This window comes from Camellia sinensis, chromosome 5 (assembly GCF_055761805.1).
Source record: "Camellia sinensis isolate YWXY chromosome 5, ASM5576180v1, whole genome shotgun sequence".
Taxonomy (NCBI): Eukaryota; Viridiplantae; Streptophyta; class Magnoliopsida; order Ericales; family Theaceae; genus Camellia; species Camellia sinensis.
In genome coordinates this window covers 14,322,461-14,394,549 of record NC_138965.1, presented here as the reverse complement: position 1 = coordinate 14,394,549, position 72,089 = coordinate 14,322,461, and the positions used below count along the sequence as shown (strand labels likewise).

General features: G+C 38.4%; 2 protein-coding genes and 1 long non-coding RNA gene across 3 annotated transcripts; 2 read left to right on the top strand and 1 right to left on the bottom strand.

The window, feature by feature from the left end:
* Nucleotides 1-47,680: 47,680 nt before the first annotated feature.
* Nucleotides 47,681-49,928, bottom strand: LOC145790044 (uncharacterized). The gene is made up of 2 exons (XR_014328674.1): nucleotides 49,753-49,928; nucleotides 47,681-47,923 (listed from the first exon to the last, which is right to left on the bottom strand). It is a non-coding gene; the product is annotated as an uncharacterized LOC145790044 (long non-coding RNA).
* Nucleotides 49,929-52,265: 2,337 nt separating this feature from the next.
* LOC114297592 (cytochrome P450 81Q32) lies at nucleotides 52,266-55,201 on the top strand. Its single transcript, XM_082868275.1, has 2 exons — nucleotides 52,266-53,217; nucleotides 54,458-55,201. The coding sequence occupies exons 1-2, from the start codon at nucleotides 52,339-52,341 to the stop codon at nucleotides 55,082-55,084; spliced, it is 1,506 nt and encodes a 501-aa protein (XP_082724401.1). The 5' UTR covers nucleotides 52,266-52,338; the 3' UTR covers nucleotides 55,085-55,201.
* Nucleotides 55,202-67,176: 11,975 nt separating this feature from the next.
* Nucleotides 67,177-68,960, top strand: LOC145791234 (uncharacterized). The gene is made up of 4 exons (XM_082871560.1): nucleotides 67,177-67,472; nucleotides 67,934-68,120; nucleotides 68,212-68,352; nucleotides 68,709-68,960. The coding sequence occupies exons 1-4, from the start codon at nucleotides 67,177-67,179 to the stop codon at nucleotides 68,958-68,960; spliced, it is 876 nt and encodes a 291-aa protein (XP_082727686.1).
* The last annotated feature ends 3,129 nt before the right edge of the window (nucleotides 68,961-72,089 follow it).

The window sequence follows — 72,089 nt, the reverse complement described above, 5'->3', positions numbered from 1 at the left end:
CAAAACACAAGTGTTTGGTGTGAAACCAAACACTAAACAGTCAAGTTCGGAGATCCTGAGGCAAGGCACGCGAGCCGAGGCCTCCGGGAACTCCAAACGAACACAAACATGGATAATCACCGAGTGTTCAAACGGTGACGTCCAAGTCTTGAGGACGGTCAAAAATGGGGTGTCTACAGCATACAATCATACATTTTTCAGCTCTGAAATGATATGCAAGATGGTCCCGAATCATGCAAATATGTCACACAATGCATGCTAGATGGCTCGAATACCGAAACTAGTGAAGTGCGTTACACTAGAGGTATACAAAGCAATGCACAAATGGAAAAACCAGCCCCAAACAGACCCTAGGCAGGTCCAAGACAATGGGAAAATGGCCTAAGATGATGGCTCGAAATGCATAGAAATGAAGCTCATGCTAAGGCTAAAAAATAAGGCATACAAGCACAACTCTCGAAGATATTGAAGGAGTGATGAACATGAGGATATGGCAACCTTATATGCTCTGAAATATCATGCTTGATGATGCAAAAACATGTCAAGGATCCAAACAACGCATGCTAGTGGACCCGATATGCAAAGCTAGTGAGCATAAATTGAACTATGGCCATATACAACAATGCATGCACGACCCAAAACGCTTCAAACATAGCTAAGGCAGCCCGAAATATGAATAAAATTAGTTTGGATGATGGCCAAAATATGCTAGGAAAGAGGGCCAAAACATCATGCAATACAAGCTAGTGAACCATGATTTACACTATAACCATATGAAGCACATGAGAGGCCACCAAACCAGTCAAAAACAGAATCATGGCATGTCAAATAAAGCCCAAAAATCCACTAAAACTTGACCAATGCATGCAAGAATGTCATGCCCCTTTGATAGGCTATAAAGAGGGTTGTTCTACACATGCAAAATGGACACCCAATATGACAAAACCACCTCTGGACAGAGGTTATGTAGGCCCTAAAACTTACTGAAAAGGGCCTGAAATGAGGCTAGGAAGAATGCAAGTATAGGCTCCTTTGATATGCTAAATATGCTAGTAAACAAGACAAGGGTGAGAGGGCCACCCCTCTCTGATTTTGGTGCTCAAAACAACATAATAACCACTGAAAATCTGCTGGATTTCAGTGGTCAAAAGGGCCAACAAAGCTCAACACAAAGGCCCTAATGCATGGCTTAAAGCAAGATGAAATGAAGCATGCAAGGGGGTAGATGACCCCCAACAGAAAAATGGTCCAAACAAACATGTTAAGGACCTCAAAATAAAACTTTTTTTAGTTTATGACAAAGCTCAAATATGCTTGCAAACTAGGCTAAGAGATGGAACAAATCAATGCTAAAAAGAGGGAAATAGAGTGTTACCCTTGTAGCCAAAGAGACCAGCAGCTTCTGGACCAAAATAGCACACCTTCAACCTCTGAAAACCAGCTCTAAGGTGCTTAGGTTGATGATGGAGGTGTTGTGCTAGGAGATGGTATGCAAAGGGGTCAAGAACTATGCAACTTTAGAGCCCAAGTGTAGAGATATAGAGAGGGACGTGTATATGCCTTAGACAAATTTTCTGAACCCTTGCAAGGGAAGAGGAGCCTTCCCTTTATAGAGCCAAGGGTCTAAAGCTTTTTTAAGAAGCTTAAAACCAAGGTTAAACATCCTCCATACACGTGTATGGAGGATGCAATCTGTGGCTTCCAGCTGGCACAGCTGGCACCAACTCAGTGAGACAGAAAATGAGAAAGCTGGCCGACTAGTTCAGGTGGTCGGCCGACCACTCCCCTTGGTCGGCCGACCAGTTCAAAATCTTCAAGTGAGCAAAAAGTGGTCGGCAACCCTGATTAGTGGTCTCCCAAGTGAGTGCAAGCAAGTGGTGTGGTGGGAGACCAACAATTATGGCCCAAAAGTGAGGGAGACCAGCTACTTGACAAGAAAGCCGACCGACCGGGGAAAGTGGTCTCCAAGGAGAAAAGGCGATCTCCCACCCTTGTACCACTTTCCAAACAATGAAAATAGGGTCCATGCCAAAAATGAACCAAGACGGATGCAAAACGAGGGTTCGGGGGCCAAACGCGCAGCCGGGTACCCCGAAAACTGACTGTTAAGCATCGAAAGTGGCGTGCGACCACGAAGGTGGTCTCCCGGGCCACAGTGTCCCTCTAAAGAGAGGAAACAAGGTGTGTGCCAAAAACCAGAGCAAACGGAGAAAGTTAAGCGGTCCCGAATCGAGGCGCACGGCCGACAGCTCTAAAAACCGGAAACTGGTCTCCAAACGGGAACAGTGGTCTACGACCACGAAAAGTAGCCTACGACCACTGAGAGATAGTCTACGAGACCTCTCCCTCCCTTCAAGAAGAGAAAATAAAACCTGGTTCGCAAACCGAGGCAAAGCACAAAAGAGTCCCGAAGTCCGGAAGCAATGCTCTCAGCCGAGACTCTGTAACCTCAGAACGAGCACGACATTCGCAATCACCGAGCGCTCAATCGATGACGTCTGAGTCTTAAGGTCGGTCAAAAATGGGGTGTCTACAGAGGTAATATTTCTTCAAACTTTTTCTCTATTATATGGTGCTTTTAAATTGACGAAATACATTTATGTTTATATAGTTTAATTGATTTTACTTATTATTTTATTCATTTATTTTTATAAATAGATTGGGACTAATCCTCAAGAAATTGTTAAACTTCCATCAACAATACACAAACGCCAAGATCTAAAAGACATAATCTCAGTAGTATATCCGCAATTGGATGTGGCAAAGACATCGACTGCAATATTTTTAACTGAACGTACAATTCTTTCTGCATGGAATGATGATGAAATTGATGAAACATATACTTATCTAAGCAGCAGACAAGATATCTGAAGATGATGAAATTGATTGTACTATAATAAATAGATATCCTAAAGAGTATTTAAATTCATTAGATCCTCCTGGGTTATAAGCTTTTAAGGTAGAGTTGGAAGTGAGTTGTCCTATAATGTTGGTAAGAAATATTACACCAAAAGATGGACTGTTCAGTGGCACAAGATTGATGGTTTCCAAATGCAATACTTGCATAATTGAAGCTCAAAATTTAACTGGAGAAAAAATTGGCAATTTGGTATTCATACCAAGGATATCCTTGACACTGTCTTATTTAGAAATGCCTTTCCGAATAACAAGATGTCAATTTCTAGTTCGATTGGCATATGCCTTGACTATTAATAAATCTCAAGGACAATCTGTGAAATTTGTTGGAGTTGATTTGTGCACACCAGTGTTTAGTCATGGACAACTACAAACATTGTTTATCTTGAAAGTTTGTTATAGTGTTACTTATGGATCAAATCACTTTTGTCAAAAGGACAATTTATTTATTAATAAATTCGCTTCTATTGATTACAAATTTTTATTTTAAAAATATTTTTCTATATATGTTGACTTTTGTAGGATTGGGTTAAAAAATATATGAAGCTCAAAAAGATAAATACAACTAGATTGCTTCGATGGGGATGTAATAAGGTAATTTCAATTTGAAAGTGTTTTGATATATATATATATATATATATTCTTTTACTTATATACTAACTTTTTCATTTTTATAAATTAATAGATTGTCGTGCATGCTCCTCACTGGAGATACATACAAGTTGATACAAAGACTTTTTGGAAAGTAATGAGGCGCTCCTAAGAATTCTAAGAAAGAACAAGTTTAAAGATCATATTTATTTTTGTAAAAATCGTACATATGCTAGCTACGATCAAAATTTTAAAATTTCCTATCAATGTGAATTTTATCACTTACAATAGTTTTGTAAAGTCATTTATCTATGTGAAATTTATAACTAAGTTTAGATGTATGTTAGATAATATTCATTTGAATTATTGGCTTATGCTATGAGTTTGTTTTTGTAAATGTAACACACTAAGTGATATAGTCTTCTTTTGTTTTTTCTTTTTTCTTCATAATGTGCTCTTGAATTAGGTTAAAGAAAACTAATCATATTTTTATTTGGTTGAATTTGAATTTTTGCTTCCATATATATTTTTATTAGGAAGGTTGTTACTTTTATATTAAGTTGATAATTTATTTTCATATATGATTGGATTGTGTACGTATCAATCTATTTAAATAATTGCTCATTGCACAATTTTTGTCTCTTTTTTTTTTTTTTTGTATTGCAAAGCATGACTGGTGTGCTTTATTTATTTGTCATTTTTTTTGGTATTGTAGAATATTGGTTAATGTGCTTAATTTGTTGTTTTACTTCTTTTTTTTTTTTTTTTTTGTATTACAGAACATTGGCTGGTGTGCTTAATTTGTTATTTGCCATTTTCTTTGTATTGCAGAGCACCGGCTGGTGTGCTTAATTTGTTGTTTATTATTTTTTTCTATTGCAAAGCACTGGCTGGTGTATTTCGTCAGATTTTTATTATATGTTTCTGTATTGTGGGACTTACATTTTATTGTTTGTTAAAATCTTATATTTTCGTTGTGCTTGGATTTTACGTAGCATTTATGTGTTTACTTTTCACTACTTCGTTTACCTAGAAATTTTGAAAATCAATGTTTAAATTGATTTATTTACCAAGTAGCATATAATTTATTTATTTTTCATTTATTTAATTTTATGCACTGTAAACTGACCACCAAACCATAAAAATTGGTAGATTTCAACAATTAGATTAAAATGATGCATAATTATAGCCATGAGATCTCTCTTATTTATTTCAACCAAAGCTCACTCTCTAAAAAAATGTGAAATAGAAATTTATTTGGGTATTGTTATTGTCCAGTGCAATAAAGTGTTTATTTTCTATTGCAAATTGTAAGTGGGTTAAAAAAACAAAAAATACTACAATAGTAAATATTTGGTGATATGGTCTTTGTTTGCATTTGTGTCATCACTATTTTCACGTTTTCTTGATAAATTTTAGCAATTTCCATCACATTGCCTATACCACTACTAATCATGGACACCGTCATTTTTTTCCATTTAAATTTCTGTTTGACAAACAAAAACGCAACTATTTTTGCATTGAGAATTTGAGTTCAAATACTATATCAATCACAATGATATTATTGAAACTTGTTTATTGTTAAAAATAAAAATTTCTAGCAAAACTTATTGTTAAATTCAACTGGACAGTTTTTATATGTTTATCGTTAAATATGCAGTACAGATAAGGAGGGTTTAATTTTTTTTTTTTATTAAGTTACATCTCTCTAAATTTTATAATTTTTCAAAATATTTAGATTGAGTGGATCTGAAAAGTGAAAAATATTGATTAAAATATTTAAAAAGTTCACTAAAAATAATAAAATACAAATTAAAAATTTAAAAATTGTTTTTGAAAATTCCAAAACCAAGTAAGTTTTAGATTTTAAATTTATAAAAATTATTTTTAATATATACAACAAAACAAAATTTTAAGTTTGACAAACTCTTTTAAAAAAATCTAATTATAAAATTCACTTAAAAATTCAAAATCATACGGATCATCTATTTGAATAAATTCTATTTTAACCCAATACTTTTATATTCAATTACATTTTCATTCTAACAATATTTTAACTGTGCCTTCTGGCACGGACATACACTAGTATGCGATAAATTCCGAGACTCTTTGACCACAAAAAAATATATATATTATTAAAAAAATTCAATGTCATTTTTTCTTCTACAAAAAATAATTTTAAAAATAATTTTTTAAATATATTAACTACAAAAATCAATAAGAAAATTATAAAATAAAAAAATATTTAAAATGTGGACTCCAAACAGCTCCTCATTCATAGAACCTAGGCAAATTTGGTCAAAATAATTATTGGGAGATTGACCAATAAGTCTCATATTTTGAATTTGTAATTCATATAGTCCTATATATATATATATATGTTTTTTTCTGATCCATGTAGTCTTTTTTGATGTATAATGACTCATTTGCCCATTATATTGGAGTGTCACATTTGGAAAAAATATACTAATGACATTTTAATTTTTTTAGAGTGTCACATCATATCCACCACGTCGGGTCATCACATGCCATGTTTGGAAAAATACACTCACTACAACAAAAACATACTTTAGTGGCACTACACTAGTGGCATATTTTTAAAAAATGTCACAAAAAATGATATTTAGTGGCACGTTTTTTAAAAATGTCACAAAACGACAAACATAAAAGGCTCTAGTGACATTTCAATGAAAAAGTGTCACAAAACTACAACGAAAACATACTTTAGTGGCACTACACTAGTGGCATATTTTTAGAAAATGCCACAAAAATGATATTTAGTGGCACGTTTTTGAAAAATGCCACAAAACGACAAACATAAAAGGCTCTAGTGACATTTCAATGAACAAGTGTCACAACACTACAACAAAAACATATTTTAGTGACACCATACTCGTGGCATGTTCTTAAAAAATGTCACAAAAAGAATATTTGGTGGCATTTTTTAGAAAAATGTCATAGAGCCACAAACATACAAGGCTCTAGTGGCATTTCAATTAAAAAAAGTGTCACTTCACTACAACAAAAATGTCACTATAACAAATTTACACTTTAGTGACACTACACTAGTAGCATGTTTTTAGAAAATGCCACAAAAATAAAAATTGGCATTAAATGTTTTAGAAAAATGCCACAGAACCACAAAACATATTAGACTCTAGTGACATTTCAATAAAGAAATGTCACATCAATTTTATGACATTTTAGAAAATAATAACACAAAATTATGTTCGTGACATTTACCAACAGATGCCACTAAACTTTAGTTGCAATGGCATTTTTTAAAAAATGTCAGGACACTAGGCAGGTGCAAATTAATTTTTATGGCACTTAGGTGAAAAGTGTCATAAACAAATATTTTATAGCATTTTGAGAAATGCCACTAAGGAGTTTTTAATTTTTTTTAGGATGTCACATCATAACCGCCACGTTGTCACGTTTGAGAAAAGTACATTAAGTAGTTTTTATATTTTTTTGAAGTGTCACATTATACCCATCTCGTTATCACATTAGAAAAAAGTACAATAAAGAGTTTTTTTTTTTTTTTGAAGGGCCACATCATACCCGCCATGTTGTCACATTAAGAAAAAATATAGTAAAAAGTTTTTATTTTTTTTGAAGTAAAAGTTTTGGAGTGTCACATCATACCTGTCATATTGTTACATTTAAGAAGAGTACACTAAGGAGTTTTTAATTTTTTTGGAGTGTCACATTAGAATATTACATTATACATGTCACATTAATAAAAAAGGGTATAACTGTCCACCAAAACACTACCAAAATAAAAAAAAAAAAAGACCAAATGGAAAGAAACTCTCCACTAATAAAATTTAACAGATCAATAGAAAAAACTTAAGACTAATTGGAGCACTTTTCGTAAGATGAGATTTATTAGTAAATACCTAAGCACCAAGGATCCTTCAGAGTGTTTTTTTCCTAAAGTTTCCTAAAGTGGTCTATTCTGTGGTTGAGATTTAATGCTGAAAAATTGATGTGACTTATCATTAAATCTCAACCACACAATGCACCACTCTAGGAAACTTTAGAAAAAAAAAAAAAAAAAAAAAAAAACCTCTAGAGGATCCTTAATAATTTTTAAAAAAATATGTTTCTCATTTATGGATCAGTAATATTGAGAATCAACCTTACCAACTCATAAATTATTTAAAATATTTATTTTTGAGTCAAATTTATTTTATACATAAATTAATTTTCATCATATAATTACTCATCAAGGATTTTTTGGATGAATTAATCCGGCACCATAGACTTATTGTTTATGGATGGCTATTGGGTAAAACAAACAAATAGTCCTGAGGTAAATTCGGGTAAATGATTTGTTTAAAAGTAATTTTAGAAATTATATTTTGTCTATATTAATAAATCATTCATTCAGTAATAATTTTTGATAATATCAAAAATATATTTTAATTAATAATTTAAGTAATTTTATTATTGTATAAGAGAGTAATTAGACATTTTATTTTTACGGTTTATTTTGTTAAATAAAAAATTTAGACAATGAGTTATTTTGTTAAATTTAGACCCCCAAAAAAAAAAAAGAAAGACAATTTTAATGTCATTTTTTCTTTTTACAAAAAATAATTTAAAAATAATTTTCTAAATATATATTAACTACAAAAATAATAAGAAAATTAAAAAGATATAAAAAAAAAAATATTAAAAACGTGGACTCCAAACAGCTCCTCATTCATAGCACCTGGGCAAATTTGCTCAAAATAATTATTTAAAATCTGTCTTCATCTTGAGAAATGATCAATGCAAGGGGTATATAATCTTAATATAAAATTATATAAATTTTCATGAATTTACACAAGTAATTTTTAAAAAAATACGTTCCACATTTATGGATCAGTAGTATTGCGAATCAACCTTACCAACTCATAAATTATTTAAAATATTTATTTTTTGAGTCAAATTTATTTTATACATAAATTAATTTTCATCACATAATTACTCATCAAGAATTTTTTGGATGAATTAATCTGACACCATAGCCTTATTGTTTATGGATGGCTGTTGGGTAAAACAAACAAATAGTCCTAAGGTAAATTCGGGTAAATGATTCCTTTAAAAGTAATTTTAGAAGTTATATTTTGCCCATTAAGTTTGTAATCGTATAACAAATAATTTATTTTATTAATAAATCATCCATTCAGTAATAATTTTTAATAATATCAAAAATATATTTTAATTAATAATTTAAGTAATTTTATTATTATATAAGAGAATAGTTAGACATTTTATTTTTACTGTTTATTTTGTTAAATAAAAAATTCAGACAATGAGTTATTTGTAATTTTTAAGATAACAGGAGAAAATTCATATTTTAAATAAATCTTAAAGAGTGTATTTGTAATTTATCCGATAAATTCAGAGGTTCTTTGACAACAAAAAATATATTTATATATATATATATAGATATTATTAAAAAATTTCAATGTCATTTTTTCTTTTACAAAAAAATAATTTAAAAATAATTTTCTAAATATATTAACTGCAAAAATCAATAAGAAAATTAAAAAAATAAAAAAATATTAAAAACGTGGACTCCAAACAGCTCCTCATTCATAGCACCTGGGCAAATTTAGTCAAAATAATTGTTTAAAATCTATCTTCATCTTGCGAAATGACCAATGCACAGGGTACATAATTTTAGGGCTTGGCTTCTCCCAGTCTTAGATCAGATTGAAGGTTGCTGTTAGGTCCGTGAAGATTCATCACGAGTCCTGTTTCAATAATTCGAATCGTTCAATATATAGAACTCGTTGAGTATTATATATTTGTAAAAAATCACATTAATCGAATATCGACAGCTACACGATCAAATCAGTTTTGTATTAAAAAAAATAGACGGTGAAAAGATAAACGGTTGACAGAAAATTGATACGATGAGATAGCTATCAATATCCGATCAACATAATGTTTTACAGGCATATATTGCACTCGACAAGTTCTACATATTGAATGGTTCAGATTATCAAAATGTAACCCGTGGTGAGCCCCCACGGATCCAACAGCACCCTCCAATCCGATCTAGGCCTGCACAGAAGCCACTGCCACAATGTTAATATAAAATTACATAAATTTTCATGAATTTACCCAAGTAATTTAAAAAAAATACATAAATTAAATATAAATTTGCAAAAAACTTATATGATTTTGTGAATTTACGTAAATTTATATTTAATTTTCATATTTTTATAAAATCACTTATATAAGTTCATGAAAATTTATACAATTTTGTATTAAAATTACATCCAATATGCATTATATATTAAAAAAATTCATTTAACAAAAAAAAAAAATTTGCGCACGGAGAGCACCTACTGCTGCCCGGCTATGCGGTGCCGTTTGCGCACCAAGGATCCTCTAGAGTGAAATTTTTCTAAAGTTTCCTAGAGTGCTACATTGTGTGGTTGAGATTTACTGGCAAGTCACATCAGAAAAATTGATGTGACTTGCCAGTAAATCTCAACCACACAATATAACACTCTAGGAAACTTTAGGGAAAAATTACTCTATAGGATCCTTGCTCTTGCGCTAAACCCAAAGCATTGATTTCCTTGGTTGCAACAAATATTAAAAATAAACTATCCCTTTGCTTTTTCTTTTTAAATATTATTTCTATTATAGATAGCTATTAAATTTTAATTTCTTATATAAATTTCTGCTAAAACTTGATAACAAAACTATTAATTATAGAATCAGTATGCATATTGCAACAAAATTTAAATTTTATTTCAATCACTCATTTTTGTTTGAGTCTTGAATTTATAAAAGAAAAATGACAGAAAATTAATGATAAATTTTGTCCAAATTTGGCAACTCAAAAATAATCCATCTTTTTATCTTTTTTTTCATCACATCACCTCTCTACTTTTCTGCACATCTTTTCATAAAAAGACAAAAAGTACACTTATTTAGGTCATTGTAAAAATGACAAAAACATGGACTTAATTATTTTGGTAACAAATTTATTTGTTTTCTCCAAAAAAACAAGGTGCAAACACAGTTCGCCTCCCATGCATTGCATCTAGGGAACAGACGGGGCCTAGCAAACCAATACACATGATTTATTGACTTATGAATAATTGTGTATTTAGATGTTACATGCTATACAGATCAAATCTAGACTGTTGGTAGTTTCTCATCATATAAAAAAATAATCAATATGTCTTATTTCAAGTTTCTGAGTTCAGTTTTTTTTAATTTGAAATTTTTTTTTTAGTATTTTTTTTATTTTTAGTGAATATTTTTAAAATTTTAAGCAATTTTTTTGTAGTAAAATATTTGTGAAAAAATATTTTTAAAAATTAATAAATATAAATTTTTACTATTTTTGATATTTAGTGACTTTTGTAAAGATTTTTTTCACAAATATTATACTTTTTAAGTATATTTATGTTAAGTGTGTCTAAAAAAAAAAAGTTACTTAAAATATGAAAACAAAAAAATATGAAAAATTAAAAGATAAAATTTTCTGAAAAGTGTTTTCTGAAAACCAAAACCAAGTACAGTGAATACAAACATAAAAATTATTCATAAAATTTGTACATAATGATGCAATAAATTTGTATTGCCATATGGTTTTTTCTTTTCTTTTTTTTTTTGTATAAAATTTATGTGTATAAATATTTTTTCTACAGCAACAAATTAAAAATGCATACTTTTAATCGGAACACATTATCGGTACATAAAACACATGAATAAACATTATTTTATAATATTTATTAGTGTAGGGCCAATCTTGAAAAATCATTTCTATCAATATATTTTTAATATGAAAAAATTATTCTTAAAGAAAAGTAATATAAAAAAAATACCACAAGAATAATATAATAATACAATTTTTATAATTAAACTTATTTTCATATCATAGGCACTTTGTTTTAAAGTGAAAAGTTCACATTAAATTACATATGAATTTTTTATTAATTAATGTGAGATCATGAAATATCCTCTCACATAGATGTTGTAGAGATCCAACGAAGAGAAAAGCTTCACCCCTGTAGATCTGCAATGAGGAACATAGTCGGTGCCACCCCACCGGGGTTGCCGGCGGGCAGTACTCCGATGATGAAGTTAGTCATTGAATCAGTATATATATATATATTAGAAGGGGTGTGTGTTTTGTGGAGGGAGATCAGACATACCTTCCACATGGGATGCCCCCTTTTATATAGATGGGGGTGTGATCTCTGTTTGGACTGGACCCATTGAAGACTTTGTTTGGGTTAGGTCCAATAAGCTAATACTTATAATTTTCTGGCTTCCACAATTAATTATTATTTTTCTATATTCAACCTTTATTTGATTTATCACATCCTCTACCACTATGATTATTTTATAGGTTTCACTAATAAAAAAAATCGAAATCCTAAATTATTCTAAAACTTATTTAAATTTATTCACAGTAATATAGACTATTCAATGTCAATTATTAATTGATTTTAAATTTAATTATTTAAAACGTAACTCTCTATTATATCTATCAATCATTAACAAATTTTAAATAAAAATGCTATTAATTATGATAACGGTCTAGCTTGTCTCCAGTTGGAGATCAAGACTGGACCGTCCAATTCAGCCCGTGAGTTTATTTTTAGGCCCCGTTTCTATAATTTGAACCGTCAATATATAGAACTTGTCAAGTACTATATTCTTATAAAAAATCACGTTGATCGAATATTGATAGTTATTTGATCAGATTAGTTTTGTATAAAAAAATGAACGGTAAAAGAATAAGTGGTTGATAGAAATCTGATCCAATCAAATAACTATCGATATCCGATCAATGTGATTTTTTACAGGAATATAATACACAACAAGTTCTACACAACGATTCGAATTATCAAAAACGAGCTCAAAAATGGACCCACAGACCGGACTGGACGGTCCAGTCTTGATCTTCAATTGAAGACAAGCTGGACCCTTATGATAATTATCTCAAAATTTATTGTGAAAATAGAGTAAAGGGTATAGTAGAATATGGAATACCACGAATGTGGTTAAATTTTGAATTTGTAGATTTTTGAATTTAAAGCTTCATTTGGCTATGTGGGTTGGGTTGAGTTGGGACTAAGGATTGGTTTAGCATGTATGAAAAAAGTTAAAAAGCTAAAAAGTTATCACTATTTACAAATATATATATATATATATATATATATATATATATATATAAAATTCCCCCAAAAAAAGTACAAGCCAACTTTTTTGGCTGAAGTGATGTTTTGGTTTAAAGTGATGGTACGAACTCATCAAGTAGGTGCACACAAAATTTACATAGGACGGTGTTTTTTGGCCTGTGGGGGCCATCACAGGTCCGATTTTGATAATCTGAACTGTTAAATATGTAGAACTCGTCGAGTACTATATACTTGTAAAAAGTCACGTTGATCGGATATCGATAACTATATGATCAAATCAGTTTTGTATAAAAAAGTGGACGGTACACAAAGTAACGGTTGACAAAAAACTAATCCGATCAGATAGCTATCGATATCCGAACAAAGTGATTTTTTACAAGCGTATAGTACTCGACGAGTTCTACACATTAACGGTTTCGATTATCAAAACCGAACACCTGGTGGGCCTCCACGGGTCAAACAGCACCGTCCAGTCCGAATAGCACCATAGGCAATCTGGTCCTATACATCTTGCTGCCAATCGTATGCATGACGGTACCATCACTGTCGGTAGGCAATTATATATCTAGGGGTAATATGGTAATTTTGCTATTTTATACAATATTTTAATACATATTTTTTCGTAAAAAGTCAAAAAGTTATCCCAAACAACCATATTTTTTCCTTTTATTTTTTAGTTTAAAAATTCAAAAAGTATACTTATTTAGAACACCTCAAACAACCCCTTAGTCACTAAAAAATAAAATAAATTAAAAAGTCAATAAGATAAAATATTATATTTAAACCATAATTATTTTACATTTTCTCTCCAAAAAGCCAATTCAAACAAATTTTTTAGGCTATCTTTGGCATGTGAGGTTAGGGTTATTTTAGTTACAAGAAGACAAAATAGATTAAAAACTCAATAAGACAAAATGTCATATCAAAAACATAATCATTTCATTTGTTCTCTCATAAAAGTTAAAAAAAATAAAAAAAAAACATATCTCAAAAGAGACTTTTTTTTTGCCTAGTTTAAAAGTCAAAAAGTCAAAAAATCAATTCACTTTTCTCGTTTTGCAACTCAATATTTTATCTTAAAAGTCAAATATTCACAAAAAAAAAAATATATTTAAAAAGCTTATAATCTATATCAAAAGATCAAAAATTTTCTTTTCTTTTCTTTTCTTTTTACTTTTTACACATCTTTTTGTAAAAAATAAAAGGGGGATTTATCAATAAATCTCAAACATTGGTCTTATGATCCAATTGGTCCCATTTGTATTCTTATGTTCCGTTTGGTCCTTTTATTTGTGAAAGGACGTATTTGCCATCAACGCACTTATTAATGTATGCGTTACTGTTGTATGTGAGTGAATGAGGTGTAGGTGCATGGGGCACATGGGGTGTAAGATGTAGAAAGTTTGTGTCACGCGACACATGTTGGAGTGTCACACAACAGTAAAGCGTATAAGGACTTTTGTATTCAAAGTGTGGGTTTGGTGGGTTCCACATGTCACACAGCCTGTTAACTCATACACACCAAACAGAACCCGATTTATATATCCACAAGAAGCCCTGCAGTTAAAAAAAATAAAAATAAATACAATCATCATATCCTTACAAACCTAATCCCAAACCAACACATTGTGCTCTATTTTTATGTGGTCCCAAACCCTCATTAGCCCTTTTTTGCCACTGGAGTCGACACACACTTGTCAAACACATAACCACAAACACTAACAACATATTCCCACCTTGTCACGACCCGCTCCTCGTACCCAAGGGTCAAGTATCGTGATGACCAGTAACTGAAGTTACCTACGGCCAATTCATAAACAAATTAATAAACGCGAGCGGAAGTAATATTTAAATGAGGGTACCAAAATAATCATCGGAGCTTCTATTTTTATTACAAAATTTATTGACCAAAAAGGTCGATATTTACATATAAAAATATTATAAAGGTGCTGTGTGTGTCTATCCCGCAGCCTCGCGTCCAAGGCTTTCCAAAAACTATTTCTGAATTGCATTGCTTCTTGAAAATTGGTAAACAACTATAAGCACATGGTAGAGTGAGAAATATTATACCAAGAGTATAAAATAAATTTTGGTAAGTCAAAACATACGTAAAATATATTTTGATAAGTCAAGGTATAATATAACTCACCTTAACCTTAATACCTCACTCTTTTTTTTCACTATCAAAGACCCTCTCAACTTTCACTATTTTTTCTTCCTTTCTCTCTACCTTTTTCTTTCCTTTCCTTTTCTTCTTTCTTTTCTTTCTTTTCCTTTTCTTTCTCTTCACCCAGCCGAATCACCTCTCTATTTATAAGGAGGTGAGGCTATTGGTTGGCCAACACGTGGCCAAGCCATCCCTCTCTGCCAGATTCGATATTTAATTTCATAATTTGTTTTTATCCTTAATAGATATTTAAGATAATTACCCTTTAATTCAATATTTTAATATAATTATATAAACTAATTAATTCTTAATTAAATTACACATTATCACATACCAACAGAAAATTAATTATTTATTTTACTACCACATTTATTATTATTATTATTATTATTATTATTATTATTATTATTATTATTATTATTATTATTATTATTATTATTATTATTTTGACCCCTAGATTCATAATAATTATATTATTTTACAAAATTACACATAACAATATATAATAAATTATATATTTTCCGAACTGAGATTAAATAATATTAGTATAAATTCTACAGAATAATTAAAAATTTGAGTTGTTACACACACACACCCCCAAATTTCCACTCCACACTAACCTCCCTTTTATGCCACTTCAGTCGACACACACTTGTCAAACACACAACCACAAACACTAACACACACCCCCAAATTTCCACTGCTACACTGACCTAAAGTAATGTTGGCCCACCCACAATGAACAACTACACAATGACAGTATCATTTAGAACACGCAAAAGTAATTTTCAACGTATCTAAATACGAAAGTGATCCCGTCATACTCGTTCCAATCAAACAAAAAAGGGTACAATCATCCAGTAAGTTACGCCAAACATGGAAAACAGGACCACATGGGCACAAATCTCTCCACCAATAGGACTAAACGGAACAAAAGTATAAAGTTGGGACTGATTGGTTTAACACACTACAACATTTTCTCAGTTTAGTGACATTTGAAAGTGCCACAAAACTATTGGTTTAATGTAACGCCCTTAAAATAAACCCATAAATCATACATTCGTGACATCCATAAACATAGGAGAAATAAACATATTTCCATTCATCAGAGTATTTAATCTAAAGGTATTACATGTTGACAACAAAAGTAAATGCCCTACGGGCTTATAACTTTCCAAGCCAACACTTGGTTACAAAAGGAGAGTACTAGCTCAAAATACAAAATAAGACATTGGCTTGAATTACATGTAATACACAAAATAATTACAAAAAAATAAGCCTTCAGCTTCTAAAACCACCCAAGCTAAGTCCTTGGAGACGGCATAACACCTGCACCTGAAAATGATGTCCCATATAGGGTGAGCCAATGCCCAGTAGAGATATGCTAAACATAATATGAACAATGACTAAAACATGAGCATACAATAAATGTTGACACTGGTCAACCAACTTACAACACCATCTAATCCCATGACAAATATGTCCATGTTCATTTTACTTTCCTTTACTTAACAAATTTCGATTTATAAACATGGCTCAGAACCTGGCCAAACAATTCCCATGAGGCTACGGCTCATGTTAAAAACCTTTCCAATATCAACAATTCAAATGAATTAAAATTCATTACAAACACTTCCATACCTCACAATAGATACACATATTTGCTGTATCAATGTCATAATAAAACATTTCCATACTTCATAAATAATACACAGATTTGCTGTATCAATATAGTCCATCCCCTATCTCCTTTCAAATAACATCCGGTTTAGGAGTCCATCCCCTATCTTCCCCTAAACCGTGGAGTACATCCCCTATCTCCTCCCACACAAAACAATGTATATAAACAATTATCATATACATGATCAATCAATACACAGATTCGATGTATTATTCCAGCCGTTATTTTCAATGACATATTCAACAGGATTAGTTTCAGTTTTCCCTAATCAACATACAATGTCTACAACAATCACGACTATCTTCTACCGATAACCCAAAACAATTATTTCTATACAAATAACAAATGCATCGACAGATAAATTATCAATATTTTCAAAAGTGAGTGATTAATCAATCCAACTCCACCATCCTTTCTCATAACTTTCCAATTCCACTATTTTACAATGAAAGTCATTAATTACACTAATGACCCAATAAAACCCAAATATGACATTTTCCTTCATTTCTCCCAATATTGACCCAAAAGTCCAAATATTATCAATAGACCTCAATAACTTCATTTTGAGGCTCAAATACACATATATAGCTTAGAGGAACGAAAAAAACCCTCTTTTACATTATAAGGTTTGAAACCCTTACTCCCAAACTTTCCTAACAACAACATCACATCAAAATGACTACAAGTTTAGGTCAAAGACCATAAATATGAGTAGTTATCCCTACCTCAAATTTGGAGCCCAAAGGAGAAGGTGAAGAAAATTGAAAGTGCTCCAAATCCCAAGATTTTCGGATTGATAGGTAGCCCAAGCCAAGCTCTACACTTTTTTGCGAAGGAACTAAGGTAGAAGATCACTCAAACTAGATCAAACCTTAGAGAGAAGGTGAAATGTAGTGAGAGAAGCTCTCAAAATAGGTTTTGAAAAGTAAGAGAGAGAGTGAGAGTTGAAAAAGTGATCTAAAATGACCTAGCTACCAACTGATATACGTTTGACCCACTCGAGCGGAGAATAGGATGCTCGAGCATCAAACACAAAAACTTAACCCACTCGAGCGCAAAAAATACCAGCTCGAGCGCCAAGGCACAAAACAAGACACCACCCGCTGGAGCAGTAAAAGAAACCCGCTCGAGCGTAGATTATACTCTTCCAGTATTTTTACAGACATCAAACACCCGCTTGAGCGCAAGGATACCCGCTCGAGCGTGACCCGCTCGAGCGTAAGGAAATCCGCTCGAGCGTGAAAAACAAACCTGCAGTACTTTTACTGACGCACAAGATGCTGAAAGTGTGCAAACTCCGCTCGAGCGGATCACTAAAAATCTGGGCAACAAGAGTTGGGACAAAAGCTCAACCAACCTGTTCGAAACACGCGCAAGACAATTCTAAACTCAAATACAAAGAGCTAAAGGACGGAAATGAAATACAGACAACAACAACTATCAACGGAACAGAGTCCGGAATACAATAGAGATGACAGGAAAACCGGAATCACTATAACCTCCCCCACTTAAAGAATTTCGTCCCCAAAATTTGATACAAGTTTCAAAAACATGTTTTTCTCAATTCTTAACAATATTACAACTCAATATTCAACAACCTAACCCATTACCGGTCATCTCATCTCTTTTCAAGAGGCAAATCACAATATATTACTCAATACGCATTATCAACATGCTTCCCCTTGAAATTTACCAATTGCAACACATATTCCACCATTCAATTACACATTCAATGCCAATCAATATATTTGCATTTCTAAAACCGAATTAACATATGCAATGTTAAAATAAACTTTCATTTCAAGGCAAGTTCCATAATGTTTCCACAAACCGAAACATATACAATGTTTTACAACTTAAGACATATTCAAGGCTCTTAAAGTTTATCAATACAGCAAAATATACAACATATGCTCAAACATCCACAAATAGATCCGGATATTTCTCTCGGACCTCCAACTCACGTTCCCATGTGGTTTCTTCCATTCCGTGATGTTTCCACAAAACCATCACCAAGGGAATGGTCTTGCCTCGCAAGACTTGATCTCGCCTATCCAAGACCCGAACTGGTCTCTCCTCATATGAGGCATCCTCATCAACCTCTAAGTCGGTCCAATCCAATACATGCGATGGATCCGGCTCGTACTTTCGAAGCATACTAACATAAAACACGTCATGCACTCCGGACAATTGCGGCGGCAAAGCTAAACGGTATGCAACCTCCCAATCCTCTCAAGGATCTCAAAGGGACCAATAAACCGAGGGGACAACTTCCCACTCTTCCCAAACCTCATCAAACCCCGCCTAGTTGATATTTTTAGAAAGACATGATCACCCACCTCAAATGCCAAAGGCCTCATCCTACGGTCGACATAACTCTTTTGGCGACTCTAGGCTGTAACAAGCCTTCTACGGATAAGCTCAACTTTCTCTGTTGTCTCCCGAACCAACTTCGGGCCCAACAAAGGTGCATCACCCACCTCGGCCCAACACACTGGAGACCTACAAGGTCGGCCATACAAGGCCTGAAACGATGCCATACCGATACTCGACTGGAAACTGTTGTTGTAGGCAAACTCCACCAAGGGCAAGTGCCTCTCCCACGTCCCACTAAAGTCAAGGACACAACCTCGAAGCATATCCTCAAGGATCTGAATAGTACGCTCAGACTGCCCGTCAGTCTGAGGATGATAAGCCGTGCTAAAGGTCAACTTAGTGCCCAAGGCACTCTGCAAACTCAGCCATAACCTAGCAGTAAAACGTGGATCTCTATTTGAGACGATCGACACTAGGACCCCATGCAACCTCACTATGTCCCGAATATACAAGTCGGCAAGATGATCTACCGAATGTCTTGCGCGCATAGGAATAAAGTGCGCCGACTTAGTCAACCGGTCTACAACCACCCAAATAGCATCACTACCTCGCTGAGTCCTCGGAAGACCTACAAGGAAGTCCATAGTGACATGCTCTCAGTTCCACTCAGCAATAGGCAAGGGTTGCAACAAACCCGCTGGCCTCTGATGTTCGGCCTTCACTTGCTGACAAGTAAGGCACTTAGACACAAAAACTGCCACATTTTTCTTCATCCCCCGCCACCAAAACTGGCAACCCAAATCACGATACATCTTAGTGCCTCCCGGGTGCACCGCAAGGTGTAAATGGTGAAACTCTCGGAGTACTTCCTCTCGGCAAGACTCCGGCACAAACTGACGGTCTTAGTATCTCACACTCTGGTCGGGATACACAGTCAAACCCTCCTCAACCTTCCCATTGGAGATCTTCTCTCGGAGGGATTCTACCTCATGGTCACCTCTCTGTGCCTCTAACACACGAGTCACAAGTGTAGGCTGCGCAACAACAGAAAACAAAGCCACAGCCTCAACGGATTCACCCAAAAGCAAATCCAACTCGCCAAGTGCACCCAACATCTCCCACTCCCGGATGGCTATACAAGTCACATCACTAATGGATTTCCTGCTAAGGGCATCAGCCACAACATTGCCCTTTCTCGGGTAACAGTGCAGCTCAAAGTCATTATCCTCAATGAGCTCCATCCATCTTCTCTACCTTAAATTCAAGTCTCTCTGTATAAACAGATACGTCAGACTCTTATGATCCGAGAACACCTCGAATCTCTCACCATAAAGGTAGTGCCTTCAAATCTTCAAGGCAAAAATTACTACTGCTAGTTCTAGGTCATGAGTAGGGTAATTCCCCTCGTGTATTTTCAACTGACGTGAGCCATAGGCTACCACTTTCCCCTCTTACATCAATACACAACCCAAACCCTCTCGTGAGGCATCACAATAAACCGCATGACCCAAACCTCTCTCCGGAATAATCAAAACTGGAGCGGTGGTAAGTCTAACTTTCAACTCTTGGAACGACTTTTCACAAGTCTCACTCCATACAAACTTGACCCCTTTCCGCGTCAATCTAGTCAATGGTGAAGCTAGCTTGGAAAAATCTTTCACAAACCAGCGGTAATACCCAGCTAATCCCAGAAAACTGCGGATCTCAAAAACACTCTTAGGCTGTGCCCAATCCTGCACTGCCTCTATCTTGGATGTATCAACAGACACCCCTTCCCCGGAGACTACATGGCCCAAGAATTTAACCTCTCTTAGCCAGAACTCACACTTCCCAAACTTGGCATACAGCTTATGGGCTCTAAGAAACTCAAGCACCACTCTCAAGTGTTCTTCGTACTCCTCCTCCAAAGGTGAATAAATCAGAATGTCGTCCACGAAAACGACTACAAAATGATCTAAGAATTCTCGAAATATCTGGTTCATCAAATCCATAAACATTGCCAGTGCATTGGTGAGCCCAAAAGGCATCACCAGAAACTCATAGTGGCCATACCGCGTACGGAATACCGTCTTCGGAATATCCTCATCCCTAACCCTCAACTGGTGGTAACCTGATCTCAAGTCTATCTTAGAGAAACAACGGGACCCCTTCAACTGGTCAAACAGATCATCTATACGGGGCATAGGGTACTTATTCTTAACCTTAGCTCGATTCAATTTTCGGTAATCGATACAAAGTCTCAAGGCACCATCTTTCTTTTTAGTAAAGAGGGTCGGTGCTCCCCATGGTGAAGTACAAGGGAGAATAAAGCCCTTATTTAGCAATTCCCGAAGCTGAATCTTTAACTCACTCAACTCGGCTGGGGCAAAATGATAAGGTGGCATGGAAATCGGCGCTGTGCCGGGCACTAAATCAATGAAAAACTCCACCTCTCGATGTGGTGGCAAACTAACAAGATCCTCAGGAAAGACGTCCGAGTACTCACAAACCACTCTCGGCAATACAGTCCAGGTCTCATCATACTCACTACTCATACAGCTAGCGAGAAGACAACTAAGCTCACTCTGCGCTCGCGGATCATACACCGGTGGCAATACACTACAAACTCGATCCCCTAGAAATAGAAACAATCCCCGCTCAAGGCACATACAGTGACCCTCTGGCGGTAACAATCAATAATAGCCCGGTATGACGATAGCCAGTCCATACCCAAAATCACATCAAAACCCGACACAGCCATTACTACAAACGAAAATTGAAGCCGGCGGTCGGCGACCTCTATATCACAGCCCCGACACCCTTATTTCAAAATTAACTCACCCACAACAGGTGATACAACACAAATAGGAGATGCTAACTGCGCCAACTCCAACCCTAAAATAGATCTAAATGCAACAGATATAAAAGAATGGGATGCACCCGTATCAATCAATACATTAGCAACCGAGTTACAAAACAAAAAGGTACCTCTCACAACAGATGTAGCCGGTACAAGATCCTGCGCGGTAACAGCATACACACGCCCTGTAGGGACGATGAAGTTCCCTAATTGGCCTTCGAGGCCTGGACTGACTGTGCTGGCTGAAAACTCTGCGTCTACCTCTAACCAGACGCGTCCAATGTGCCACTCAACTGCGGGCAATACCTCTTCAAGTGCCCCGCCTGACCACACTGGTAACAAGAGAGCGGTTGGCTTTTGCTCTGACTCTGGCTCTGAGGTCGAGCCGAAGATGAAGCTGCTCTCTGCCCTCCTCCCCTCTGCGGGCAAGCTGGAGACTTGTGGCCAAGCTGCTCTTGGAGCCCCTCATCCTCTCCTCCTCCTCGTGCATCATAATCTCCATATGGGCCGCGGCATCCACAAGGCGCCCATACTCCCGGGTCATGGATCCCCCAACTCTGGTCTTGAGCCCATGCCTCAACTTTCTCTCAAATTCCAGACAACGACGTTCCCCAGACGCCACAAGCTCAGGTGCAAACCTGGATAGACTGGTAAATGCGGCCTCTAACTCGGCTACTGGCATACTCAACTGCTTGAGCTGACAGAACTGCTCCCTCAACTTCTCCCTAATAGCTAGAGACAAAAACTTCTCCTGGAAAGTGTCTACAAAAGCCTCCCATGTACCACCAATACGACCCCTCATGAACTTCCACCACTGACCCGCATCTCCCTTCAACTGGAAAGACGCCAAGGTCACCTTCAAAGCCCCGTCTTCGATGCCAAGCATCTCAAACTTCTTTGTCATCTACTCAAGCCACTCATCAGCCTTCAGTGGTTCTTTCGGATCGCCCACAAACTCGTCTGGATTAGACCGGAAGAACTCCCTCTTCAGAAAGGAAGGCCCTGCCTCAACTACATGGGCCTGGGCTTGATTCTCAGCCTTGAGAATGCCCATAGATTCCCTCAGCGCTCCTACCATCTCGCGGGCTAAGGCACCCATGGCTTGTTAACCTATTGGCTCGGCCACATTGGCCTAGCCAACCCCTTTCTGCTGCGTCGAAATTTCATTCGGTATAGGCATCTCCTGCCTCCTAGGCCTACCTCGCCTACCACCACGTCCTCGTCCTGACATCCTAATAAAGGTAACGAAAATATTAGCACATTCACAAATGTGCCGAAGCTATTTCACTCGCGTCCTAATACATGGACAACTGTAATTCATTCCACGTAAGCACATAATCACATAAGCACTTAAAAATTTCATTTCCGGATAATGATAGTCCCGAGGCGTTACTAGAGTTCCAGTTAGAAACAGCATTGATCAAGTGCTTTTCCAACAAGACTCATAGAAACCCAAGGATCCAATCAACATCCTAGAAACCAAATCCCATACCCATATAGTCACATAAGTATGTTATCACATAAGCATATAACATTACGCTTAAGTCTCTAACAAGCGAGACAAACCCATTGTGGTACTAACCACTTCCCGTGTACCCAAAGTATTCGAACCCGGTATGCTATGATACCAAGTTGTAATGCCCTCAAAATAAACCCATAAATCATACATTCGTGACATCCATAAACATAGGAGAAACAAACATATTTCCATTCATCAGAGTATTTAATCCAAAGGTATTACATGTTGACAACAAAAGTAAATGTCCTACAGGCTTACAACTTTCCAAGCTAACACTTGGTTACAAAAGGAGAGTACTAACTCAAAACACAAAATAAGCCCTTGGCTTGAATTACATGTAATACACAAAATAATTACAAAAAAATAAGCCTTCAGCTTCTAAAACCACCCAAGCTAAAGTCCTTGGAGCCGACATAACACCTGCACCTGAAAATGATGTCCCATTTAGGGTGAGCCAACGCCCAGTAGAGATATGCTAAACATAATATGAACAATGACTAAAACATGAGCATTCGATAAATGTTAACACTGGTCAACCAACTTACAACACCATCCAATCCCATGACAAATATGTCCATGTTCATTTTACTTTCCTTTACTTAACAAATTTCGATTTATAAACATGGCTCAGAACCTGGCCAAACAATTCCCATGAGACTACGGCTCATTGTAGACACCCCATTTTTGACCGTCCTCAAGACTTGGACGTCACCGTTTGAACACTCGGTGATCATCCATGTTTGTGTTCGTTTGGAGTTTCCGGAGGTCTCGGCTACGCGTCTTGCCTCAGGATCTCCAAGCTCGACTGTTCAGTGTCTGGTTTTGCACCAAACACTTGTGTTTTGCCTTGGAGGGGCAGGGAATGCCTTGTGAGGCATCCCCACACATCACCGGCCAGGGCCATGGGCCACCGGCTGGTGTTTTGTTTCTATCGGCAATGTGTACTGCCGGTCAGCACTATTTGTTGCCGGTCGGCAGTCCATTTTGTCAAAATGGCATTTTTGAGCAGCCGACTACTGTTCATCTGCTTTTGCAGATATTTTAATACAGCTATCTTGCATTTGTCTCCCCTCCATACACGTGTATGGAGGGATCTCTCTCTTTAGAAGCTTGTCTTGTAAGCTTTACAAGACAAAGAGCTCTATAAGAAGAGCCCTCCTCTCCCTTGTTTAGGGTTAGAGATTTTAGACAGCCATATTAGGGTTTTGAGTTCTAGGGTTAGGATTGATACACATTCTATCTCTATACCTCTCTCTCATTTGGCCTTTGTGTGTGTCTAGGTGCATTTGTGTCTTACTATTGCACACAAACACATAGTGTTACACCTTTGCTTGATTCTTGAAGGATCAGAGGTTGTTCTTGGTGTTCTTGGGTGGTTTTGAGCTTGAAGAACCAGCTGGTCCACCATTTGTGAAGAAAGTCTTCAAGGGTAAGAAACTTGCCTTTATATTCCCCATTCTTGCATTGTTTTTTTGCCTATCTTAGAACTATTTTTGAGCTTAGTGTATAATACAAAAAATTTCTGTTTTTAGGCCCTCTAAATAGTTTGTTTAGAGTGTTTTGTGGTTTGGAGGAGTTTGACCCCTCTTAGGCCTTGAAAGGCCCCATTTTGTGCTACGGGACCTTGGTGTTTGGGCCTCCTCACCACTGAAATCTTGAGGGATTTTAGAGGTGAGGATGGTGCCTTGAGGTCCTAGGGAGGAGAGGGCCACCCCCTCTCCTTGTTGTCCTTGAAAAGGACCATTTTTGGCCTCTTGAGGGAGCACCTAGCTAAGCTTCATGTTGACCATGCCTTGACTGTTTTTTATGCTTATTATGTTATAATATGCCTCTGTTTTTAATTGGTTTTGGTACACCATGCATGCTTAGCATACCTACCTCGTAATGCCATGTTTAGGCCTTAACATGCCTTAGGTTGTAAACCATTGTTCAAGCATGTTTTAGGTTTAGCTTTGTGAAGCTTTTGTGCTTATTTTTCCATGTTTGAGGTCTTTCCATAGTTGTTTGGGTCGGCTTTGGCATGCTTAGTATAGCCCCTTTGCATTTTTGGCTTGTTGGCCTTAAGTGTGTGAGTGTGTAGTATGCATTACTTGCTTTATTTCAGTGGTTTGGCACCATTTGTAGCATCATTTCAGTCCCTTTGACATGCTTGTATGCTTGCCTTGGACACCTCTTTAATGCTTTGAAAGCTTGTGTAGCATGCTCCATGTTTTGGCATTTGTGCATGCCTTTGAATTTAGGTCATTTGGATGCCATCTAAGTGATCTTTAGGCCTTGTCTTAACGGGCTAAAACTCTGTTTTTGATCAATAAGTTCATGCCATGTTTGGTCTTGCTAAGTGTAGTTCAATACTTCATTAGTTTGCTTTGAATGCTTGGGCCATTTGTTGCATGTTTAGCCTATCTTGCTTGCTTGGTTTGGCACCATGTTCTCGCATGATTTTCAGAGCTTAATGCATGTTATTTGTCCATGTTTGTACCCTCTTGAGTGTGCTCGAGAATTGCCTTTTTGTGCTTGAGTGTTAGCCCGTTAATGCATGCATGTTTGCATGTCATTTAGCCCTCATTTCATGGCACTTTGGCCACTGTTTTGGGCCTAATTAGAGCTGCCCAAATCATGTTTAAGTCCATCTCTTTGTTTGTTGCATGTACTCCTTGTATGTTGTAGCATATTGGTGAGTTGTTGCATAATTGAACTTGCATGATTGAATGAAGTCACATGTTTGTTTACATGCTTAAACACCCACATTGTGCCTTGCATACTTGTTGGTTGCATTATCTCATGCCTTGTATGCTTGTTTTCTTGTTTACATAGTTTGTGTACCTAGTGTACATCACTTGCTTGTATGCTCATGTTGCATGCTAGCTCACATGATTAGGATTGCATTGCATTGGCATGCATGCTCTACCTCTTGACCAAGTCATGATGGAGGTCAAGTCCTTTTGGTTTGTTGGTTTGCATTGCATTTGACATCAAAATGTGCACACTTGGTCCCTTGGGCCATCACGCATGGAAATGCGCGATTGATGGTCCGAGAATCAAGGAGCATGTCCCTTTGACTCACTCACATGATAAGAGACATGATTGGTGCATATATGGCTTGAATTGTATTGCCATGCTCTGCCTTGCCCTCTGTTGCTGTCAATTGCAGGTTCTGTAAGAACTCTCTGCCGACCGGCAGTGCTAAGTGCCGACCGGCAATCCTCCCTCTGCCGATAGCTTTACCAATGGCCGGTGACCATATACCACTGCCGGTGGCAATCCTATTCAGCCAGTGACGACTCCCAATGTCCAGAGAAGCAATTCTGAGATTTTGGCAGTCTTCAGAGGAGCAGAGCAAGGAAAACAGAGGCAGCTTGCGCATGGCAGTGCATTTCCGAGCAGGACCGAGCATGCACTGCATCGAGCTCTCTTCCCGAGGCGGTTTACTGTTTTTCCTAGCTTAGTTAGTTTGTTAACTAATTAGGTAATTTTTAATAATTAATTAGGTAGGATAGTTAATTCGTTATTCAATTTGTATTATTCTTTTGGTCCCTCCGAGCGAGGGCGAATTTGTAATAAGTGTGGGTGCGTGTGTGCGCATGTCTTCCAACCCCCACTTCTTTCTTCCCTTTTACTTACCTGCTTTGATGGTTAGTAATAGGACATGTTTAAATTAGCATACCTTATGCTATGCATGCGTGCATTCGTGCATTTGTATTGCATGCATCAGGCTCGGTACATCATGCTAACTGCATTCGTACTTCAATTTCAAATTGAATATGTGCATCAATTGACTGCATTTCACATGTCATATTTAGGTTAGCCGAGCCTACTCTAATTGCATCCTGTATGTGTTGCATTAGTCAAATTGACATGAACTAGGACCATGCATGTTGGCTAACTAGTTTATTGTTTTGGCACGGAGTACGATGTAAGTATTTATGCTTTAGCATCTCGCATGAGTGTGAATGCTATCATGACAGCATGCTTACCATGTAGCTAGATGCTTATGTGATAAACTGTTTGAATGCCTGTGGGTGAAGGTTGGATTGTCTGAGTTGGAAAAACTCATTGAAATCCGTATTTTAGCCTGCTTGCGAGTAGCAAATCCCAAAATGTTTTTCAAGACAAACGGATATGCAATGCTTATTTCCAAATTAGGCGATCTAGTCTATACTTGTGTGCTGTGCGCATAACATAGTAATTCTAGGCTAATAATTGGAATAAGAACACATAACGTTTCAAAAAAGGATATCATGGTTAGTAGAGGCCGGTCTTCGGACCGGGCGAGAGGGGGTGCTCATAGCTGACCTTCCCCGATCGTACCCAAGTTTCCGAGCCGAGGCAACTTTGGTGATGACGGACACGTGGCCTTTGGCACCGATTCAGGGTTTCCTAAATTCTCCCATTTTAAAATATTTAGGTGGCGACTCTGTATCTGGCAAAGCAGTCCATGTTCGGCACTTCTTTTCAAAAATCTATTTCTCAAAACGATTTGCCAGATTTGGACTCTTTGGTTCAGATTAAGAACCGTGACACAAATCGAGTCCGAACTGTAGCGAGGGCCCCACGCGGGCGCGTCTACACTCATGTTAAAAACCTTTCCAATATTAACAATTCAAATGAATTAAAATTCATAACAAACACTTCCATACCTCACAATAGATACACATATTTGCTGTATCAATGTCATAATAAAACACTTCCATACTTCATAAATGATACACAGATTTGCTGTATCAATGTAGTCTATCTCCTATCTCCACCCAAATAACATCCGGTTTAGGAGTCCATCCCCTATCTTCCCCTAAACCGTGGAGTACATCCCCTCTCCTCCCACACAAAACAATGTATATAAACAATTATCATATACATGATCAATCAATACACAGATTCGATGTATTATTCCAGCCGTCATATTCAATGACATATTCAACGTGATTAGTTTCAGTTTTCCCTAATCAACATACAATGTCTACAACAATCACGACTATCCTCCACTGATAGCCCAAAGCAATTATTTCTAAACAAATAACAAATGCATCGACAGATAAATTATCAATATTTTCAAAAGTGAGTGATTAATCAATCCAACTCCACCATCCTTTCTCATAACTTTCCAATTCCACTATTTTACAATGAAAGTCATTAATTACACTAATGACCCAATAAAACCCAAATATGGCATATTCCTCCATTTCTCCCAATATTGACCCAAAAGTCCAAATATTATCAATAGACCTCAATAACTTCATTTTAAGGCGCAAATACACATATATAGCTCAGAGAAACGAAAAAACCCTCTTTTACGTTATACGTTTTGAAACCCTTACTCCCAAACTTTCCTAACAACAACATCACATCAAAATGACTACAAGTTTAGGTCAAAGACCATAAATATGAGTAGTTATTCCTACCTCAAATTTGGAGCCCAAAGGAGAAGGTGAAGAAAATCGAAAGTGCTCCAAATCCCAAGATTTTCGGATTGATAGGTAGCCCCAAGCCAAGCTCTACACTTTTTGCAAAGGAACTAAGGTAGAAGATCACTCAAACTAGATCAAACCTTAGAGAGAAGGTGAAATGTAGTGAGAGAAGCTCTCAAAATAGGTTTTGAAAAGTAAGAGAGAGAGTGAGAGTTGAAAAAATGATCTAAAATGACCTAGCTGCCAACTGATATACGTATGACCCGCTCGAGCGGAGAATAGGACACTCGAGCGTCAAACACAAAAACTTAACCCGCTCGAGCGCAAAAAATACCAGCTCGAGCGCCAAGGCACAAAACAAGACACCACTCGCTGGGGCGCAAAAAGAAACCCACTCGAGCGTAAATTACACTCTTACAGTATTTTTACAGACATCAAACACCCGCTCGAGCGCAAGGATACCCGCTCGAGCGCGACCCACTCGAGTGTAAGGAAATCCGCTCGAGCGTGAAAAACAAACCTGCAATACTTTTGCAGACGCACAAGATGCTGAAAGTGTGCAAACATCGCTCAAGCGCAAGAAGACCCGCTCGAGCGGATCACTAAAAATCTGGGCAACAAGAGTTGGGACAAAAGCTCAACCAACCTGTTTGAAACACGCGCAAGACAATTCTAAACTCAAATACAAAGAGTTAAAGGACGGAAATGAAATACAGACAACAACAACTATCAACGGAACATAGTCCGGAATACAGTAGAGATGCCAGGAAAACCGGGATCGCTATAACCTCCCCCCCTTAAAGAATTTCGTCCCCGAAATTAGATACAAGTTTCAAAAACATGTTTTTCTCAATTCTTAACAATATTACAACTCAATATTCAGCAACCTGACCCATTACTGGTCATCTCATCTCTTTTCAAGAGGCAAATCACAATATATTACTGAATACGCATTATCAACATGCTTCCCCTTGAAATTTACCAATTGCAACATATATTTCACCATTCAATAACACATTCAATGCCAATCAATATATTTGCATTTCTAAAACCGAATTAACATATGCAATGTTAAAATAAACTTTCATTTCAAGGCAAGCTCCGTAATATTTCCACAAACCGAAACATGTACAATGTTTTACAACTTAAGACATATTCAAGGCTCTTAAAGTTTATCAATACCGCAAAATATACAACATATGCTCAAGCATCCACAAATAGATCCGAATATTTTTCTTGGACCTCCAACTCACGTTCCCAAGTGGCTTCTTCTATTCCATGATGTTTCCACAAAACCATCACCAAGGGAATGGTCTTGCCTCGCAAGACTTGATCTCGCCTATCCAAGACCCGAACCGGTCTCTCCTCATACGAGGCATCCTCATCAACCTCTAAGTCGGTCCAATCCAATACATGCGATGGATCCAGCTCGTACTTCCGAAGCATACTAACATGAAACATGTCATGCACTCCGGACAATTACGGCGGCAAAGCTAAACGGTATGCAACCTCCCAATCCTCTCAAGGGTCTCAAAGGGACCAATAAACTGAGAGGACAACTTCCCACTCTTCCCAAACCTCATCAAACCCCGCTTAGGTGATATTTTCAGAAAGACATGATCACCCACCTCAAATGCCAAAGGCCTTCTCCTACAGTCGACATAACTCTTTTGGCGACTCTAGGCTGTAACAAGCCTCCTACGGATAAGCTCAACTTTCTCTGTTGTCTCCCGAACAAACTCCGGGCCCAACAAAGGTGCATCACCGACCTCGGCCCAACACACTGGAGACCTACAAGGTCGGCCATACAAGGCCTCAAACGGTGCCATACCGATACTCGACTGGAAACTGTTGTGCTAGGCAAACTCCACCAAGGGCAAGTGCCTCTCCCACGTCCCACTAAAGTCAAGGACACAACCTCGAAGCATATCCTCAAGGATCTGAATAGTACGCTCGGACTGCCCGTCAGTCTGAGGATGATAAGCCGTGCTAAAGGTCAACTTAGTGCCCAAGGCACTCTGCAAACTCAGCCACAACCTAGCAGTAAAACGTGGATCTCTATCTGAGACGATTGACACTGGGACCCCGTGCAACCTCACTATGTCCCAAATATACAAGTCGGCAAGATGATCTACCGAATGTCTCGCGCGCATAGTAATAAAGTGCGCCGACTTAGTCAACCGGTCTACAACCACCCAAATAGCATCACTACCTCGCTGAGTCCTCGGAAGACCTACAAGGATGTCCATAGTGACATGCTCTCACTTCCACTCGGTTATAGGCAAGGGTTGCAACAAACCCGCTGGCCTCTGATGTTCGACCTTCACTTGCTGACAACTAAGGCACTTAGACACAAAAACTGCCACATCTTTCTTCATCTCTCGCCACCAAAACTGGCAACCCAAATCACGATACATCTTAGTGCCTCCCAGATGCACCGCAAGGTGTGAATGGTGAAACTCTCGGAGTACTTCCTCTCAGCAAGACTCCGGTACAAACAGACGGTCTCGGTATCTCACAATCTGGGTCGGGATACACAGTCAAACCCTTCTCAACCTTCCCATTGGAGATCTTCTCTTGGAGGGATTCTACCTCAAGGTCACCTCTCTGTGCCTCTAACACACGAGTCACAAGTGTAGGCAGCGCAACAACAAAAAACAAAGCCACAGCCTCAACGGATTCACCCAAAAGCAAATCCAACTTGCCAAGTGCACCCAACATCTCCCACTCCCGAATGGCTATACAAGCCACATCACTAATGGATTTCCTGCTAAGGGCATCGGCCACAACATTGCCCTTTCTCGGGTAACAGTGCAGCTCAAAGTCATTATCCTCAATAAGCTCCATCCATCTTCTCTGCTTTAAATTCAAGTCTCTCTGTGTAAACAGATACTTCAGACTGTTATGATCTGAGAACACCTCGAATCTCTTACCATAAAGGTAGTGCCTTCAAATTTTCAAGGCAAAAATTACTACTGCTAGTTCTAGGTCATGAGTAGGGTAATTCCCCTCGTGTATTTTCAACTGACATGAGCCATAGGCTACCACTTTCCCCTCTTACATCGATACACAACCCAAACCCTCTCGTGAGGCATCACAACAAACCGCATGACCCAAACCTCTCTCTGGAATAATCAAAACTGGAGCGGTGGTAATTCTAACTTTCAACTCTTGGAACGACTTTTCACAAGTCTCACTCCATACAAACTTGACCCCTTTCCGCGTCAATCTAGTCAATGGGCTCTAAGAAACTCAAGCACCACTCTCAAGTGTTCTTCGTACTGCTCCTCCAAAGGTGAATAAATCAGAATGTCGTCCACGAAAACAACTACAAAACGATCTAAGAATTCTCGAAATATCCGGTTCATCAAATCCATAAACATTGCCGGTGCATTGGTGAGCCCAAAAGGCATCACCAGAAACTCATAGTGGCCATACCGCGTACGGAATGCCGTCTTCGGAATATCCTCCTCCCTGACCCTCAACTGGTGGTAACCCGATCTTAAGTCTATCTTAGAGAAACAACGGGACCCCTTCAACTAGTCAAACAGATCATCTATACGGGGCATAGGGTACTTATTCTTAACCGTAGCTCGATTCAATGTTCGGTAATCGATACAAAGTCTCAAGGCACCATCTTTCTTTTTATTAAAGAGGGTCGGTGCTCCCCATGGCGAAGTACTAGGGTTAATAAAGCCCTTATTTAGCAATTTCCGGAGCTGAATCTTTAACTCACTCAACTCAGCTGGGGCAAAACGATAAGGTGGCATGGAAATCGGCGCTGTGCCGGGCACTAAATCAATGAAAAACTCCACCTCTCGATGTGTCACGACCCTATTCCGCCCCTAGTAGAATGGTGCCGTGATGGCTAGTAATCTGGGATTACCGAAGGCCAACCTCCAAAACCCACACACAATCAGAGTATAATATATATATGGGGCTCACAAATGCGGAAGCAATAATTTAAAAATACAAGTGGTCCAGAAGAGCAGTGCGTAAGTTACATGGAATGGCATACAACTTTACATAATATTACAACTTGAATACAAATATAATGAAGTACAAAATACATATTACATCTTGATCAAAAGGCTTCTCCAGCCGACATGTGTAAATTACAAGCATTATGAGCCGAGAAGCATAATTTTCAAGACTGCCGACATGAATACAAGTTAGGCCGACATAACAAAAAACCAAAACAAGCTTGTGAGTCACACCTAGGCGTCACCGCCTTCCTACTCATCACCTACATATGTATATAGAGAGGGTGAGCTTGGATACTCAGTGAATGGTACAAGTAATAAAGGGTTTGCATGTATGACATCCGTGATCTTTAACAAAACAATACATAATCATAGCTTATGACGAACGTGGGATAAATCGTGTTCATCTAACAAATCTATCGAGCTTCATCAATCAAGGTCTTTCAAATTTCATGGGTGACATTAACAAAGATTGTGCTACGAATGCTTATAGTCCCCTATCACATACGAACTTTCAAGGATTGTGCTACAAATGCTTATAGTCCCCTAGCGCGTACGGACTTTCAAGATTGTGCTACAAATGCTTATAGTCCCCTAGCACGTACGGACTTTCAAGATTTTCAAGATCAAAGCTAATACTTGATACACAAATAGGGATAGTCATTCATGCTTAGCAAATACTTTTCAAAACAAAGCAAAACTTTATCAAAACTTTATAACGTAGCTTTATCAAAAATACCACTCACCTAGTTCTTCAACGTCGGGGTCAAGCGAGAGTCCAAGTCCTACAAACACATGGCAAGGTCTATTGAATGCACTTTCAAACAAGCTCATAGGCATACAGATGATCTCGGCATCCTTCAAAACTAAGCTAAGTCAAAACAAAACACTGTTTCTCATCTCGGGAAAACATGCTGGGCAATAACCAGGTCTAGGCCGAGGTCCCACACCTCCTTGCCGAGGTGTTGCCTTGATGGCCACATTCAAGGAAATGAGGTCGGGAAAATCTGAGTTTCCCTCTCTTGAAGAACATGACGAACATGAAGAACATGGACATGAGGATGATGAATGCAAAGATCAAAACTTGCTATTACAAAAGCTGAGATTTCATGCTATGAATTCAAAAACATGGACCTGGGTACCCATACTCGAAGATCCTATGAAAACAAACACAAAAGCATGAATCTTAATGCAAACTTTCGGATCAAACAAGGCTTTTATTCAAGAACACATGAATACTACTTTCTCTTTCTAAAACTAAACTTTCAATCAATGCATGGCTTGCAAATCAGGTTCGATCATGCAATGCAGCTAGATGATTAACAAGGACTACAGGAGTAGGTCAAGAATCTAACCGTAATACACGAATCTAACGGTTAGATCTCTAGGAATCAAGCTCGAAGATCCACTCCTCCACTCTAAAACTCCTTCTTCCTTCTAGAGCTTCTCTCTCTCAAGGCAAAGATATGATACAAAAATGATAGGTTCTACTTACTGCCGGCTGATTTAACATTCAGCTCGGACACGTGGCAACGGCTGGTTGGTTCTGCCCGAAGAGGAGGCTGACAGACCAGACAAAGTGTGGCGAAAGGGTGTTTAACAAGTAAAGCGGCATGGCATTCTGACAAGGTACTGACATCGGGTAAAAACATCGGCTCCGGTAGGTGAGGTACCTATGATCCCGGCTAGGACGGACAACACTTGGCCTAGCTGTGCCACACCTCGGTCTAGGTCGCACCAATCCGGAACAAGATCACTTGGGTTCAAGGATAATATCTCGACCTAGATGATACACCCCTCGGCCTTGATGATACACCTCGGCCTAGAAAATGACATCTCAGCCAATATGCCAGGACGAAGGTAGAGGTCAATCAAAGTGGTTTCAAGGTGGTTCTGGCTTTAAGGTGACCTCGGCTAGACTCACCAGAAAGAACAAGACTCAACAAGTAAATTTCACATAAGTACAAACCAAGACAAAATCTCATTCTAGTTAAGACAAGTCAAGAAAATTCACTACTGCAACTTAGCAAAACAAGATTATACAAACGCTCATGCCCGAGGCTAAGGTGGGGAATGAGGGTCACTACACGATGTGGTGGCAAACTAACAAGATCCTCGGGAAAGACGTCCGAGTACTCACAAACCACTCTCGGCAATATAGTTTAGGTCTCATCATACTCACTACTCATACAGCTAGAGAGAAAACAACTAAGCTCACTCCGCCCTCGCGGATCATACACCGGTGGCAACACACTACCAACCCGATCCCCCAAGAAATGGAAAAAATCCCCGCTCAAGATACATACAGTGACCCTCTGCGGTAACAATCAATAATAGCCCGGTATGACGATAGCCAGTCCATACCCAAAATCACATCAAAACCCGACATAGCCATTACTACAAAAGAAAATTGAAGCCGGCGGTCGGCGACCTCTATATCACAGCCCCGACACCCTTGTTTCAAAATTAACTCACCCACAACAGGTGATACAACACAAATAGAAGATGCTAACTGCGCCAACTCCAACCCTAAAATAGATGTAAATGCAACAGATATAAAAAAAATGGGATGCGCTCGTATCAATCAACACATTAGCAACCGAGTTGCAAAACAAAAAGGTACCTCTCACAACAGATGGAGCCGGTACAAGATCCTGCGAGGTAACAGCATACACAGGCCCTGTAGGGCCCTGATCAACCTGCTTACCTCTCGGAACAAAAGAATACTGCATAGACTGGGACGATGAAGCTGCCTGATTGGCCCTCGAGGCCTGGACTGACTGTGCTGGCTGAAAACTCTACGTCTGCCTCGAACCAAACGCGCCCAATGTGCCACTCAACTGCGGGCAATACCTCTTCAGGTGCCCTGCCTGACCACACTGGTAACAAGAGAGCGGTTGGCTTCTGCCCTGACTCTGGCTCTGAGGTCGAGCCGAAGATGAAGCTGCTCTCTGCCCTCCTCCCCTCTATGGGCAAGCTGGAGACTTGTGGGCCAACTGACCACATTTGTAACAAGTAATATTTCCCTGACTGCCTCTCCCAGAACCTACAGTAGGCACTGGAAAGGTAGACCTCACAAAAGCACCCGGGGACTGCTGAGGGTTAGAACCCCTCTGCCTCCGACCATCCCCCTAGCCATCCTGACTCCTCTTGGAGCCCCTCATCCTCTCCTTCTCCTCGTGCATCATAATCTCCATATGGGTCGTGGCATCCACAAGGCGCCCATAGTCCCGGGTCATGGATCCCCCAACTCTGGTCTTGAGCCCATGCCACAACTTCCTCTCAAATTCTAGACAACGGCGTTCCTCAGACGCCACAAGCTCAGGTGCAAACCAGGATAGACTGGTAAATGCGGCCACAAACTCAGCCATTGGCATACTTGGCTACTTGAGCTGACAGAACTGGTCCCTCAACTTCTCCCTAACAGCTAGAGACAAAAACTTCTCCTGGAAAGCGTCTACAAAGGCCTCCCATGTACCACCAATACGACCCCTCAGGAACTTCCACCACTGACCCGCATCACCCTTCAACTGGAAAGACGCCAAGGTTACCTTCAAAGCCCCGTCTTCGATGCCAAGCATCTCAAACTTCTTTGTCATCTACTCAAGCCACTCATCAGCCTTCAGTGGTTCTTTCGGATCCTCCACAAACTCGTCCTGATTAGACAGAAAGAACTCTCACTTCAGAAAGGAAGGCCCTGCCTCAACTACATGGGCCTGGGCTTGATTCTCAGCCCTGAGAATGCCCATAGATTCCCTCAACGCTCCTGCCATCTCGCGGGCTAAGGCGCCCATGGCTTGTTGACCTACTGGCTCGGCCACATTGGCCTGGCCAACCTCTTTCTGCTGCAGCGGAATTTCATCCGGTATAGGGATCTCCTGCCTCCTAGCCCTACCTCGCCTACCACCACGTCCTCGTCCTGACATCCTAATAAAGGTAACGAAAATATTAGCACATTCACAAATGTGCCGAAGCTATTTCACTCGCGTCCTAATACATGGACAACTGTAATTCATTCTACGTAAGCACATAATCACATAAGAACTTACGAATTTCATTTTCGGATAATGATAGTCCTGAGGCGTTACTAGAGTTCTAGTTAGAAACAGCATTGATCAAGTGCTTTTCCAACAAGACTCACAGAAACCCAAGGGTCCAATCAACATCCTAGAAACCAAATCTCATACCCATATAGTCACACAAACATGTTATCATATAAGCATATAACATTACACTTAAGTCTCTAACAAGCGAGACAAACCCATTGTGGTACTAACCACTTCCCGTGTACCCAAAGTATTCGAACCCGGTACGCTCTGATACCAAGTTGTAATGCCCTCAAAATAAACCCATAAATCATATATTCGTGACATCCATAAACATAGGAGAAACAAACATATTTCCATTCATCAGAGTATTTAATTCAAAGGTATTACATGTTGACAACAAAAGTAAATGCCCTACGGGCTTACAACTTTCCAAGCTAACACTTGGTTACAAAAGGAGAGTACTAACTCAAAACACAAAATAAGCCCTTGGCTTGAATTACATGTAATACACAAAATAATTACAAAAAAATAAGCCTTCAGCTTCTAAAACCTCCCAAGCTAAAGTCCTTGGAGGCGGCATAACACCTGCACCTGAAAATGATGTCCCATATAGGGTGAGCCAACGCTCAATAGAGATATGCTAAACATAATATGAACAATGACTAAAACATGAGCATTCGATAAATGTTAACACTGGTCAACCAACTTACAACACCATCCAATCCCATGACAAATATGTCCATGTTCATTTTACTTTCCTTTACTTAACAAATTTCGATTTATAAACATGGCTCAGAACCTGGCCAAACAATTCCCATGAGACTACGGCTCATGTTAAAAACCTTTCCAATATCAACAATTCAAATGAATTAAAATTCATAACAAACACTTCCATACCTCACAATAGATACACATATTTGTTGTCTCAATGTCATAATAAAACACTTCCATACTTCATAAATAATACACAAATTTGCTGTATCAATGTAGTCCATCCCCTATCTCCTCCAAATAACATTCGGTTTAGGAGTCCATCCCCTATCTTCCCCTAAACCGTGGAGTACATCCCCTATCTCCTCCCATACAAAACAATGTATATAAACAATTATCATATACATGATCAATCAATACACAGATTCGATGTATTATTCCAGCCGTCATATTCAATGACATATTCAACGTGATTAGTTTCAGTTTTCCCTAATCAACATACAGTGTCTACAACAATCACGACTATCCTCCACTGATAGCCCAAAGCAATTATTTCTAAACAAATAACAAATGCATCGACAGATAAATTATCAATATTTTCAAAAGTGAGTGATTAATCAATCCAACTCCACCATCCTTTCTCATAACTTTCCAATTCCACTATTTTACAATGAAAGTCATTAATTACACTAATGACCCAATAAAACCCAAATATGGCATTTTCCTCCATTTCTCCCAATATTGACCCAAAAGTCCAAATATTATCAATAGACCTCAATAACTTCATTTTGAGGCTCAAATACACATATATAGCTCAGAGGAACGAAAAAACCCTCTTTTACATTATAAGGTTTGAAACCCTTACTCCAAAACTTTCCCAACAACAACATCACATCAAAATGACTACAAGTTTAGGTCAAAGACCATAAATATGAGTAGTTATCCCTACCTCAAATTTGGAGCCCAAAGGAGAAGGTGAAGAAAATTAAAAGTGCTCCAAATCCCAAGATTTTCGGATTGATAGGTAGCCCAAGCCAAGCTCTACACTTTTTGCAGAGGAACTAAGGTAGAAGATCACTCAAACTAGATCAAACCTTAGAGAGAAGGTGAAATGTAGTGAGAGAAGCTCTCAAAATAGGTTTTGAAAAGTAAGAGAGAGAGTGAGAGTTGAAAAAGTGATCTAAAATGACCCAGCTGCCAACTGATATACGTATGACCCGCTCGAGCGGAGAATAGGACGCTCGAGCATCAAACATAAATACTTAACCCGCTCGAGCGCAAAAAATACTAGCTCAAGCGCCAAGGCACAAAACAAGACACCACCCGCTCGAGCGTAGATTACACTCTTCCAGTATTTTTACAGACATCAAACACGTGCTCGAGTGCAAGGATACCCGCTCGAGCGCGACCCGCTCGAGCGCGACCCGCTCGAGCGTAAGGAAATCCGCTCAAGCTTGAAAAACAAACCTGCAGTACTTTTACTGACGCACAAGATGCTAAAAGTGTGCAAACTTCGCTCGAGCGCAAGAAGAGCCGCTCGATCGGATCACTAAAAATATGGGCAACAAGAGTTGGGACAAAAGCTCAACCAACCTGTTCGAAACACGCCCAAGACAATTCTAAACTCAAATACAAAGAGTTAAAGGACGGAAATGAAATACAGACAACAACAACTATCAACGGAACAGAGTCCGAAATACAGTAAACATGAGAGGAAAACCGGGATCGCTATAACCTCCCCCCTTAAAGAATTTCGTCCCCGAAATTAGATACAAGTTTCAAAAACATGTTTTTCTCAATTCTTAACAATATTACAACTCAATATTCAACAACCTGACCCATTACCGGTCATCTCATCTCTTTTCAAGAGGCAAATCACAATATATTACTGAATACGCATTATCAACATGCTTCCCCTTGAAATTTACCAATTGCAACATATATTTCACCATTCAATAACACATTCAATGCCAATCAATATATTTGCATTTCTAAAACCGAATTAACATATGCAATGTTAAAATAAACTTTCATTTCAAGGCAAGCTTCGTAATATTTCCACAAACCGAAACATGTACAATGTTTTACAACTTAAGACATATTCAAGGCTCTTAAAGTTTATCAATACCGCAAAATATACAACATATGCTCAAACATCCACAAATAGATCCGAATATTTTTCTCGGACCCCCAACTCACGTTCCCAAGTGGTTTCTTCCATTCCGTGATGTTTCCACAAAACCATCACCAAAGGAATGGTCTTGCCTCGCAAGACTTGATCTCGCCTATCCAAGACCCGAACCGGTCTCTCCTCATACGAGGCATCCTCATCAACCTCTAAGTCGGTCCAATCCAATACATGCGATGGATCCGGCTCGTACTTTCGAAGCATACTAACATGAAACACGTCATGCACTCCGGACAATTGCGGCGGCAAAGCTAAACGGTATGCAACCTCCCAATCCTCTCAAGGATCTCAAAGGGACCAATAAACCGAGGGGACAACTTCCCACTCTTCCCAAACCTCATCAAACCCCGCCTAGGTGATATTTTCAGAAAGACGTGATCACCCACCTCAAATGCCAAGGGCCTCCTCCTACAATCGACATAACTCTTTTGGCGACTCTAGGCTGTAACAAGCCTCCTATGGATAAGCTCAACTTTCTCTGTTGTCTCCCGAACCAACTCCGGGCCCAACAAAGGTGCATCACCCACCTTGGCCCAACACACTGGAGACTTACAAGGTCAGCCATACAAGGCCTCAAACAGTGCCATACCGATACTCGACTGGAAACTGTTGTTGTAGGCAAACTCCACCAAGGGAAAGTGCCTCTCTCACGTCCCACTAAAGTCAAGGACACAACCTCGAAGCATATCCTCAAGGATCTGAATAGTACGCTCGGACTGCCCGTCAGTCTGAGGATGATAAGCCGTGCTAAAGGTCAACTTAGTGCCCAAGGCACTCTGCAAACTCAGCCACAACCTAGCAGTAAAACGTGGATCTCTATCTGAGACGATCGACACTGGGACCCCGTGCAACCTCACTATGTCCCGAATATACAAGTCGGCAAGATGATCTACTGAATCTCTCACGCGCATAGGAATAAAGTGCGCCGACTTAGTCAACCGGTCTACAACCACCCAAATAGCATCACTACCTCGCTGAGTCCTCGGAAGACCTACAAGGAAGTCCATAGTGACATGCTCTCACTTCCACTCGGCAATAGGCAAGGGTTGCAACAAACCCGCTGGGCTCTGATGTTCGGCCTTCACTTGCTGACAAGTAAGGCACTTAGACACAAAAACTGCCACATCTTTCTTCATCCCCCGCCACCAAAACTGGCAAACCAAATCATGATACATCTTAGTGCCTCCCGGACGCACCGCAAGGTGTGAATGTTGAAACTCTCGGAGTACTTCCTCTCGGCAAGACTCCGGCACAAACAGACGGTCTCGGTATCTGACACTCAGGTCGGGATACACAGTCAAACCCTTCTCAACCTTCCCATTGGAGATCTTCTCTCGGAGGGATTCTACCTCAAGGTCACCTCTTTGTGCCTCTAACACTCGAGTCACAAGTTTAGGCTGCGCAACAACAGAAAACAAAGCCACAGCCTCAACGGATTCACCCAAAAGCAAATCCAACTCGCCAAGTGCACCCAACATCTCCCACTCCCGGATGGCTATACAAGCCACATCACTAATGGATTTCCTGCTAAGGGCATCGGCCACAACATTGCCCTTTCCCGGGTAACAATGCAGCTCAAAGTCATAATCCTTAATAAGCTTCATCCATCTTCTCTGCCTCAAATTCAAGTCTCTCTGTGTAAACAGATACATCAGACTCTTATGATCTGAGAACACCTTGAATCTCTCACCATAAAGGTAGTGCCTCCAAATCTTCAAGGAAAAAATTACTGCTGCTAGTTCTAGGTCATGAGTAGGGTAATTCCCCTCGTGTATTTTCAACTGACGTGAGCCATAGGCTACCACTTTCCCCTCTTACATCAACACACAACCCAAACCCTCTCGTGAGGCATCACAATAAATCGCATAACCCAAACCTCTCTCCGAAATAATCAAAACTGGAGCGGTGGTAAGCCTAACTTTCAACTCTTGGAATGACTTTTCACAAGTCTCACTCCATACAAACTTGACACCTTTTTGCGTCAATCTAGTCAATGGCAAAGCTAGCCTGGAAAAATCTTTCACAAACCGGCGATAATACCCAACTAATCCCAGAAAACTGTGGACCTCAAAAACACTCTTAGGCTGTGCCCAATCCTGCACTGCCTCTATCTTGGATGTATCAACAGACACCCCTTCCCCGGAGACTACATAGCCCAAGAATTTAACCTCACTTAGCCAGAACTCACACTTCCCAAACTTGGCATACAACTTATGGGCTATAAGCAACTCAAGCACCACTCTTAAGTGTTCTTCGTACTCCTCCTCCGAAGGTGAATAAATCAGAATGTCGTCTACGAAAACGACTACAAAACGATCTAAGAATTCCCGAAATATCCGGTTCATCAAATCTATAAACATTGCTGGTGCATTGGTGAGCCCAAAAGGCATTACCAAAAACTCATAGTGGCCATACCGCGTACAGAATGCCGTCTTCGGAATATCCTCCTCCCTGACCCTCAACTGGTGGTAACCCGATCTCAAGTCTATCTTAGAGAAACAATGGGACCCCTTCAACTGGTCAAACAGATCATCTATACGGGGCATAAGGTACTTATTTTTAATCGTAGCCCGATTCAATTTTCGTTAATCGATACAAAGTCTCAAGGCACCATCTTTCTTTTTAGCAAAGAGGGCCGGTGCTCCCCATGGCGAAGTACTAGGGCGAATAAAGCCCTTGTTTAGCAATTCCCGGAGCTGAATCTTCAACTCACTCAACTCAGCTGGGGCAAAATGATAAGGCGCCATGGAAATCGGCGCCGTGCCGGGCACTAAATCAATGGAAAACTCCACCTCCCGATGTGGTGGCAAACTAACAAGATCCTCGAGAAAGACGTCCGAGTACTCTCAAACCACTCTCGGCAATACAGTCTGGGTCTCATCATACTCACTACTCATAAACCTAGCGAGAAGACAACTAAGCTCACTCTGCCCTCGCGGATCATATACCGATGGCAACACACTACCAACCCGATCCCCCAAGAAATGGAAACAATCCCCCCTCAAGGTACATACAGTGACCCTCTGGCGGTAACAATCAATAACAGCCCGGTATGACGACAACCAGTCCATACCCAAAATCACATCAAAACCCGACATAGCCTTTACTACAAAAGAAAATGGAAGCTGGCGGTCGGCAACCTCTATATCACAGCCCCGACACCCTTGTTTCAAAATTAACTCACCCACAACAGGTGATACAACAAAAATAGGAGATGCTAACTGCGCCAACTCCAACCCCAAAATAGATGTAAATGCACAGATATAAAAGAATGGGATACACCCGTATCAATCAACACATTAGCAACCGAGTTGCAAAACAAAAAGGTACCTCTCACAACAGATGGAGCCGGTACAAGATCCCGCGCGGTAACAGCATACACACGCCCTGTAGGCTCCTGATCTACCTGCTTACCTCTTGGAGCAAAAGACTACTGCACAGACGGGAACGATGAAGCTCCCTGATTAGCCCTCGAGGCCTGGACTGACTGTGCTGGCTGAAAACTCTGCGTCCACCTCGAACTAGACGTGCCAGATGTGCCACTCAACTGCGGGCAATACCTCTTCTGGTGCCCCGTCTGACCACACTGGTAACAAGAGAGCGGCTGGCCTCTGCCCTGACTCTGGCTCTGAGGTCGAGCCGAAGACGAAGCTACTCTCTACCCGCCTCCCCTCTGCGGGCAAGCTGGAGACTTGTGGCCCAACTGACCACATTTGTAACAAGTAATGTCTCCCTGACTGCCTCTCCCAGAACCTGCACTCGGCACTGGAAAGGTAGACCTCACATAAGCACCCGAGGACTGCTGAGGGTTAAAACCCCTCTGCCTCCTACCATCCCCCTGGCATCCTAACTCCTCTTGGAGCCCCTCATCCTCTCCTCCTCCTCGTGCATCATAATCTCCATATGGGCCGCGACATCTACAAGGCGCCCATCCTCGCGGGTCATGGATCCCCCAACTCTGGTCTTGAGCCCTTGCCACAACTTCCTCTCAAATTCTAGACAACGGTGTTCCTCAGACACCACAAGCTCAGGTCCAAACCAGGATAGACTGGTACATGCGGCCTCAAACTCGGCCACTGGCATACTTGGCTGCTTGAGCTGACAGAACCGGTTCCTCAACTTCTCCCTAACAGCTAGAGACAAAAACTTCTCCTGGAAAGCGTTTACAAAGGCCTCCCATGTACCACCAATACGACCCCTCATGAACTTCCACCACTGACCCGCATCTCCCTTCAATTGGAAAGACGCCAAGGTCACCTTCAAAGCCCCGTCTTTGATGCCAAGCATCTCAAACTTCTTCGTCATCTACTCAAGCCATTCATCAGCCTTCAGTGGTTCTTTCGGATCCCCCACAAACTCGTCCCGATTAGACTGGAAGAACTCCCTCTTCAGAAAGGAAGGCCCTACCTCAACTACATGGGCCTGGGCTTGATTCTCAGCCCTGAGAATGCCCATAGATTCCCTCAACGCTCCTGCCATCTCGCAGGCTAAGGCGCCCATGGCCTGTTGACCTACTGGCTCGGCCACATTGGCCTGGCCAACCCCTTCCTGCTGCGCTAGAATTTCATCCGGTATAGGCATCTCCTGCCTCCTAGGCCTACCTCGCCTACCACTACGTCCTCGTCCTGACATCCTAATAAAGGTAATGTAAACATTAGCACATTCAAAAATGTGCGGAAGCTATTTCACTCGCGTCCTAATACATGGACAACTGTAATTCATTCCACGTAAGCACATAATCACATATGCACTTACGAATTTCATTTCCGGATAATGATAGTCCCGAGATGTTACAAGAGTTCCAGTTAGAAACAGCATTGATCAAGTGTTTTTCCAACAAGACTCACAGAAATCCAAGGATCCAATCAACATCCTAGAAACCAAATCCCATACCCATATAGTCACATAAGCATGTTATCACATAAACATATAACATTACACTTAAGTTTCTAACAAGCGAGACAAACCCATTATGGTACTAACCACTTCCCCCGTACCCAAAGTATTCGAACCCGGTATGCTCTGATACCAAGTTGTAACGCCCTCAAAATAAACTCATAAATCATACATTCGTGACATCCATAAACATAGGAGAAATAAACATATTTCCATTCATCAGAGTGTTTAATCCAAAGGTATTACATGTTGACAACAAAAGTAAATGTCCTACGGGCTTACAACTTTCCAAGCCAACACTTGGTTACAAAAGGAGAGTACTAACTCAAAACACAAAATAAGCCCTTGGCTTGAATTACATGTAATACACAAAATAATTACAAAAAAATAAGCCTTTAACTTTTAAAACCTCCCAAGCTAAGTGCTTGGAGGTGGCATAACACCTGCACCTGAAAATGATGCCCTATATAGGGTGAGCCAACGCCCAGTAGAGATATGCTAAACATAACATCCGGTTCAGTGGAGTCCATCCCCTATCTCCTCCCAAATAACATCCGGTTTAGGAGTCCATCCTCTATCTTCCCCTAAACTGTGGAGTACATCCCCTATCTCCTCTCACACAAAACACTGTATATAAACAATTATCATATACACGATCAATCAATACACAGATTCGATGTATTATTCCAGCCGTCATATTCAATGACATATACAACGTGATTAGTTTCAGTTTTCTCTAATCAACATACAGTGTCTACAACAATCACGACTATCCTCTACCGATAGCCCAAAGCAATTATTTCTAAACAAATAACAAATGCATCGACAGATAAATTATCAATATTTTCAAAAGTGGGTGATTAATCAATCCAACTCCATCATCCTTTCTCATAACTTCCCAATTCCACTATTTTACAATGAAAGTCATTAATTACAATAATGGCCCAATAAAACCCAAATATGGCATTTCCCCCATTTCTCCAAATATTGACCCAAAAGTCCAAATATTATCAATAGACCTCAATAACTTCATTTTGAGGCTCAAATACACATATATAGCTCGAAGGAACGAAAAAACCCTCTTTTACATTATAAGGTTTGAAACCCTTACTCCCAAACTTTCCCAACTATAACATCACATCAAAATAACTACAAGTTTAGATCAAATACCTTAAATACGAGTAGTTATCCCTACCTCAAATTCGGAGCCCAAAGGAGAAGGTGAAGAAAATCGAAAGTGCACCAAATCCCAAGATTTTCGGATTGATAGGTAGCCCAAGCCAAGCTCTACACTTTTTGCAAAGGAACTAAGGTAGAAGATCACTCAAACTAGATCAAACCTTAGAGAGAATGTGAAATGTAGTGAAAGAAGCTCTCAAAATAGGTTTTGAAAAGTAAGAGAGAGAGTGAGAGTTGAAAAAATGATCTAAAATGACCCAGCTGCCAACTGATATACGTATGACCCGCTCGAGCGGAGAATAGGACGCTCGAGCGTCAAACACAAAAACTTAACCCGCTCGAGCGCAAAAAATACCAGCTCGAGCGCCAAGGCACAAAACAAGACACCACCTGCTGGAGCGCAAAAAGGAACCCGCTCGAGCGTAGATTACACTCTTCCAGTATTTTTACAGACATCGAACACCCGCTCGAGCGCAAGGATACCCGCTCGAGCGTGAAAAACAAACCTGCAGTACTTTTGCAGACGCACAAGATGCTGAAAGTGTGCAAACTCCGCTCGAGCGGATCACTAAAAATCTGGGCAACAAGAGTTGGGACAAAAGCTCAACCAACCTGTTCGAAACACGCCCAAGACAATTCTAAACTCAAATACAAAGAGTTAAAGGACGGAAATGAAATACAGACAATAACAACTATCAACGGAACAGAGTCCGGAATATAGTAAACATGAGCGAAAAACCGAGATCGCTATATTTAATGACATTTTTTAGTCTTGTGGCATTTTGAAGTGCCATTGTATCGGTACCACGGTAGATACTTGTAAGTGCTACTACACCATCATGGCTAAAAACTTTCAATGATATTTTGATGTTATGGTAGATATTATTTGCGGCACTATCAAGCGCCATTAAAAAAAGAGTTAGTGACACTTATAAGTGTCACTACACCATCAAGACTAAAACCTTTTAGTGACACTTTAATGTCATGGTAGGCACTATTCATAACGCTATCAAGTGCCATTCGTGATGATAATTCGTTGTAGAACAATTTGATCCGCTTTTGCGGAGACTCAAACTGCCAACCTTCCACACCATAAACCTTATACACCACACTCTTCCCACTACACCTCTATAGCACCACATGATTATATATGCAACATATATTATTTATATAGTACATACATCCATATTAATATAAAAGTATATGTATAAACATAATTATTTTATTGAACATAATTTATGTAAAATAAACTATTTACTAGCAAAATAAAAGAAGACCACTTTTGGCGACTAAAAATATTTTTTAGTCGCCAAATCTATATTTTTGGTTACTAATTATTTTTTAGTTGCTAAAAAACTTAACTTTTGCCGACCAAAATCGGATTTGGTCGCCGGAGATGCACTTTCAGCTATCAAAATTTTGGTCGCCAAAAAATTTAATTCCCGCCTTAGGGTTTTAACTCTTCCGCGCTAAAAATGGCCACTTTTGACAACTAAACTTATGTTTTAGTCGCCAATTGTAGACTTTTGGCTACTAAAATTTTTTTCGTCACCAAAAAACTTTACTTTTGACTACTAAATTTTTTTTAGTCGGTAAAACCCATATAATTAGCGACAAATTTAGTTTTAGTCGCCAATTGTAGACTTTTGGCTACTAAAATTGTTTAGTTGCCAAAAAGCTTTACTTTTGGCTACTAATGTTATTTTGGTTGCTGAAAGCTATACTTTCAGCGACAAAATTTTTTTTGGTCAGGAAATTTAGTCTCCAAATGTGCTTTTTCCTGTAGTGTATATTGAATTTAATTTATTTATTTTTAATCATTTACTTCATTTTAAAAGTTTAGAAAATATATTGGTATTTTTTATTTTTTCAAAAATGCCATTATAAGCTTGGAAAGTTTTTGGCTTAGTGGCATTTCTCAAAATACTATAAAATATTTGTTTATGACATTTTTTTCCTAAGTGCCATAAAAAGTAATTTGCACCTACCTAATGTCCTGACATTTTTTAAAAAATGTCATTGCTACTAAAGTTGTGACGCCCCAAATTTTTTTTTTGAAACGTCATAAGATTTAAATAACGATAACTCGCTAGATAAAGTTTTAACTACTAATTAGGAACTTTTAAGTTCTTACATGGTCAAAGTCCAACAACAAAATAAAACTACAAGTTCACACACAACGTCACAACATAGTTAAATCCTAATACAAGAGATAACAGGATTTTATTTTGATAAAATCTTGACTCTAAGTCAGCCAAGGTTCGATATTGGCAGCAGCTCCAATTTCAGCCTCAGTCCCTTCTTCGACATAATCTGGCATGAAACGCCATGGCAACAAAATATATGCCATGAGTTTTGCAACACAGTAAGAAAACGTAACTAACCTACCATTCTTTTTAAGAGAAAAATAATAATATTCTAAACATGAGATAACAATATAATTATACACAGAAATTACAACCATTAGAATAATTTCCGTAATTTTAATAAATTAGGTGACACTCGAAATCTCACCAAAGAGATTTAACTTACCAACCACTAAGCATGGCAACGGTTAATTTGAAACCCTCCCTTGGTCAAATATTTAAGTGTTACCAACCGTAACTACCAGGGATGCCTACGTCCGGAGTTATATACCCAAGTAGTGGCATCCGTGGTCTACCCCAAGGAAACGGTCTGCCAGGGGTAAGTAACCTCCCTGTGTGCCACCTGCACATCCACCCTTATTCCAAAACCGAATACCGAAAAAGGGTCAAATAAGTCCCGTGCCATCTTAGAGTTTCGCAACACAATTTACATGAGAATTCTCAAAACCAGGGCTCACCCTGAACAACCGGTATTAACCGTCAATCCCTTGATTTCATACACTCTTTAAAACCAAGATTCACTCTGAAAACTGGTATTAACCGTCAATTGTTAACTTTGTATGTGCCTTTAATCCTTTCAGTTAATTTTGATATTAACCACAAATAATTCCAATTTTTAATCACAAATGATATTATACCAACTCATTAAAAATCCCAACATAAAATATTACACATGTCACACAATAATAAATAAATGTACAGCATTTAAATAAACAATTTATTTAAATCATGGTATGAAATAATAATTTGGATACAAAGAAAATAAACCAAAGTCACACACGTGCATGGATTTTTAATTTACAATATTAGACTACCACAATATTAAATAAACCACAATACACCCATACATGGATTACTAATTTACTAAATTTGATGGATTGGACCAACACAATAACTGGTTTTTATCCAAATAAATAATTGAAGTGATGATCTTAAACCTGTCTAGAAATTTTCAGGTTATACCTTAGGTAATAAAAATTATAAATAAATTATTTATACAGTTCTAATATTCAATAAATATGTTTGGGTCATTTTTCAGAAATAAATTCCCAAAAATAAGTTATAAATAATTCTGTAAAATTCCCAGAAATTTTATCACACAGATTTATCACATTTCCTTATTTTAATTCCATGCTTAAATTTATAGATCAAACCCATAATATAAAAATTTATCATGAAACTAGACTTCTCAAATTTCATCTTTTAGTTAGAAATTACCAGATTTGGCTTAGTATAAAATTTTAAATAAATTTTCAAATACATGGTAAAATCTGTCTCACAGTTTCAGATTTAGTTAAAAATTTGTATAAATTCATAGAAAGCTCAAAAATTGTTACCAAAATTTCTGGATGAACTAGACATCATTATCAACAATTTTGTAGAAGAAATCATCTCGAAATTTTGAGTGTAAAATTGTCTAAAAATTCGAGCAACATTCTGGCAGATTCAAAATAGACTATTTTCATTACAGTTTCAGATTTAGTTAAAAATTTGTATAAATTCGTAAAAAGCTCAAAAATTGTTGCCAAAATTCCTGGATGAACTAGACATCATTATCAACAACTTTGTAGAAGAAATCATCTTGAAATTTTGAGTATAAAATTGTCTAAAAATTCTGGCAACATTCTGACAGATTCAAAACAGACTATTTTCATCACAAAATTCCTACACATATATATAAAATTTCTATTTATGAGTAGTCATTTTAATCACAAGGAAGTAATCTGAAAGTTACACTAATAAAAAGAAATGAGAGGGTTGAGAGGATTTTTTTACTAAAATCTTCAATTAATGAATCCTTGACCAAATCTTTAACTCCTCTTCAATTCTTCACTTTCCCAAGCTATTTCCTTAGCCTTTCTTTACCATTTCTGGCACATGAATTCTAAGCTTTGAAATCTCTCTCTACATTGTCTCAACTCTTAAACCCTTTTTTTTTTTTTTTTGGAAATGCTCTCAGTACAATGCACAATGCACAATACATACACCTCATTCTTTCATTACACACCGCGTGTGCACATGGACACTAACACATTTCATTGAGGGTGTGCACATGGACATTAACACATTTCATTGAGGCTCCAGCACATCACTCACATGCACACACACCCACAGCAGATTTCTCAATACACCCACACCCATAAACACTCTCACTTCTAGACTCTTACATAATTCAATTTATATTTTTGCTTAATTTAATTGAGCAACACTTAATTTTAATAAATCTTGATTAACACATAATTAAATTAATCAACATAATCACAAATTCCACATAATTTAATTGGTCTAATTTGACTTCCCAATTAATTTTGTTTAATTTTTATCATTCTGAATCAGATTTCAAATCAAACTCTCAAAAGGTTCCAAATATCAAATTAAACTTATTGAGCTCATCAATTTTGGTTTCTCAAACCTTTAAGGCCTTCAATTTCAGATCAAACTCAAAATCTTCATCTATAAATTACATATTCAATTGAGCATCTCATAAATAAATTTAGTTCATAATAATCTAAATTATCAAACCTCACAACTCAATTAACTCCAATTCGTACCCAATTGATCAAACCTTAGTTTTATTAAACTGAATCGAATATTTAATTACACTTTCATAGGGTTCAATACTTGAAATTAAACTGATTTAACTTATCAATTTCACCTCCTTAGGCTATTTGGACGTTCAATTTCTAATTCTAAAATAAATCCTTAATAAAATAATTTATAAATAACAAATATTAAACACCCACAAAATTATTATTATTTATTTATTTATTTATTTATTATTATTTTTTTCTTGTTAGTGATTGAATTGGATTAATTTAAAACTAACTTTTACACTAATATATATTTCAGATAGACTCTGGATAAAATTAATTAATTTATTTATTTATCTTCTTTTAAAAATAATAAAATGTGGGTTTTCACAAAAGTTTAGCGGCATTTGTTAGTAAATGTAACGAATATAATTTTTTGTGTCATTATTTTATAAAATGCCATAAAATTGATATGACATTTCTTTATTGAAATGCCACTAAAGCCTTATATGTTTGTGATTCTGTGACATTTTTCTAAAACATTTAATGCCAATTTTTATTTTTGTGACATTTTCTAAAAACATGTCACTAGTGTAGTGTTACTAAAGTGTAAATTTGTTGTAGTGACATTTTTATTGTAGTGAAGTGGTACTTTTTTTAATTGAAATGCCACTAGAGTCTTGTATGTTTGTGGCTCTATAACATTTTTCTAAAAAATGCTATCAAATATTTTTTTGTGACATTTTTTAAGAACATGCCACTAGTATCTTGTCATTAAAATGTGTTTTTGTTGTAGTGACAATTTGTGAGATAGGATTTATTAGTAAATATTTCAAAAAATAAAAAATTATTTCAAACGTATTAATTTTTTTATTTCATATTTTAATTAAAAAATTAATAAAATAATCTATTCCTAAACTTAAAATTAGGAGGTAACTTTCCTCAACAACTAAGGCCTGAGGATGCCTACGTAACAGTAAGACGTGATCATATTACTAAACAAATAAATAAATAAATTGAAAATGAAGCTGAAAAAAATGATTACGGATGCATGAGGATGCAGAAAATGATTGGTGGCCCTAAAAAAGTTACCCCTAATATCTCTAATTTTTAATTTTGAAAATTGTTTTTTTTTCCTTTCTTTTTTTTTTTTTTTTTTTTTATACCTAAAATGAAATTTCGGGACATTCGAGCCCCGAAATTTAGGCCTCAATCACTTCCGATGAGGATGCCTACGTAACAGTAAGACGTGATCATATCACTAAATAAAAATAAAAAAAATTAAAAATGCAGTTAAAAAGAAAAGATTACGGTTTGTTGTGACCATCCATACTAACGTTGTATTTGATTGAAATATTTAGTAAATAAAAGAAAAAAATAAATAAAATTTAAATAAAATATATTTATAAGGCACTTAATTTTACACATATATATATATATATATATATATATATATATATTTTAATCTATTCTCAAATCTCCCACTAAATACTAAAATGATGCTTAGAAAATACTTTATCACATATATCATAGTCTATGAAACCAAAAAAAAATTCAGGCCAAGTTTGGCAACACCAAAATAATTTATCCTTTTATCTTTTTATTTTTTTTTATCACATTACTTCTCTACTTTTCTATACATCTTTTTATAAAAAGATAAAAAATACACTTATTTAGATAATCCAAATCTATCCTCCATATCCATCAAATAGATGCAGCAAATCAAAATCATAACTATTTACCGTACACACTGACGCTATATATATTCATTCAAATCCATCCTAAAAAAACAAGTATAATCCAATCTTCATTACAGATTAATCAACCAGACATGGAAGTTACTTTGCCATACATATCTCTCTCTGTTTTCTTTCTTCTTATTGCTTTCAAGTTCTTATCGAAAGCAAGAACACAGAAGAATCTCCCTCCAAGCCCACCGGCTCTTCCGGTGATCGGTCACTTCCACCTCCTCAAAAAACCTCTCCACCGCACTCTCCACCAACTCTCCCAAAACCTCGGGTCCGTCTTCTCCCTCCGGTTCGGTTCACACCTCGTGGTGGTTGTATCCTCACCGTCCGCGGTGGAGGAATGCTTCACCAAGAACGACGTCGTCTTAGCCAACCGCTCTCGCGTCGCCTTCGGCAAGTACGTGGGCTACAACTACACGACCGTCGTTGCGGCCTCCTTCGGCGACCACTGGCGAAACCTCCGTCGCATCATGGCGGTGGAAATCTTCTCCACCAGCCGCCTCAATGCCTTCTTATCCATCAGACAAGACGAAATCAAGCTTTTACTCCTCAGATTGTCCCAAAACTCGTCTCGTGATTTCAAAAAAGTCGAATTGAAATCCAAGTTTTACGAGCTGACCTTCAACATCGTCATGAGAATGATCGCCGGAAAGCGGTATTACGGTGACGACTTGTCGAACTACGAGGAGGCCAAGGAGTTCCGGGAGCTCGTGATCGAGGCGTTCAAGTATGGCGGTGCGTCGAACCCCGGCGATTTCTTACCGGTTTTACGGTGGATTGATTATCAGGGCTTAGAGAAAAATTTGGGGAGAATTCAAAAGAAAATGGACGCTTTCCTGCAAGATTTGATCAATGAGCACAGGCGTGACAAGAGTAAGAACACCATGATCGATCATTTCCTTTCCTTGCAAGAGTCACAACCAGATTATTATACAGATGAAATCATCAGAGGGCTTATCTCGGTCAGTGTACTCTCTCCATTCATTTTATCAGTATTGATGGAGACCTCCAGTAGAATAGCTCCATTGAGCTGGCAGTGTAAAAACAAACCAAAAAAAAAAAAAAAACTAATAATTCAGAATATTAATTTTAGTACTCTAATGAAACACTAATTACATGGCAATGAAAAAAAAAAAATCAAGATCAAAACATTACATCACAGTGAGTGGAACTTACTATCAACTTATTAAAACTAGTTTTAGAACTTAAGAATTAAAGGTCCAAAAAATTTTCAACAAAAAAGAAGACAAAACATAGTAAGATAAAAGGCAAATTAAAACTGTTTTACAGCTATAAAACAGGTTTGTTATTTTACTACTTTTTCCGCCCCTCCGAAATGACGACTCCATCTGTTCCCTCTATTTAGTTATCAAAACAACAATATTACAAATTTAGATTTAATTATTAAAAAATTATTTAAAATTATTATCTTATAATTTAAATTTATTTTACATATAAATCTCACAAATTTAATTTTTGCTGCACAAATCATTCACAAAAAAAAATTAGAGTGGATAAGTCTAGATCTCCAACTTATTCGTATACAAATTATTGGTGTAAAAATGTCGGTGGTGGTATTTTTTGTGCCAATTTTATTTTTGTTTTTTTCATTTTAGTGTAATAAAAAATTATTTAAAATTAAATATAGATTAAAGATAAAATAATTAGATCATTTGTCTTTTTAATTTCAATATAATTTATAAAGGCGAATCATTAATAGGGTTAAATTATTATAATATGAAAAATTAAAGAATAAAACTAATGTAGTAGAATTATATGAATCAAAATGTCACAAAAGACAAACTACATAAATTATGGGTGTAATTTGTCTACATTATTAATTTATTATATATTATTTTGACATTAATTATAGTGTCAAATAAGTATGATTAATCAAATTAATAAAAATGGCCTCAGGTTTAAGATGAGATTTAGAACAATTTCAACAAACATACTATACCAATTAAGACATAAAACTTGTAAGTGAATTCCATCATTTGACATAAAACTAATCTAATATTGTGTTATTAGTAGTGTATGCTAATATCCATAATATTATTAAATTGAGATCTAACACTTTAAAACCAAATACATATGAAGTTTTACCATCACTACATAATTAAGTTGTACTTAGAGCCTTACTGTAAAAATTATACAAAAATATGATTTCCTTAATTTAATTTATTAACATTTAATGATCAGGTCATGATACTAGGAGGCACCAACACGTCTGCAGTGACAATGGAATGGGCATTGTCTCTTTTGGTGAATCACCCAGAGGTGTTAAAGAAGGCAAGAGTTGAGGTAGACACTCATGTAGGCCAAGAGCGCTTGATTGATGAACCCGATCTCTCAAAGCTACATTATCTTCAAGCTATCATTTATGAGACTTATCGATTATTCCCGGCAGCACCGCTATTGCTACCACACGTATCATCTGATGATTGTATCATAGAGGGATTCAACGTGCCACGCGACACAATCTTGTTGGTTAATGCATGGGCCATTCATAGGGATCCTAAGGTTTGGGATGACCCTACAAGCTTTAAGCCAGAGAGATTTGAAGGTGGGGAAATAGAAGGACGCAAGTTATTGCCGTTTGGGATGGGAAGGAGAGCTTGTCCTGCGGTTGGTATGGCACAACGCGTGTTGGGTTTGGCTTTGGGATCATTGATTCAATGCTTTGAGTGGGAAAAGGTCAGTGGGGAGACAATTGATTTAACTGAAGGGAATGGGCTTACCACGGCCAAAGTTGAGCCATTGGAAGCCATGTGCAAAGTGCGTAACATCATGAGCAAGGTTCTCTGTGAAGTTACAAATGATGTTTGAGCAACTTTTTTATGAAACGTTTATGATATGTTCCACGTGTTATTTGTTGCTTTATCTTTTGGTTTTTTGCTATGATGTTTGTGGTAAGGAAAATAATATATAAGTCCACTTTTTAAATCTATTTTCTAAACTTAATGATGTGTAAGTTATATAATTGATTGATGATTAGAAGAGACATGAAAGAGTGTGCTATTTTTAATATTCGAATTAATTATTACATCATTATGTTTGAAAGATGAGTCTAATTTTTGGTTTTGAATAACAATGCTCTCGTGGTAATGAACAAGGCAAAAATTGATTTTTCCAATTGAGTTAAAAGGGAAAATATGAAGTAATTGGAAAATAAGAAAAAAATTATATGCAAATTAGTAAAAGAAAGGAATATCCACACCAAATACAAACAAGCCTTCAAAAAAATTCATAAACATATGAAGGGTTCACTTTAAATTTTTTGATTCTTTTGAACCTTAATCTATGAATCAAATCCTAATTGTGATCGATGATTCTTAATTTTTTTTGAAACTGAAATCAAACCACCCCCTTAAAAAAATCAAACCAAATAGTAGGTTTTTAATTGGTTCAGACAATTTTACTGTTTAACTTCTTCTTCTTCTTTTTTATTTTTTATTTTTTTTTAACACCTTATTTAGAGTCCATTATTTGTTTTGATATTTGTTTGCTATCCAAATTACGTTGGATTCCAGTGTCATGGGATCGCATTGCTTGGGCTCATGTAGTATGGATTCAAATAGTACAACTCCAAATGATATTGGGCCTAATATTATGAGTGAAAAAATATTTTGCATAGATCAGGATTAAATTTTTTAAAAACAACTTTCAGTAAAATCAAAATTTGGAAAATTGTTTATAAATCATGATTTTTTAACTAAAAAGTTTTGCAATTAAAATTTTTTAATAAAATAAAAATTTGGAGAATGGGCTAGAAAACATAATTTGTTAACAAAATAGGCTAAGAAATCTTAACCAAAAAAATTGAAAGTTTATTTATTTATTTTAGTAAGTACGAGTTTGATATTGCTTTTCATTTTTTATTTTCAATTCTAAAAAACACTCATACTGTAAAAAGAGTAACCCAACTTTATTTTATTTTTGGATAAATTATACTGATCTCTCATGAAGTTTAAATAAAATATAGTAAATTTTACAATTTTAACATAATTATATCAAATTCCCTCAATATTTTAATTTACATAATATTTAGGCCTCGTTTAGGAACAGGCTTTTTTAGTAACTTTTTGGCTAAAATATGATGTAAAAAAAATTAATATGTTTGGGATGACTTTTTAATTTTTTACGAAAAGATGTGCAAAAAGTAGAGAGAAAATGGAATCTTTGACTTTTTAGTATAAGTTAGTTTTTTGGGTTTTTTTAGTAACTTTTGGCTTTTAGGCTAAAAAAGCCAAAAAGTGATGTTGCCAAACGAGGTCTTAGTCTTATTTTCATCAATAATTCATTAGTTCGAACTAATTTGGACTCACTTCCGTGATTTAAACCATTTATTTTATACAACTAATTAAGGAAATTATTCATGCAAAAAATTAAGGGTAAATTACAAATACACCTCTTGAGATTTGTTTAAAGTACAGATTGTCTTCTATGGTTTGAAAAATTACAAATACTCCCTTATTAGAATTTTTATTTAACATAATTAGCTAAAAAAAGCAAAATTTATAATTGCTCTCTTGTATAATAATAAAATTACCTAAATTATAAATTGAAATATATTTATAATATCATTAAAAACAGTTAATTAACTTGATAATTTATTAACAAAATGAGCATTTGTTATGAAATTAGAAATCTCAAGGTATAGTGATTCCAGTTTTTACCTGTCACTTGTCATATTCCAGACTTGGGTCTGTATGGTTTTGAATGGCTATTCATATCTTGTTTCACTTGTTTTCCCTCTGTTTTGATTATCGGGTTGTAATTGTGTATTTGAAACAGGTTGGTTGTTTGTTTTTCCAAACCTATGATGCCCAGATTTTTGGCTCTTGCGTTCGAGCGGACTTCATAAATTTTGCTCCTCCGTGCGAGCGGCCATCCTTGCACTTGAGCGGGATTTGTCAACTCTCAATATTTTAGCAGGTCTGCAAATACTGGAAAAGTGCATTGGACGGTCGAGCGTCCAGTTTCACGCTAGAGCGAAACTTTGTGTCTGACGCTCAAGCGTCACTTTCCACGTTCGACCAGACTGCGTGTATAACAGCCTGTGAAGATGATGTTTTTGTTCACTTTTTCATTTCTCTCTCTCTCTCTAAAACTCTCCAAAACTCCAGATCTAGAGTTTCTCTCTCTCTAAAACTCACTTTCTCTATTCGATTTCATCTAGATCTGTTGATCTCTTCGCCCTAGTGCCTTTGAAAAAATGGTAAAGTGCTTCAAGATCTTCATTTTGACCTGAACAAACTTGAATTTCGATGTCTTTGGAGTTTCAACCTTGCTTTGCTCATCTTCTCTTTTTGAGGTAGGGATTTTTGAGCTTCTCCTCAATACCTCTTTATAGATAAACTTGTGGTATTTTCATTATGTTAAAAACCATAGTTGGTGGTTGTTTTTGTTAAAAATCATATGGGTGGATTTGGGTTTAAAATGGTGAGTTTGTGGGTTTGTGTATAATTGGCTGTGAGTTACAAATCATGTTTAGAATGTAAATTGGGAAGGTTTGGTATATCGTTTATTGACTTGGAATATCAAAGAGAAGTTTAATGTTGAATAGAAATGGGGTGTAGCTCGACTTTTTCGCGCCTCATTTCGGAGAGCTCGAATTGGTCCTACAGTTCGAACTCCTGTCACGGTTCTGAATCTAATCTCACAAAATGTAATGTGAAACTGATAAACACCAAAGAGTCCAATCTGGCAAATCATATTGAAAAATTGATTTGAGATCAAATAATGCCAAAATTGGACTGCTTTGCCAGATTACAGAGTCGCCACCTAAATATTTTATTTTGGAGAAATTTAGGAAATCCTAACTCGTGCCAAAGGCCACATGTCTGTCATCACCAAAGTTGTCTCAGCTTGAGAACTTGGGTACGAGAAGGGAAGGTCCTGAAATGAGCACCGCCGCTTGCCCGATCAAAAGATCGGCCTCTATGATATGTTGTTTTATAAACCTCATGCATTCGTATCCAGTTATTAGCTAACTTTACTATGTGACGCACGCGCAAGCAAGTATAGACTAAATTGCATGAATTGCAACAAAACAACTCATGTTTGCTTTCGAAAATGGTTTGAATTTGCCACCCTCAAGTGGGCTAAAACACTGATTCGCCACCAAATAGGATGGGCTTAAAACATGATTTGCCACTTCGCAAAGTGGGCTTAAAACATACATTTGATGAATTGTTCCAATTCAAGCAACGAAGCCTCCATCCACAGACATTCATGCAGTTTAGAAATTAAGCACATAGCCTCATGGCAAGCATGCAAATCATGGTAATATGGCAATCACATTTATGCAAGTATGTTAAAGCATAAAGACTTACTGAGTACTCCAAGCCAAAACAAAAACTAGTTAGAAAAATGCATGATCTTAACTATACAAGATGCCTAATGCAACACATGCAATGATGCGATTAATAGGCTCGGTTACTAATATGGCATGTGATTTGATTCAATTTGATAACATGCGATAAACACGTATTCAAAGAAGTGTATTGAAATTGTGATGCAGTTTGAATGATGAGCCGAGCCTCGGTGCATGCAAGACAAATGAATTGATGCAAACATGCGAGCATAAGGTATGCTAATTGAAAATGTCCCTAAACTAACCATCGAAAGCGGTTAAATAAAAAGGAGAAAGACGTGGGGTTGGAAGACATGCACACATGCGCGCACACTTATTACAACATTATGCCCTCGCGAAGGAGGGTCCGAATGAATAAGCTAACTAGCCACGCTAATTAAGCTAATTATTACAACACTTGAAACTAATTAACTAACTTATTCTAAGTTAATTAATTACAACATATCAGAATTGAGTAACTGGTTACACTAACTAATTAAGGCAAGTAAATAGCCTCGAGGGTGAGGGAGACATGTATGCTCGGTTGGCTTCCTCCCGAAAATCCACTGCCTTGCCATCAGCTATCTCTGTTTGCACTTATTTAATCTTTGAAAATTGCACCAACTTCCAGAACACTTCTGCCCCACCTCAGGAACATTCTGAACAAACTTTTCATTGATGGCTGGTCGGCTACAGTTGGTGGCTGTCAGCCACTGCTTTCTTGGAATTCTCCTTTTTGCTGTAACAGAGAGCAAACAGAGGCAAAACAATGTATTCCAAGGAATATATGTATGCACTGCTACCCTCCTTATCATTTCGCAAGCTCGAAGGAGTGTAGCTCTCGACTCTCAAGCCACCAACCAAACATTTTCATGCATGATAGCCAAAGAACCAAGCTTGTGCAAGGTCAATGAATGCATAAACAAGACCAAAACAAAACCATCACCTTATCATGCATGATCAAGGGTAATGATGACCAAGGAAAATGGCACATTTCATCACTATTGAGTATGAAATGTCCCATTTGCCTCGTGTTCGAATTAACATCTGATCCGAACACATACAATGCAACACGAAAGATGTTTTATCTTGCTTCTTTTACTTGTTCATTTTTGTTTACTCATTTTAGCTTACCAATCCATTCTTTAATTGATTTGTCCAAAAGGTGAGTGTCCTCTAATGGAAAGAGGGCTTAAACCACACGTGTCTTGAGCATGAAAGAGACCTCATGACGTTGGTTAGTAGAAACCCTCAAAAGAGGATTAAAATCATTAAACACAAGTGTCTCAATTCCACACTCAAGCCAACTAGGGGTTCAAAGCTACTTTCGAAACAAATGAAAGAGTGAAGAATGGAGGAAGATTGTAGAGATTTAAAGTGCTGAAATTGTATGTAAGACAACACTAAAGCATGCAACCAACATAAGCAAGTGGTATCCAAGGCCTTACATCACCCAACTAGTGAAGCCATTACACTATGGGCATGCAATACAAAGCTCAAAAGGCACAAACACTTTAAAACAGTCCTAAGACAGCCTAAAATGAGTTCTAAAACATGCTTAAACTAAGCTAAAGATAGCTAGAATAAGAGGCTAAAACATAGCACAAGCTAGACTCTTAAGCACAATTGCACTACAAACATACAAAGCAAACCTCAAAGGACCAAACCAGCCCAAAACAGAGTTAAAACCAATCAAAACAATGGCTAAAACATGCTGAGATTAAGGTACAAAATGCTAGAAAAACATGCTCACATGTTAGCTTACAAACAAGACTCAAAACATAACTCTCAAAAGCAATGAAAGAGTGAAATAAATGAGCATGTGACAGAGCTATATACACTGAAATTACATGTAAAATGACACTACAACATGCAATCATCTCAAGCACTTCATGCTTAAAGCCTTAAAACAATGAGCTAGTGAAGGCCATTACACTATAGCCATGCAATACAAGCCTCAAAGAACTTAACCAGCCCAAGTCAGAGCTAAAACATGCTAAAAATAAGCTAAGTTAAGCTACAAAAACATGCTACCATGTGAAACTAACTAGGCATGCAAACAAGACACAAGGAGGGGAGGCTAACCCCTCCAATTTTGGACTTCAAAACATGCCTTCCACCACTGAAATAACTCTGAATTTCAATGGTTTAAAGGTCCAAAAAGTTTGATTTGAAAGCCTTGAAAGATGGCACAAAAAGCTATACAAGCTAAGGAACAAAAGGGAGAGACAACCCCCTAACACAAAATAGGCTCAAACCATCATTTTTAGGATTGAAAAACAGAGGTTTTTGCAGTTGAAAAATAGTTCAAAAATAGTGTAAAAAGATGGCAAAACAAGTTATGCAAAACAAGTTTTAAAGGTAAGTCTTATACCTCTTGAAGCCAAGCACACTTTAGGCACAAATGAGGCGCCAAATCAAGCTAAAAATACCTTCCAAAGCTCAAAGAAGGTCCCAAGGAATCTTAGCCCAAAGATAAGCAACTTTGGTTAAGGATGTCTAGGCAAACTAGAAGTGTTTCTCTACTTGTATGCACAAAAAGGCAAGAGAGAGAGAAATCTAGAGAGAGAGGAATATAGAGAGAGAGAAATTTTAGAGAGAGAGGTTCCCAAACTTTCTAACCTTGCAATATGAGAGATATGGCTTCTATATATAGAGAAATACAAGCCTTAGTCGAAATATCTGATTTAGAGACAGTTGGAGCTTGTGGAAGACAACTGGAGGTAAATATCTACAAAATCTGAGCTTTTTCATTGGTGGGCAGTCAACCAGAAGTGTGTATTGTCGTCCACTGATGGTGGCTGGTCGGCCGCCAAAAATCTGTTTTCAGGCCCAACTTCAAACGGGCATAACTCCTTCATCCCCCTCTAGTACCTAAGTTCCCGAGCCGAGACAACTTTGGTGATGACGGACACGTAGCCTTTGGCATGAGTCAGGGTTTCCTAAATTTCCCCAAACGAAAAATATTTAGGTGGCGACTCTATATCTGGCAAAACAGTCAATTTTTGGCATTATTTGATTTAAAATAGATTTTTCAAAAAGTTTGTCGTATTTGGACTCTTTGGTGTTTATCAATTTCACATTGCACTTGTGAGATTAGATTCAGACCGCGGGAGTTCGAACTGTAGGACTTCTTTCGAGTTCTCCGAAAGGGGGCACGAAAACGTTGAGCTACACAGAGCTTGAACAACTCTGTTTGCACTGTTTTTGCTTCAGAACACAAAACAGAGTTTTGCACAAAATTGAGACACGAACGGCCTTCTCTAGGCCCAACCAGGCTTCATTGAGGCTCGGTCGACCTCAATGTTTGGTCAGCAGTGTATTTTTGTAGAAAGCAGAGGGCAGAGGGCAGTGGCTGAGGTGAAACAGAGCAATCCTGGGGCAGACAGAGTCGTTCTTGAACATTATGCATGTGCATGCATGCGACCCTTGTGCATCCTCACTTACATTATGATCGTTGTTGTAATTACTTTAATATTGCTTATTGTAATTAGTCTCATTAATTATTAAGTGTTGTAATAATTTTTTTTTAAATTTTCTATTGTCTTTTTGTAATTGTTGTAATTAAATATAGCGAGGTTACTTATGTTGGTTATCCTTGTTATAAAAGCGTAGTTAGCTAGTTAATTGGCCTCGCTTATTTATTCATTCGGTTTTGTAATAATTAGTTTAATTCGGACTTTGATTTGCACCTTTTGCCATGAGGACAATGTTGTAATAAGTTGTATGTCTTCCAATCCCACGTCTTTCTCCCTTTTACTTACTCGCTTACGATGGTTAGTATAGGGCATCACGTTTCATTAGCATTCTCATGTTTTGCATCCATTCGTATTGTATGCTTATAAGGTTCGGCTCATCATGTTAACCCGACATCAATGTTCAAATTCATTACTTGAATACGGGCCTTATCGCATGTCTATGAATGAAATCATATGCCATGCTCATAGCTAAGCCTATAAAAAAATACATAACGTGTGCGTTGTATTAGTCATACTGCATTAATTAGGAACATGCATATTTTTCTAATTTTTTTGCTTTGTTTTGGCTCGGAGTACTAGGTGAGTAAATTTATTACTTTAGCATGTTACATCGAATATTTATGTTGCCATATCAAGCATAAATACCATGAGGCTAAGTGCTTAAATGATATAAATGTTTGAATGCCTGTGGATGAAGGCTAGTTGCTTGAACTGGGACGGTTTGTCCATTTTCGCCCACTTTCTCAAGTGGCAAATTCAAAACCATTTTCAAACAAAACATGCAACCAAATGTTCCAAATCTTGCAAAATAGTCTATATTTGTGTACACGTCACATAGTAAAAATAGTTAATAAAATCAGAATAAGAGAATATAATGTGAATAAGAATCACATCATGATTAGTAGAGGCCAATCTTTGATCCGGCGAGTGGGGTGGTCAATTCATGACCTTCCCCTCTCGTACCTATGTTCCTGGGCCGAGACACTTTGGTGATAATGGATTATGGCCTTTGGCACGAGTATCGGGTTTTCTAAATTTCCCAAAATATTTAGATGGCAACTCTGTAATCCGGCAAAGCAGTCCATTTTTAGCATTTGATTCAAACATTGATTTTCCAAAAAGATTTGCCGGATTTAGAATCTTTTTGTGTTTTCGTTATTTCACATTACACTTATGAAATCAGATTCAGAACCACAAGTAGAGTCTGAACTGTAGGGCTATTCGCCTTCCGAAAGGAGCGTGGAAAGTCAAGCTACAATTTCTGGCGACTCTGTTGAGGAAATAGAGAACTTGACTTAAAACTCATAATGTGAATTTTTATTCACACTTATATGTTCTTTGTATTGCATTTGCATTAGTGCACTTAAGTCACTGTATTTGCCACATGCTATTCCTTGATAGTTTGCCTGAGGCTTGCCTAAAAAGCTCGCCAAAAGGCTGACCAGTCATTGGCTCTTCCATGTTGGGAACACAACCCTTGGATCTAGATTTCCGCCATACCGCTTGATCCACCTTTCACTTTTTGGTGTTAGGTGTGAGAGGTACATTAGGTATTCTTGTTGAGGTACCCTTTTGACCAATTCGACCTAGTTGCATATAGTGAAGCTATAGTGACTATTCCAACTTAGGACAGGATGCCACCCATTTGCAGGATTACGTGAAACCATTTGTTTGAATTAGTGTAGCCTAGATCATGCCAAAAATCTAGGATAGGGTAACCTTACCCCCCTCATAGGGGTGTTTTGGTTCGTTTACTTGATATGTGCTTTTATAGTGAGACTGTACAGGATGGTTCGTATCAATAAAGTTTGAGAACAAAGTTCAGTGGGAATTGCAGTTCAGCTGTGTATTTTGACTATTGTGAATTGGGGCCGAAGTGTTGTCCGATTTTGATTTTGTTTTTCTTTTTTTCTTTTTGCTAGGTAGTTTACTATCATAGCTTTAGAAAGACCTGATATTTCTTAAGTTGTGTGGACTCGTTTCGGCAGGTTGTGTAAAGCTCGAGACCTTGTTAGTGGTCAACTCGTGCTAGTCTCGCTTCCTCTAGTCGCTCGATGGAGAAGAAACAAATGGTCAGTAGCCTTAGTACAAAGCACTCCATAAACACCTACCTATTCTCAAGCAATCAGTTCACCAACATCTAGTTCACCTAGATTAGCAATGGCATATAACACAGCACTAAACACAGAGGACTTCACTGCCATGATGCCTGTTGTCCAAAGGACTATGGACATTGTAAACCAAAGGATGGTTGCGTAAGATAAAGTTATTACCAATCTACAACGTACATCTAGAGCATCAGCATCAACCGTGCATCCGACCCCGGCTGCCCAGCGAAACCCAGATCTACCCCTGCCAATAGAAAATCTACCAGTCCCAGATCCTCAGGACATGTTTCCCCCGGCCCCAGCTTATAGACCTCCGGTTCAACCTCCCCCTAGGATTTTTCCTTTTGATATCAATGAAGTTGATCCAGCCTTGGTCAAGATTACTAGATTGGAGAAAGCATTGAAGAAATCTCAGGGCTTCAACTCTATTTTAGATGTCAAAGATAGGTATACTGAGGGTTCAGTCAGATTACCGGGGAAATTTAAAATTCCTCACATCGACAGATTCGATGGGAGTGGGGATCCAATCGTGCATGTCTGGTTGTTTTCGAATGTATTAAGGCCCATAGGTTTGTCTCGGGCATAGAAGCTTTCGTTGTTTAAGAGAACCCTATCTGATGTGGCGGCCATCTGGTACGCTAAGTTGGAGGACTCTACAAAACGGAATTGGGAGGAGCTATCTGAGGCGTTTGTCAATCAGTAATCATATAACACCCAGATAGAAGTAACCATTAGTGAGCTGAAGGCTACTACCCAGAACCCCAAAGAATCATTCATCGATTTTGTTGCCCGATGGAGAGCCAAGGCATCCTGAATGACAAATAGGCCTGCTGAGAGAAAACAAGTTCAACTAGTGGTCTAGAACCTTAAGCCAGACATGCTGTAGAGAATGATAATGGCACTATTGTCCATATTCGCTTCTCTATATGAGTTGGGGGTTCAGATTGAGAGTGCATTCAAAAAGGGTATTATCCACAGAATAAGTGAACCCGCAAGAAGGCCGTTCTCTCGGAATACCAATGCTAGCAGTAGCACTATTCTGCGGCCTGTAGATGTCAGCAATGTCATCACGACGGCCAAGATGGCTGATCCTTTTGCTACTGCCATAACCTCACAACCTTCACAAAAATACAAGTCCACCCCAAAATCGAAGAGTTTTTACTCCCCTCCATATGAGTCCAACCCATGCCGTCAAGCTGCTAATGCGAAAGGGACACCTCAAGCCTCATGATCCTCGTCCACTTCTAGACCCATTGCCATCCAAACACGACCCTACCTAGTATTGTATTTTCCATCAACAACATGGCCATCCCACGAACATGTGCTACTGTCTACATCATGAGATCTAGGATCTCATTGACAACAAAGTCATTGTCCCACCTTCCAAACGCAATGTGACAACCAACCCACTCCTTGCACATAACCAAGTCCCTCTACCTAGAAATATTAGCCACACTTATACACTACCGTCCACCTTCAACCCTAGCACATACATTACCTCATCACACTTACCAAAACCGGAGGTGGTCATTCCGAAGGGCACAGACATGTGCATGATGGATTTGACATCACAAACCCAACCCAAGCCCATGGCAATAGAAACGAAGAAAGAGAAGAATGCACTAAAGACAAGGTCGCCTGATACCCGTGTCATAAAGAAGGGAATCTCACTTGCAGAGGAGTACGATCTCAGTTTATATATTGTGGCCATCGATCAGTTGAAGCCAGTGGTCATACTGCAGGACTTTCTCAACATCAATGTTATAGGGGAAGACCAAATGGGGCAGAATCAGAATGAGTGGCCCGAGCAAGGCCTGAATGATTTAGCAAACCTAAAGGAGGATCTGGTAGAATTAGAAAAGGATCCGGAGGATCTCTACTTCTTTGAGGAAGAAGATACAAGTTGTGTATAGATGGGATTGTGGGACCCGAGCCAGCCAGAAACAAGCAATGGGTGGTTGAGCGAGGAAGAGTTTGATGTAGAGGAACATACATGAGAGAACAGGAAGGAAGAGAAAGTTATTGTTAAGGGTAAGGCGGAGGCTGCACCTCTTATTGAGAAGAAACAAGCACTGGAACAGTTTCAAAAGGAAAAGAAAGGATAGAGGAGATCCGAGCAAAGATAACTCTAGAACAAGGCAAAGGAAAAAGGAAAGAAGAACCCAAAACCATGGTGGGTGATGCCCAGATAACCAGAAAAGTCAAATGGGATCCCAATGACCGAAAGAGGCTGTTGAGGAAACTCAGAAAGTACCAGGATGTTAAAAACTGAGCTGTGGTAGAAGAAGAATGGTATGATGATGGGGAGCGTGATGTTAATATGCTCTAGATGGAACCTGACGCCAGTCCGGTCATGACTTCGGGAAAGTGGTGGGGAGACAGCGACCTAAGTCATGCATACACTGACGAAGGTTGGAAAGTTGATACCCCAGATGACACTTGTTATATCGGTGAGATCAATCACATGACCCGAAGCAGTCGGTACTTCAAACCCACAACGTTAGACCAGCTAGAGACCTCTGGAAAGGAAGTTGAGAGGGCAAAAGAGAAAGATGCTGAGGAAAACATGGTCTTAAAACAACTCAAGAAAATTCAGGCTGACATATCCATTTGGGGATTGAGAATGGCGTCTTAAGAGCATAGGCAAGCCCTGCTCGAAGCAATAAACTGAACCAAATTGCCCATTGACACCACCGCTGACCAATTGGTGTCGTTGGTCACTTTTGGGGACGTTACGCCAGTAATATCCTTTACGGATAAAGAATTGCCTCCCGAGGGCACTAACCATAATAGGCCTTTGTATGTAACCTTGGAAAGTAAAAAAAAATAAAAAAAATCCCGGTGGTGTTAGTAGATACCGGATCGGCGATCAATGTGTGCCTAGTGAGAACTGCCTATGCCATTGATTTGAGGCTGATTGACTATACACCCACGACCCAAGCTGTTCAGGCTTACGATAATACAAGCCGGGAAGTCATGGGAACGTTCAAGAGCAATATCCTAATGGGCCCATCTGAACATGAGGTGGAATTCCATGTCATGGATGTTCCGGCCACGTTCAACCTACTACTGGGAAAGCCCTGGCTACATCAGATGAAGGCGGTATCATCAATGGTACATCAGTTAGTAAAGTACCCCTTCAAAGGCGGGATCGCCACTGTATACGGTAACTCTACGATCCATCCTCCCCAAGGAACCACTGCACCATTATTGGAAATCATACATGGGGAAGAGAACATGTTCCTTTCCGGCTTCTCTCTAGCAGAAGCCCGGTTGGTCCAAATCATCATGGCAGAGGGTAGTGGAGATTACGTGAGTGTGCAATCCATATACATGATAAACAAACAAAGGCATATGCCCGGGTCGGGATTAGGCCGAAGTGGCAGGTAGGGGGTACTGTTACTAAAAAGCTGAGTCACAACCCCCATACTTTCGGGCTGGGATACAAACCTACCGTTATAGATTGGCAAAGAAAAGGGCAGGAGATGAGAGAAAGACTAAAGGCAAAGAGGACTGGGAAGCAATATGAGTTAGTCCACAAACCTATACGGGGAACCCTGAATGGATGCTTTGTCTGTCAAGGGGAAGATTTCCCATTCTGTGGATTCCCGGAGCCTTAGTACGACTGGGAGACAAAGACTAAGTATCCTGGGTTTGCGATCTTCTTTGGGCACCAGTTACTAGAAGAGGAGAATGAGTAGGCAGACCTAAGCACTGGTACAGATCGAAGCAGGACTGTAAACTTAGACATCGAAGAGGAAGAGCTGTTGGGAAAAATACTGGCTGACTTACTGATGAGTTTCACTGCTGAAGCTAAGACCACCAACTTGGGGGATAGTTTCACTATCTCAATGATCGAGGATACCCCAGCAACGGATTTCTCCAATCTTATTGTGGATGCGTCTGAGGCTCCACGCTTGGTTTGGAAGTTTAAGTAAGGCGTCATCAACAGTTCTGAATCGGATAGTGAGTCTGGATCTGATTCCACTGAGTTTGTGGAGTTGGAGTCAGATTCGAGTTCGTCTGAGTCTGGTACTTTTGGGAGTGGTGTCCAGGTCATCTTTTAACTTTTCCTTTGAGTCCATTGTAACCAAAGATCCAGACTTTTTGAATGGGAATGCTGTGAATGTTGCCTACTTCTCTGTGCCTTTGGTTTGTTGTACTAATCTTAATTTTCAAAATTTTGACATAAACGAAGAGGAAAAAATTCCTCGGGTTTTCAAAATTTTGGTTGATCATGAGAAGGAGAGGCGTGTGAAGCCCTGTACAAATGAAATCCTATCAATTAACGTGAGTACTGAGGAAGATCCTCGCTTCCAGATCGGGTCTACGTTGTCTTCGGAGGAACGCGAGCATTTAATCGCTTTATTAAAAAATTCAAAGATGTTTTCGCATGGTCCTACGAAGACATACTTGGAATTGATCCTGAGATTGTACAGCACCGGATCCCTCTTGACCTTGAGGCCCGGCTGGTTAAGCAAAAGCTGCGTAGAGTTTGCCCAAATTAGGCTTTGAAGATCAAGGTTACCAAACAGATTAAGGCAGAATTCTTGCTTGTGTTTGAGTATCCAACGTGGTTGGCCAATAATGTTCCAGTACCAAAGAAGGATGGCAGAATCAGAGTCTATGACGACTTTAGGGATCTGAATAAGGCTAGTCTGAAGGATGATATTCCACTACCGCATATTGATGAATTAGTAGACTTCACCGTGGGCCATGCATTGCTCTCATTTATGGATGGATTTTCGAGGTATAACTAGATCCTGATGGCACCCAAGGATAGGGAGAAGACCGTTTTCATTACTCCGTGGGGGACCTATTGCTACCGAGTCATGCCATTTGGGTTGAAGAATGTCGGGGCCACTTATCAGAGGACTGTAATTACCATCCTGCACGACATGATCCACAAAGAGGTTGAGGTGTATGTGGATGATATGATTATCAAGTCCAAAGATCGAGAGGGCCACTACACTGCCTTGGAAAAATTCTTATAGCGGATCAGAGAGTATAGATTGAGGTTGAACCCGCAAAAATGCACTTTCGGTGTGACAACAAGAAAAATGCTGGGATTCTTAATTACACAGAGAGGAATTGAGGTAGATCCTTCCAAAATCAAGGCCATCTTAGAAATGCTACCACCAAGGACTGAAAAGGAAGTGCGCGACTTTCTAGGTAAAGGGCAATTCATAAGGCGGTTTATTGCAAAATTAACCTTTACTTGTGAACCACTATTTGGTCTCCTGAAGAAAGGAAAGAAGTTCCATTGGGACGATCGCTGTCAGTTCGCTTTTGAATAGGTCAAGCAGTACCTGCAGAATCCGCTTGTGATATCACCGCTAGAACCGAAAAAATCACTGATCTTGTACCTGTTAGTGATGAACTCAACCATGGGGTGTATGTTAGCTTAGGAGTCAGAGGCAAAGGTAGAGAAAGCCGTTTACTAGTTGAGTAAGAAAATGCTGGATTACGAGACCCGTTACACTCTCCTCGAGAACTTTTGTCTAGCCTTGGTATGGGCTACCCGGAAGTTAAAGCACTACCTGTTAGCTCACTCTGTAATCCTGGTTTTGAGATTAGATCCCATTAAATATCTCTTTGAGAAACCAGCGCTTACGGGTAAGCTAGCTCGTTGGTTGCTTCTTCTCTGCGAATTTGATCATGCATATGTTGTGCGCAAGTCTATTAAAGGGAGAGCTGTAGTGGAATTCTTGGTAGATCACCCAGTAGAGGGGAATGAAGCGATGGAGTACCTTTTCCCAGATGAAAATATTCTGCAAGTAGAAGAGAAAATGTGGACAATGTACTTTGACGGAGCAACCAATCAGTACGGTTATGGGATCGGTGTATTGCTGATAGCACCTGATGACTCCCATATACCTTTAGCTTTCAAACTCCGGTTCAAAGTATCCAATAACGAAGCAGAATATGAGGCATGTATTGCTAGTTTAGAAGCTGCCTTAGAACTAGGGGCAAAAAGGTTGGACATCATCGTGGATTCGAACTTGGTTGTGTCTCAAGCCAACGGAGATTGGCGGGTTAAAGAAGAGAAAATGAAGGTTTTATCATCAGGTCTTGGATATGCTAATCTCGAGGTTTGAAAAGTTGACATTTACCCATCTTCTAAGGGAGAATAATCGATTCACTGATGCACTAGTAACTCTATTTTCCATGATAGACATTCCATTGGGAGTCAGGATGCGTCTGATCATTATTGAACAGAAGTACACGCCAGCCTATGAAACCATTGTGGCGATAGATGAGGATTTAGACAAGAACCCTTGGTACTATGATATCTGGAATTTCCTAGAAAAAGAGATGTATCCACCAAGAGCAAATGCCAAGGACAAAAGGGAAATACGACGTCTGGCCGTCCAATTTATCAACTGTGGAGGCAAACTATACAAAAAAGGCCATTTGGGAATGCACAAGCTATGTGTGGAGGAAGAAGAATCGAAATGCCTTATGGAGGCCATCCACGGAGGAGAGTGTGGAGCCCACATGAACGGTGTGATGCTCGCCCGAAAATCCTTAGACAAGGCTACTACTGGTCAACTATGGAAAAGGATTACATTGGTTTTGTTCGGCGATGCCACAAGTGCCAGATTCATGCCAATCGCATGAACATTCCGCCGTCGAAGCTCTACAACATGACTTCACCATGGCCATTCTCTGTTTGGGGGATAGACGTTATTAGCGCAGTTACGCCGAAAGGGTCAAACAAGCATGAGTTCATTTTGGTAGCAATCAACTACTTCACGAAATGGGTGGAAGCCCAGTTCTACTCTATGCTAAAAGCATCGCATGTGGCTGAGTTCATCAAAAACAACATCATATGTCAGTTTTGAGTTCCGAATGAGATTATCTCTGATAATGAGTCACACTTCAAGAAAGAAGTAATAGACTTACTGTAGACTGCCCGAACTTCCTCCGCGCACCCCCCTTTCGGAGAGGGCGCGAATTGGGTTCCTACTACTACAATTTGGACTCTTGTTACGGTTCTGAATCTAATCTCACAAAGTGCAATGTAAGACTGATAAATCACCATTTGAAAAATCAATTTTGAATCAAAAGCGCCAAACATGGACTGCTTTGCCAAATTTCAGAGTTGCCACCTAAATATTTTGTTTTGGAAAATTTAGGAAAACCTAACTCGTGCCTAAGGCCACGTGTCCATCATGACTCCCAATGGAAAGTCCTAAAATGAACACCCCCGCTCGCTCGATCAAAAATCGGCCTCTGCTAACATGATATGTTGTTTTTGAAAACACATGTGTTCTTATTCCGATTATTAATCTAACTTACTATGTGATGCGCACAGCATACAAGTATAGACTGAATCACTCAAATTGGAACAAAACATCTCATGTTTATTTGTGAAAATGGTTTGAAAGTGCTACTCGTAAGTAGGCTAAAATGCGGATTTGCCACCCTTAAGTGGGCTTAAAACATGATTTTGCCACTTCGCAAAATGGGCTTAAAACATACATTTGATGAATTATTCTAATTCAAGCAATGAAGCCTTCATCCACAGGCATTCATGCAGTTATAGCAATTAAGCAAATAGCCTCATGGCAAGCATGCGATCATGGCAGTCACTTACACACATGTAAGGATGCTAAAGCATAAACACTTACAGTGTACTCCAAGCCTAAACAGAAAACTAGTTAGAAATATGCATGATCCTAACTATGTCAACAATGCCTAATGCAATACATGTAAAATGCAACTAAGTAGGCTCGACTATCTAAGATGGCATATGAGTGCAACACTTGATAGCATGCTTTGAAACACGTATTCAAGAAAGCGTATTGAAATAGAATGCAGTTTCTATGATGCGCCGAGCCCGGTGCATGCAATACGAATAAATGATGCACGCATGCAAGCATAAG

Bases quoted from the DNA above. Each gene is read 5' to 3' on its own strand.
- LOC114297592 (XM_082868275.1), top strand. From the start codon at position 52,339: ATGGAAGTTACTTTGCCATACATATCTCTCTCTGTTTTCTTTCTTCTT. The intron at 53,218-54,457 runs GTCAGTGTACTC...TTTAATGATCAG, and splicing joins TCATCAGAGGGCTTATCTCG to GTCATGATACTAGGAGGCAC.
- LOC145791234 (XM_082871560.1), top strand. From the start codon at position 67,177: ATGGGAACGTTCAAGAGCAATATCCTAATGGGCCCATCTGAACATGAG. The intron at 67,473-67,933 runs GTTGGTCCAAAT...AGATCGAAGCAG, and splicing joins TTCTCTCTAGCAGAAGCCCG to GACTGTAAACTTAGACATCG. The intron at 68,121-68,211 runs GTTTGGAAGTTT...AGTTGGAGTCAG, and splicing joins CGTCTGAGGCTCCACGCTTG to ATTCGAGTTCGTCTGAGTCT.